Genomic DNA, 72,089 nt, shown 5'->3' on the forward strand with positions numbered 1-72,089 from the left:
TTGAGCATTGTTTTGCTAGCATGTGAGATGAGTTCAATTGTGCAGTGGTTTAAACATTCTTTGGCCTTACCTGTCTTTGGGATTGAAATGAAAACACGTTTTCCAGTCCTGTGGCCACTGCTAGGTTTTCCAAATTTGCTGGCATATTGAGTTCAACAATTTCACAGCATCATCTTTTAGGATTTGAAATAACTCAACTGAAATTCCATCACCTCTGCTAGCTTTGTTGGTAGTGATGCTTCCTAAGACCCACTTGACTTCTCACTCCAAGATGTCTGGCTCTAGGTGAGTGATCACACTATCATGATTATCGTGGTTGTGAAGATCTTTTTTGTATAGTTCTTCTGTGTTTTCTTGCCACCTCTTCTTAATGTCTTCTTCTTCTGTTAGGTCCCTACCATTCCTGTCCTTTATTGAGCCCATCTTTGCATGAAATGCTCCCTTGGTACCTATAATTTTCTTGGAGAGATCTCTAATCTTTCCCAATCTATTATTTCCCTCTATTTCTTTGCATTGATCACTGAGGAAGGCTTTTGTATCTCTCCTTGTTATTCTTTGGAACTCTGCATTCAAATGGGTATAGTTTCCTTTTCTCCTTTGCCTTTTGCTTCTCTTATTTTCTCAGCTATTTGTAAGGCCTCCTCAGACAACCATTTTGCCCTTTTCCATTTCTTTTTCTTAGGGATGGTCTTGATCACTGCCTCCTGTAGAATGTCACAAACCTCCATCCATAGTTCTTCAGGTACTCTGTCTATGAGATCTAATCCCTGAATCTCTTTGTCACTTCCACTATATAATCATAAGGGATTTTATTTAATTCATACAAGAATGGTCTAGTGGTTTTCCCTACTTTCTTCAATTTAAGTATGAATTTGGCAATATGGAGTTCATGATCTGAGCCACAGTCAGCTACCGGTATTGTTTTGCTAACTTATAGAGCTTCTCCATTTTAGGCTGCAAAGAATATAATCAATCTGATTTTGGTGTTGGCCATCTGGTGATGTCCATGTGTAGAGTCTTCTCTTGTGTTGTTGGAAGAGGGTGTTTGCTATGACCAGTGTGTTCTCTTGGCTAAACTCTGTTAGCCTTTGTCCTGCTTAATTTTGTACTCCAAGGCCAAATTTGCCTGTTACTCCAGGTATCCCTTGATTTCCTACTTTTGCATTCCATTCCCCTATAATGAAAAGGACATCTGTTTTGGGTGTTAGTTCTAGAAGGTCTTGTAGGTTCATAGAACCGTTCAACTTCATCTTCTTCAGTGTTACTGGATGGGGCATAGACTTGGATTACTGTGATATGGAAAAGTTTGCCTTGGAAATGAACAGAGATCACTGTCATTTTTGACATTGCACCCAAAAACTGCATTTCGAACTCTTTTGTTGACTATGAGGGTGACTCCAATTTTCTAAGGGAGTCTTGCCCACAGTAGTAGATATAATGGTCATCTGAGTCAAATTCCCCCATTGCAGTCCATTTTAGTTCACTGATTCCTAAAATGTTGATGTTCATTCTTGCCATCTCCTGTTTGACCACTTCCAATTTACCTTGATTCATAGACCTAACATTCCAGGTTCCTATGCAATATTGCTCTTTACAGCATCGGACTTTACTTCCATTACCAGTCACATCCACAACTGGGCATTGTTTGTGCTTTGGCTCAGTGTCTTCATTCTTTCTAGAGTTATTTCTCCACTGTTCTCTGGTAGCATATTGGGCACCTACCAATCTGTGGAGTTCACCTGTCAGTATCATATATTTTGGCTTTTTCATACTGTTCATGCGGTTTCCAAGACAAGAATACTGAAGTGATTTGACATTCCCTTCAGTGGACCACGTTTGTCAGAACTCTCCACCATGACCCATCCATCTTGGGTGGCCCAACATGGTGTGGCTCATTGTTTCACTGAGTTAGACAAGGCTGTGGTCCATGTGATCAGTTTGAGTAGTTTTCTGTAATTGTGGTTTTCATTCTGTCTGCCCTCTAATGGACAAGGATAATGGGATTATGGAAGCTTCCTAATGGGAGAGACTGTGAGGGGAACTGGGTCTTGTTCTGATGTGGGGAGGGCCATGCTCAGTAAATCTTTAATCCAATATTCTGTTGATGGGAGGGGCTGTGTTCCCTCCCTATTTGAGACCAACCTATGTTGGAGTTAATGAAGATAATGGCAACTTCCTTCAAAATGTCCCATGCATGCACTGCCTCATTCAGTTCCCCTGACCCTGTAGCAGGCCACTCCTGACTCACGCCTCTGCCCGGGACTCCTGGATACTCACACGCAAGTCTGGGTCAGTCTCTTTTGGGGTCACTGCTCCTTTCTCCTGGGTTGTGGTGTGCACAAGACTTTGTTTGTGCCTCCAAGAGTCTGTTTCCTCAGTCCTGTGTAATTCTGGTAGCTCTATGGTGGGGTTAATGGAGACCTCCTTCAAGAGAGCTTATACCACACTCAGGTCTGCTGTACCCAGAGCCCCGCCCCTGTGACTGGCCACTGCTGACCCAGACCTCCACAGAAGACACTCAAACACTCAAAGGCAGGTCTGGCTCAGTTTCTGTGGGTTCTCCTGGTGCGCACAAGGTTTTGCTTGAGCCCTCTGAGCATCTCTGGTGCATATGGGGTTTGATTCTAAACACAATTTTGCCTCTCCTTCCGTCTTGCTTGGGCTCTCCTTTGTCCTTGGACATGGGGTATCTTTTTTTTTTTTTTTTTTTGTGAGATCCAACATTCTCCTGTCAATGGTTGTTCAGCAGTGAGTTGAAATTTTGGAGTTCTTGCAGGAGAAGATGAGCACATGTCCTTCTACTCTGCCATCTTAACTTCATGGCAAATAGATGGGGAAACAATGGAAACAGTGACAAACTTTATTTTCTTGGGCTCAAAAATCACTGCAGATGGGGACTGCAGCCTTGAAATTAAAAGACGTTTGCTGCTTGGAAGAAAAGCTATAAGAAACCTAGACAGCATATTAAAAAGCAGAGATATTACTTTGCTGACAAAGGTCCATCTAGTCAAAGCTATGGTTTTTCCAGTAGTCATGTATGGATGTGAGAGTTGGACTATAAAAAGAAGCTGAGCACCTAAGAATTGATGCTTTTGAACTGTGGTGTTGGAGAAGACTCTTGAGAGTCCCTTGGACTGCAAAGAGATCAAACCAGTCCATCCTAAAGGAGATCAGTCCTGGATATTCACTGGAAGGACTGATGCTGATGCTGTAGCTCCAGTCCTTTGGCCACCTGATGTGAAGAGCTGACTCACTGGAAAAGACCCTGAAGCTGGGAAAGATTGAAGGCAGGAGGAGAAGGGGGCAACAGAGGATAAGACGGTTGGATGACATCACAGACTCAATGGATATGAGTTTGAGCAAGCTCCAGGAGTTGCTGCTGGACAAGGAAGCCTGGTGTGCTGCAGTCCATGGGATTGTGAAGACTCAGACATAACTGAGCAACTGAACTGAACTGACTGAAAGACTTGAATGTAAGACCTGAAATCGTAAAACTCCTGAGGAAAACATAGGCAGTAATCTCATTGGCTTTGAAGTTTTGGACAAGAATTCTGCCCTCCCCCAAAAAAGGTCAACAAAAGCCAAAATAACCAACTGAGACTATGTCAGACTGAAAAGCTCTGCACAGCAAAGGAAACCATCAAGAAAATAAAAAGGCAACCTACTGAATGGGATAAAATGTTTATGAATCATTTATCTGATAAGGGGTTAATGTCCAAAATACATGAGGAATTCAAACAACTCAAAAGCTAAAAACATCAACCAACCAAGATTTTAAAAGTGGGCAAAGGACTTACGTAGACATTTTTCCAAAGAAGACATACAGATGGCCAACAGGCACATGAAAAGATTTTCAACATCATTAATTATCAGGGAAATGCAAATCAAAACCACAATATCACTTCACACTTGTCAGAATGGATATTATCAAAACGACAAGTGTTGGAGAAGATGTAAAGAAAAAGGGATCTTCTCACACTGTTGGTGGGAATGTAAATTCATGCAGCTACTGTGGAGAACAGTATGGAGGTTCCTCAAAAATTTAAAAATAGAACCAGCACATGATTCAACTCTTCTACTTCTGAGTATTTGTCTGAAGAACATGAAAACCCTAAGTCAAAGATATTTAGCACCCCATGTTCATTGCAGAATGATATACACGGCCAAGATATAGAAACAGCCTAAGTGTCCATCAGTGGTTGAATGGATAAAAATGTGGTATAGTTTGGTATGCAGTGAAGTACTACTCAGCTGTATAAAAGAAGGAGATTTTGCTATTTGCAACAACACGATGGACCTTGAGGGTATTATGCTAAGTGCAAAATGTCAGACAGAGAAAGACAAATATCATACGATTTCACTTCTGTGTGGAATCTTATAACAAAGGAATAAACAAAACAAAAAGAACTCACAGATATGGAGAACAGACTGCTAGTTACGAGAGGAGAAGAGGGTTGGGGGATGAGCAAAATGTATGAAGGTGAGGATCCATGATACGGTTACAGATGATCATAGACTTCTGTGGTGATCACTTTGTAGTGTATACTGCTGCTGCTGCTAAGTCGCTTCAGTCGTGTCCGACTCTGTGCGACCCCATAGACAGCAGCCTACCAGGCTCCCCAGTCCCTGGGACTCTCCAGACAAGAACACTGGAATGGGTTGCCATTTCCTGCTCCAATGCATGAAAGTGAAAAAATAAAGTGAAGTCGCTCAGTTGTGTCCGACTCTTAGCGACCCCATGGACTGCAGCCTACCAGGCTCCTCCGCTCATGGGATTTGCCAGGCAAGAGTACTGGAGTGGGGTGCCATTGCCTTCTCCGTTTGTAGTGTATACAAATATCGTATCATTATGTTGCACACCTGAAACTAGTACAATGTGATATGCCAATTGTAATCAACGTAAAGTAAGGAATAAAGCAATCCAACATAAGCTACTGAAGCTAGAGATAGAAATATCGAGCTCAGCCTCTCACTGGGCTCCCCAGCACTATTGATTGTGAGAAACTTCTGGAGTCTTTGAAGACTAAGGGCCTTGGCACGCAGACCACACCTCCTTCCCGAGGGTGGGCACATCTCCCCATGTTGTCAGCCATCCACTCAGCTTGGTTGTGCTGCTCTCCTGAAGGATGCAGCAAGTACAAGAACTAACGTTTCTGCCCCTGGGGCCATCACAGTCTAGCCTAGTGAGGGAAACAGCGCGTGAACAAATTATCCAACGTGTTACCCCACCCGGTCCCCACTCATCTGCTGAAGTCTTAGCCCCCAACGTATCAGAATGTCACTGTTTTTGGACAAAGGGTCTTTTAAGAGATAAAGGTAAAATGAGGTGTCCTAAGTAGAAAGATTAGGGCATAAACACCAACAGAGGAAAGACCATATAAAAACAGAGAGAAGAGGCCGTTCACCAGACAAGGAGAGGAACTTTAAAAGGAACAAACCCGACCAACACGTTGATTGTGGGCGTCTAGCCTCCAGAACTATGAGAAAATAAATTTCTATTGTTTAAATCAAAAAAAAAAGAAAGAAAGAAAAGAAGAAGAAGAAAATGTCTGCGCCTTTCTATCTAATGCATTATCTTAAGGAATTTACTATTTTCCCCCAAGGGGAGGGGAAAAAAAAACCTCACTGTTCAAGATGTTACTTTGTTTATTCCAGTTAATTATTTAAGAGGATTCTTTAAGCCCTCACCACTCAACCTTTACAATTCCACACAGAAACAAAGATTATTTAGAAGGCTGAGAAGCTTTATGCAAATTGAGGTTTTCAGAGCCGAAAAGGGCACCTCACAGCTTGGCCTGGTGAGGCTTGGACACCAGGGCAGAGTGGTGTTTGGTAGCTGGTGATGAAGGGGATTTTGGCTGCAAATGTGGATCCATCCTTTGAAGATGTAAACAAATACTAATAATACAGCATTAATTTATTGCTTCTGCAGATTATTTCTAATACAGACTTGCTGACTTGTCCATGTATAATACATAAACACATCCATAAAAATTTAATGCCTTCAGAGTACTGCCTTCACCCACAACACTGCCTGTTGACACATTTTCACTCTCCTTAACGCTGCTTCCTGAGACAGTCAACACAGTGTCAAGGGGGCAGAATTAAGAGTGACATTGGAGAGGTGGCCAGGAAACTAACTTTTCAAAACTTTGGGGTCAGTTAGACACTTAGACATTTAGTGACTTTCGTGGTGATGACAAATGTGGCTTAAGTTTATTCTGAAAACTGGATCCTGAATCACAAACAAGAGCAGCAGAAAAATCCGTCTTCCCAGGTAGTGCAGTGGTAAAGAATCCTCCTACCAGCGAAGGACACGCAGGTTCCATCCCTGGGTCGAGAAGATCCCCTGGAGGAGGGCATGGCAACCCACTCCAGTATTCTTGCCTGGAGAATCCCATGGACGGAGGAGCCTGGTTGGCTACACTCCATGGGGTTGCAAAGACTCAGGACGACTGAGCATGCATGCATGCACACCCCTGGGACAAATTACACTGAATTCAAATAGCTATTAAGAAGAGCCTCCTAAACTTTGAGCTAAAATCATTTTGCATCATTCATCAGAGCAGAGTCAGTTCTAAGCAAAGATTCAATCCACATCTTCCTTTCAAAATGAACATTTGCAAGAATAGAACAGACGTGATTGTTTTTGCAGGATCCACGTCCGAAAGTTTGGGGGACACACCCAACTTTTTCCTCTTCTCTCCTTTCAGGACAGCAGAGGCAAGATCTCTGCCTTACCAGGAACTAAGATTTCTGAGTGTAAACTCTCAGTTCTTTGTAGGAAAGGTATGATGCAACAGAAAACCTTCCCAAATCATTTCTCCTTCATCCTTTGCTGATTGGAAACCAGCACTCATAGTTTGGATTTAGTTTTTAAAAGGCATTTGAATATACATTCTGCTTTTTTTCAGCTTCTGTTGCTGAAATGGAAATTGGAACTGGCCAGCTCCACGAGTTGCCTGCCCCCAAACAGTCTCTAAAATTTCTGTTCCTCTCTGGATAGTGGATGTTGAGTCATTTTGCAGCACTCAGCTCGACTCTAATAACAAGTCTATTATGGCCCTGTGGCCTTTTCCGTAACATTTATTTTCAAGTCTGCCATGTGTCGGGCATTCCTAACAGCCGGGCTGACTGTCACTCTGTGGCTCCAAAGGCGTCGGCCATGAGAGTAGGTCTGGATTTTTGCAAAGTGTGATGGAGTTGGCCAGGTTTCATGCAACAGACTCAGATTATGGTCCTTTGTCCAGAGCAGGCGTGCTATAGAAAGAGAGAGGCCTGACACAGGGCCTGCTTCTAAGAACATAAAGGACCATTGGTGGTAATCATTTAGATTAAAATTCAACTGTTTCTTGGTCCTGGGGCTCTTCAATTAGGTAGGCAGTTTGCTTTCCTGGGAATTTTCTTGGAATGGCTATTTGTAAGGGAATTTATTGCTCAAGTGAAGCTTGTTCCAGTTTATGGCTGAAGCTAACATGTGGATGGCACCTGAGTAGCACATGTCCTTTTGAGTTAATTACAGTCCCCTCCCCTAGAATCTGGGTCCCCCTAGAATCTGAGTCTATTATATCTTTATAGAGATTTCAGAATCACCTGCTTAGAAGTAGGTGTATATATATTACCTATATCTATCAGTGATTAACAAATTAACACATATTGCCTCTTCTTTTACCTAATAACTATTTGTTTAACCATCACATTTATAAACAGTTTTTATCATATTGAAGGGATATGTGAAAACCCCTAAAACATTGACCTTGGGAAAAGGTACTTATAAATTATCCACTGTTTCTTAACTACTTATTTCAGTATTTGAATAGTTAAACAAGGAGAGCAGCCGTCTTTAAAGAAACATGCTATTAGGTTAAGACGATGGAGATATATGGACAGACAGTATAGAAACTCACTGACCTCGGATGGATCCTGGACGGATCCGCAGCAGCTGGAGAGGTAATTATTTCATAACGTACATCAGATCACGTGTTCCCTGCTCAGAACTCTCCAATGCTAAAAAAAAAAAAAATCACACGTAGTCTGGAGGATCTAAAGTGATTTTCTGCCGCTCCCTCCCCTGAGCTCACTAACACTTCTCCCCAGCTTCGCTGTCATCTAACCAGTCTCACCGTGCTCTAACCAGCTTCCTCCAAACACACTGTGATGATCCCCACCCTGGTTCAGCCCCTGATGCCCCTCCAGCCTGGAAGGCTCCCGTTTCTACCTCTGCCTGCCTCCCTCCCTCCTTGGACCCAGGCTTCTGTTGAAAAGAGATTTTCCCCAGAGAGCTCGCTCTTGACAACCTCTCCAAAATCTACCATTCCCACATTATGTTTTCACTGCATCTGGTTCACGTCCCTCATTGAACTTGCATCAGTAAAGGTTCTCCAGAAAAAAGGGAACTGTTAAGATTCATCTGCATATAAATATATAGATTAATTTGAAGGATTTGCCTCATGGGATTGTGGGGGTTGGCAAGTTTGAAATCTGTATGATAGATTCAGTTCAGTTCAGTTCAGTCGCTCAGTCATGTCCGACTCTTTGTGACCCCATGGAGTGCAGCACGCCAGGCCTCCCTGTCCATCATCAACTCCCAGAGTTTACTCAAACTCATGTCCATTGAGTCGGTGATGCCATCCAACCATCTCATCCTCTGTCGTCCCTTTCTCCTCCCACCTTCAATCTTTCCCGGCATCGGGATCTTTTCCAATGAGTCAGCTCTTCGCATCAGGTGGCCAAAGTATTGGAATTTTAGCTTCAGCATCAGTCCTGGCAGGCTGGAAATCTAGGTAGGATTTCTACCACAGTCTTGTAGCAGAATTCCTTTTGCTCCAGGGTAACCTCAGTTTTTGTTCTTAAGACCTTCAACCCACTAAACAAGGCCCAACCATATTATCAAAGTTAATCTCCTTTATTTAAAATCATTTACTTTGTAAATGTTAATCATATCTGTAGAATACCTTCATAGCAACTTTTGTACTAATGTCTGATCAAAGATTGGGCATTTATCACCTAGCCAAGTTGACACATAACATTTAATACCATTGTGGTACCCACCATTTTGTGACCGTATAAAATCACTGATTTACTTGTATATAGTAAATCTCCTTCACAAGACTGAAGGGTCATGAGAGTGAGATCTGTCTCAGGACCATATTCTAGGGCCTATCATGGCATCAGATACACGGTACGTGCATGCTAAGTTGCTTCAGTCGTGTCTGACTCTTTGTGACCGCATGGACTGTAGCCCACCAGGCTCCTTTGTCCATGGGATTCTCCAGGCAAGAATGCTGGAATAGGCTGCCATGCCCTCCACCAGGGGATCTTCCTGACCTGGGGATCAGACCTGTGTCTCTTATGTCTCCTGCTTTGGCAGGCCAGTTCTTTACCACTAGCACCAAGGTACATGGTGAATGCTGGGCTAGTGAAACCACTGGTCTCCTGTTGTGTCTTGCATGGAATGGCTTCCTTGGACCAAAGAGTCAGAGACAGCATTTTGATGGCACACCCTTTGAACAAAGAAGTATCAGCTGCTGAGGAGTTACAGAGAATAGACTTTCTGGTGTGCTGTTACGTATTTGCTCATGTTCTCAAGGTGAGCAGAAAACTTGATAATTGACAGGAAAAACTGACAGTTGATGAGAAAGAGCTGGCCGATGTCAGTCAACCAATGTGTAATCCTAACACCACTTATTTTTAAAATATTTATTCATGTACGTATTTGTCTGCACCTGGTCTTAGTTGAGGCACACACATGGGAATCTCCCATCTTCATAGTGGCAGGCAGGATCATTTTAGTGGTGGCCTGTGGGACCTAGTCCCCTGACCAGGGATCCTACCCAGGTCCCCTGCACTGGGAGCTTGGAGTCTCAGCCACTGGACCACAAAGGATGTTCCCCAACATCAGTTATTGAGTTTGAATGTGAGAGTAGAAAACTCATATAGAATGTTAATTTTGTGTTTTCCAAGATAGTAGACAAATCCTCTAGCAAATTATGACTCAGAATAAAAACATAGTCATCAAGATACTGACTCAGCTACTTAAGTTCCAACTTTAACTTTGGGTTTTGTAGGATTGTAGGGCTAAGTTTATAGCTTTGATTAAATATTTTAAGAACTGCATATATATCTTCATGAAGGGTTCCCCCCTTGGTTAATTTGATGGAGTGGGAGGAGATGAAAGTGACAACCATCAAGGGACTCTGGAGTTTTAGGTCGAGCACCTGGCAGAAAGTAGGACATAGTGTGCTCTGGGGAAGGAGTCAGCTGGGTTTGAAGACAAGACATTTTTCAAATTATAATGCGGGTTTGCCAAGGCAAGATTAAGAAAGTCAGGCTTCCCAGACAGCATTTCGACTTAAGCTTATTTGACCTTGGTATTTATTAAAATATTTTGCAAAAATGAACCCTTCCAGACTTTAGGATTTAAGAATATGACTAGTATTCTAGACTTGGGAAATCTTATAGATATCTTTTTACATTAATCATATGAGATTTATGGACTCCAATATGTTTTACTTTATGATCTTCAATCCTGAAGATCTTCTTCACATTTATTATCTTACTTGGGCCTTCTGACAACTCTGTGAGGTACGCAGAACAATGGTATCATCTCTATTTCACTGAAGTAGAAACTGAAACTCTGAATATTTAACTTACCTGTAGAGCTCACACAGCTAGACCTGATTAGGCTTCCAGCCTTTCTTAGGAACATTCTACACTGCACTACTCTGTCTCCTTTTGAGGGAGGGCTGGGATTGTCAAGGTTTAAACCTTCTGCTTCTTGAGGATTAAATGATAGACCAGTTGCTCATTCTATTAACTGGGCTGTTGGATGTTTTCTCAGTGATTAATCCAAGACCTGTTGAGACACAAGAGAGCTTCTTTGCCTAAGTCTTGTGACGGTTTAGGAAGTGCTTTATTCCAGCAGAGAATGTGTGGCCAGTTCTCTCCTCCTGGGCTGAAGTCTTCTCTTAACTTCTATCGTATGTCATGAGACTACCTTCTATTTCATGCAGAATTATAGGGAAATATTTTTACCCAAAAGTGATCATTTCTCCAGTGATCAACTCATCCTTTTCTGATTTTTGGCCTTTTTTTTAGCTTATTTTATCAGGATTTTTTGAGTCTTGCTTTGTTTCTTGTTTGTTTTTGTCTGTTCTTTCCTTCCATTTTGTACAGCCTCTGGAACATTATTTTTACACCGTTTCAAGAAATAAACTTTATCCCATATCTGTAACAGTTTTTCTGACCCATTGGACGGGCTTTTTTTTTTCTCTCTTTCTCACACCAGCTTTCTCTTGCTACAGAGAACACACTTTTTAAATGTAAATTAATTTATTTATTTTTGGCTGTGCTTGGCCCGTGGCTGTAAGGGCTGTTCTCTAGTTGCAGTAACTGGGGATTACTCTCTAGTTGTGGTGCATGAGTTCTCACTGCGATGACTTCTCTCATTGGGGAGCACAGACTCTGGAGCAGGCAGGGGTGTGGGCTCAGCAGCTGCAGTTCCCACGCTCTGGAGCACGGGTTCATTGGTTGTGGCACTTGGGCTTAGTTGCTCTGCAGCATGTGGGATGTTCCCTGACCAGGATCAAACCTTTGTCTCCTGCATTGGCAGGCAGATTCCTTACCACTGAGCCACCAGGGAGAATACACTTTAAAAAAACATACTATGGTATAATTTGGATGCAATATGTGGTATAAATTTTATTTGATACAAATTAAAATGACTCCCAGTTTTGCAAACATTGAAACAATAATATGAAGCACTGGTGAACCTAGAGGAAAGCAGGGAGTCTGTCCTGCTGGTGGACGATACACGAATGCAATCCTCTTGGGAACAGTTTGGTGATACTATCAAGACTTTTAAAACATGTGTGCTCTTTGGCCTTCTAACTTAATGTACAGGAGTTTATCCAAAACATTCCAAGGTATGTGCAAAGGCTTAGCTAAATGACAATTGCATGAACATTGTTTAGAAGAGTAAAAAGTTAAAGTAACCTAAGTTATGACCAACCTAGACACCATATTAAAAAGCAGAGACATTACTTTGCCAACAAAGGTCTGTCTAGTCAAGGCTATGGTTTTTCCGGTGGTCATGTATGGATGTGAGAGTTGGACTATAAAGAAAGCTGAGCACCGAAGAATTGATACTTTTGAACTGTGGTGTTGGAGAAGACTCTTGAGAGTCCCTTGGACTGCAAGGAGATCCAACCAGTCCATCCTAAAGGAGATCAGTTTCAGGTGTTCATTGGAAGGACTGATGTTGAAGCTGAAACTCCAATACTTTGGCCACCTTATGTGAAGAGCTGACTCATTTGAAAAGACCCTGATGCTGGGAAAGATTGAGGGGAGGAGGAGAAGGGGACGACAGAGGATGGGATGGTTGGATGGCATCACTGACTCAATGGACATGGGTTTGGGTGGACTCTGGGAGTTGGTGATGGACAGGGAGGCCTGGTATGCTGCAGTTCATGGGGTCGCAGAGAATCGTACACGACTGAGCAACTGAACTGAACTGAACTGAAGTAGTCAATGTCAGGAGGTTTTTGGTTAGATACACTATGGTGCATCCTAACTCCAGATTATTGTGTATTTATTTTAAAAAGAAGATGAAGAAAAAAATACATGATGGCATAGAAAGATGTTCAAGATATATTTCAAGATTAAAAGCAGAATTAAAATATTATTTAATGCAGCAGAGCAACTAAGCTGATGCCCACAACTATTGCTCCTGTGTGGTAGAGCCCAGGAACTGCCACTGCTGTGCCCACGTGTTGCAGCTCCTGAGGCTTGAACACCCCGGGCCTGTGCTCCACAAGAGGAGCCGTCGCAATGAGGAGCCCATGCACCACAGCTAGAGAACGGCCCCCGCCCTCTGAAACAAACCTGCATAGCAGCGAAGGCCCAGCACAGCCAAAAATAAAAATAAATAAATAAATGAACAAAATTTTAAAAACATTATTTAGAATGGAAGCTCATTTTTTAAAAAAAACATTTAGAGGAAAAGAAAGGGAACTTACACACAAAAATGTTTGTAGTAGATGTGTCAGATGTAGGCCTGTGGATGGTATATTTTTCTTACCTGTAGCTTCCATGCTTTTGATGTGGTCTGTATTACTTTTGGAAAGGGCAAAAGGAAAAGTTATTAAATATTGGAAATATTGGATATTTGATATTCCAAACTAAAGTGGATCCTGATTGGTTCTGAAGTGCTCTTCTCTGCATAATTTTATGCATTTTTTATGGTCATTTTTGTCTTCTAGGACATCTCACAGATTCACTTGAAAGTAAAATTTTTTGAAACCATTACAGTTTTAAAATGACGTTTTATAAAGCACCAAACTAATGAACCACCTTCAAGCACCTCATTTAAAATGTTCCAAACTCACTATTTGCAAGTGGTTGGTGAAGTAATCATTCTGTAAAAACACGACAACTGAATTTTCTATTTCCACTGCTATAAGAGTCTTGGAAAAGGTCAGTTATCATTCCAATCCCAAAGAAAGGCAATGCCAAAGAATGCTCAAACAACCACACAATTGCACTCATCTCACACGCTAGTAAAGTAATGCTCAAAATTCTCCAAGCCAGGCTTCAGCAATACATGAACCATGAACTTCCAGATGTTCAAGCTGGTTTTAGAAAAGGCAGAGGAATCAGAGATCAAATTGCCAACATCTGCTGGATCATGGAAAAAGCAAGAGAGTTCCAGAAAAACATCTATTTCTGCTTTATTGACTATGCCAAAGCCTTTGACTGTGTGGATCACAATAAACTGTGGAAAATTCTGAAAGAAATGGGAATACCAGACCACCTGACCTCCTTAGAAACCTGTATGCAGGTCAGGAAGCAACAGTTAGAACTGGACATGGAACAACAGACTGGTTCCAAATAGGAAAAGGAGTATGTCAAGGCTGTATATTGTCACCCTGCTTATTTAACTTCTATGCAGAGTATATCATGAGAAATGCTGGGCTGGAAGAAGGACAAGCCGGAATCAAGATTGCTGGGAGAAATATCAATAACCACAGATATGCAGATGACACCACTCTTATGGCAGAAAGTGAAGAGGAACTAAAAAGCCTCTTGAAGAAAGTGAAAGAGGAGAGTGAAAAAGTTGGCTTAAAGCTCAACATTCACAAAACAAAGATCATGGCATCTGGTCCCATCACTTCATGGCAAATAGATGGGGAAACTGTGTCAAACTTTATTTTTTTGGGCTCCAAAATCACTGCAGATGGTGACTGCAGCCATGAAATTAAAGGATGCTTACTCCTTGGGAGAAAAATTATGACCATTCTAGATAGCATACTGAAAAGCAGAGATATTACTTTGCCAACAAAGGTCCATCTAGTCAAGGCTATGGTTTTTCCTGTGGTCATGTTTGGATTTGAGAGTTGGACTGTGAAGAAAGCTGAGCACTGAAGAATTGATGCTTTTGAACTGTGGTGTTGGAGAAGACTCTTGAGAGTCCCTTGGACTGCAAGGAGATCCAACCAGTGCATTCTGAAGGAGATCAGCCCTGGGATTTCTTTGGAAGGAATGATACTAAAGCTGAAACTCCAGTACTTTGGCCACCTCATGTGAAGAGTTGACTCATTGGAAAAGACTCTGATGCTGGGAGGGATTGGGGGCAGGAGGAGAAGGGGACGACAGAGGATGAGATGGCTGGATGGCATCACTGACTCGATGGACGTGAGTCTGAGTGAACTCTGGGAATTGATGATGGACAGGGAGGCCTGGCGTGCTGCGATTCATGGGGTCGCAAAGAGTCGGACATGACTGAGTGACTGAACTGAACTGAACTGAACTGAAGCGTCCTGGGGCAGCCAATCTTGTACCTAACAAGGGAAGGAACTCTTGTAGGGCACTAACAGTAATGCTGAATTGATTAAGCCCAAATGGAGTACAACAGGTTTGAACACATATGATCAAGCAACTGTTTTCAATCTTGTTGGATTTGAGATGCCTCAATTTTAGAATTATAGAAACCTGAAAGTTCAGAGTTGGGTAACACTAGTGGGATCCATCACCCACATTTCATAGACCAAAGGACAATGGCTCACTAGGGCTCACGAAGCAGTCAGACGCAGACCCAGTTCATGTCAGAGTCAGGACTAGCTTTCTGATCCTATAACCTTAGCGCTATGCTTTCTCTGGGATCAGAGCTCAAGTACTAGTCTTGCACTATAAAATAGATAATCTCAAGCAAGTTTCCTACCTCTCTGAGCCCTGATATGTTTCTCTGTAAAGAGTATGCAATATCTACTGTGGGGCTGTGGAGGAAGTGAAATAAGATCATTTAAATAAACACCCTAGCACTGTGTCTGGAACATAGTAGGAGCTGAGTAAACTGTAGATGTTATTATTACTGTTATTATTCATTTGTGATCCAGCTGAAAGTCATATTTATGAGGTGGATCTTGGGACGAGGTTAGACTTTCTTTAAGGAGTTATTTGGGTGGTAATAGCATTTGGGACAGGAAGGTGTATGAGATTATTGACAGACAGCCTAGAGACAGCAACACTGAGGAGAAACCCTTGAGCAAAACTGTAATGAAAATTTAAAAGGTAGAAGAGAAACAGTTTAAAAGACAGAAGAAACAAGATGGCCCCGGATCACAGAAACCAAGGAAACGCTGGCTGTGTGGGTTGCCATTTTCACTGGTTTTATTGGAGGGGAGAGTTTTTGTTGATAAAGATATAGAGTCCAGACATAAAGAACATGAGTTACAAAGTATGTATGTGTTGAGATATCTTGTTTTTTTAAATGCACTTAATTTTTTTACTATCAACTTATATTTGATTTAGAATGTCATGTTGGTTTCAGGTATACAGCAAAGTGAGTCATATGTATACACATATTGTTTTATATTGGTTTTCAGATTCTTTCCCATATAGATTGTTACCGAACATTGAGTGTACTTCCCTGTGCTGTACTGTAGGTCCTTTTGGTGATCTATTTTATATATAGTAGTGTGTGTGTGTGTGTGTGTGTGTGTGTGCAGGGCTTTCCAGGTGGTACTAGTGGTAAAGAACCGCCTGTCGGGGCAGGAGCTGTAAGAGGCACAGATTTGATCCCTGCATTGAGAGGATCCCCTGGAGGTAGGGCAGTGTTCTTGCCTGGAGAATCCTATGGATAGAGGAGCCTGGCAGGCTACAGTCCATAGGGGAACACAGAGGGCGCATATGTATATGTTAACTCCAAACTCCTAATGTGTCCTTCCCCCTGTCCCCTTTGGTAACCATGGATTTGTTTTCTATGTCTGTGAGCCTGTTTCTGTTTTGTAAATAAATTCATTTGTATATATTTTTTTAGATTCTACACGTAAGCGATAGCTTGTGCTATTTGTCTTTGACAGGCTTTACCCAGTACGACAATCTCAGGTCCATCCGTGGTGCTGCAAATGGCAGTGTTTTATTTTCCTTATGACTGAGTAATATTCCCTTGTATATGTGAAACACATCTTCTTTCTCCATTCATCTGCCAAGATATCTCTTTCAATAAACTTGGTTGTTGAAGAAGGGCCAGAGGAAATTGATAATTTAATATGATTTTAAGGACAAGTAAAGATATTACTTTTACTGTGGAAGGTCGCTAATTCAGTAAGAATTAGCGAGAAGAATTTGACCTAATAGAAAGGATGGTGGGGACGAGATGAACCATAGCCGAAGCTGTAAGGGGTAGGATCCAGACTGTGGATAAGGATGAGTGAGTCTCGGCAGGAAAGCGGAATATGTCTTCTTCTGAAATAAGGGCAAGGGGAAGCTGACGATGAGTGATTTTGAGGTGAAGAGAAACAGGATTCTTATAGAGTCTCCCCTTAGTCCTCTGGGTAAGCCAAGCAGTCAGGCAGTTTCTATCTAAGGAAGAGCCAGGGGCTGGAGGAAGGGGTATTAGAGAGGCCAGAGGTTTAGAACAAAGCACTGGGGGGAACTGGAGGGACTTGGTCAGAGAACAATACAAAATATGCTGGTATAGACTCAAGGTCCCCTGAGATCCAACCCCATGAGTGTGCGACCGACCCCTCGGCTCAACACCAAATCCCGACCTTGTGAGCTTTGACAGACCACAGGATTTCCAAGAAGAGGGCTGGGGGAATACCAAGGGAGCTAGAAGGTCTGGGTTATATCAGAAGCCTGGTGATGGAGCAGGGAGAGAAGAGGTGGGGAAGACAAGTGCTCAGTGGACATCTGTGGCAGAACTGTACTGGGTGAAATCTTGGCATGGAGCAGTTTTGAGAGATAAAGTTTGCAGTGAAGTGAAGTGAGGCAGAGATGAAAGAGTTTGGCCTTGAGGAAGTTAATTCAAGTTAGTAAGGTGATGCTCAAAATCCTTCAAGGTAGGGTTCAGCATTACGTGAACCCAGAATTTCCAGATGTAAAAGCTGGGCTTAGAAAGGCAGAGGAAGCAGAGATCAAATTGCCAGCATTCACTGGTTCATAAAGAAAGCACGGAAATTCCAGAAAAACTACTGCTTCATTGACTATGCTAGAGCCTTTGTGTGAATCACAACAAACTATGGAAAACTCTTAAAGAGATGGGGAATACCAGGCCACCTGACCTGTCTCCTGAGAACTGCCAAGAAGTAACAGAATGCTGTATGGAACTGACTGGTTCAGGATTGAGAAAAGAGTACATCAAGGCTGTATACTGTCACTGTTTTATTTAACTTATATGCAGGGTTACATCATGTAAAACGCCAGGCTGGATGAATCACAAGCTGGAGTCCAGATTGCTGGGAGAAATATCAACAACCTCAGGTATGCAGATGATACTCACTCTTTGTAAAAGCTGGACTATAAAGAAGGCTGAACAACAAAGAATTGATGCTTTTGAATGGTGCTGCTGGAGAAGACTTTTGAGAGTCCCTTGGACTGCAAGGAGATCAAACCAGTCAGTCCTAAAGGAAATCAGTGCTCAATATTCAATGGAAGGACTGATGCTGAAGCTGAAGCTCCAGTGCTATGGCCACCTGATGAGAAGAGCCGACTCACTGGAAAAGACCCTGATGCCGGGACACATTGAGGGCAGGAGGAGAGGGCGATGAGAGAGGATGAGATGGGTGGATGGCATCATTGACTCAATGGACAGGAGTTTGAGCAAACTCTGAGAGACAGGGGAGGACAGGGAAGCCTGGCGTGCTGCAGTCTGTGGGGTCTCAAGCAGTGGGACACGACTGAGTGAATGAACAACAGCATGTGATTCCAGGGCATTACATTCATTGTGCACTTTATGTATATTACTATTACACTGTGATATATAATGAAATAATTACACAGCTCCCCATAACAGAGAATCAGATCACCAGGCGTTAGATTCTCATAAGAAGCAAGCAGCCTAGACCCCTCCCGTGTGTAGTTCACAGTAGGTTCACGCTCCCGTGAGAATCGAACGCCACCACCGATCCGACAGGGGCGGAGGCCAGGCGGCAATGTGACGGATGGGGGGCGCTGGAGGCTGGTGAAGTGTCGCTGGTTCATCTGCGGCTCACCTCCTACTGTGCAGCCCAGGTCCTAACAGGCCTGGAGCTAGTACTAATCCCCGGCCGGGGGGGGGTTGGAAACCCCTGGGATAAGACACTGAAGCAGAGGTTTCATCCACTATGACAGCGAGACTGGAAGGCCTCGGAAGACGATGAGCCCAGGATCCTCCCACCCCCAGCGGGTTGCAGAAATGGCGTGAAATCCCTGGATCAGAGGCCCTGTCAGTGGCTTCAGCTCGGAGCTGGGCCATTTTTACTCACTTCCCTGTTCTGCAGAAATTTCTGCATGTCTCCTCCAAGAAATCTTGACATGCTGGTGTTTTGCATTCGTGGAGCCCTATTCATCTCAAGAGACCCTGGGCTTCGGGGTCTCCTGCTGGGAGGGAATGTGCCTACCTACATTTTCCCCGAAGTGACTGCATGTTCACTACCCAGCTCCCAAATATCGCCTGCATCCCCGTGGTGCCAGCCTGCGCCTCTTATTTCGAGCTGAGTGTGATGCCGCTCTCCACTTTGCAGGCTTTGTACACATCAAAACAAACAAACAGAGACCCAAACACACCCCAGCAGGCTTATTGTCAGAGAATTAGCTTCCATGCTGGCACAGCCAGACGAATTCAGATAAGAATAGCTTAAAATAAATCCTCCCAGGCAAACTGGTCAGAGGCCAGAGCTATGGGATAACTTTTGGCTCCCACCACATTCTGTACACATGTTCTGTTATCCTAAAAGATTTTATTTTATATTTTTAAAAGGACTCAGAGATAACAGGAAAACAAATTAAAGCTGCTTCTCCCTCCCCAAAACCCGAGGTAGTTGAGGAGGTGTTTGGTTGGGAAGTCAAATAGCTGGTGCAACATTCGAGAGCATCTGTTTATGATTTTTTCTGCCTCCAGGTAAATAGAAATGTGATCTTCTACTGCTGGAGGCTTCTCCTTCCTGCAAACATTAACCACATGCCTCAGTTGGAAGGCATTCTACTCCTAGGTCAAGCCTGTGGTTCCCTCCTCCATAACCTTGAAAGCCACCTATGCACACTCCCTGACAGTTGGTACCAGTTTACCATAACAAGCATCTGTGGGGACCATCTCAGTAATTACACAAAGAAAAAGAATTTTCATCTTGTAGTTAACTCGGGTGGATTTGAAGCAGGAGCTTAGCTTCTCTGGGTATACCTCTTTCTTCAGGGAAATCTGAATCTAACATTTTGACATTGCACATGTCAGTTTCAAAGGATTACAACTATTATTTCAACGTCCCTCTGTGCGGCTAGATGATGACCCAGCAAGGGAACAAGGGATAAGACCGGAAAATAGAAGAATGCTTTTCAGCTAGTGAATGAGAAAATGTGGATACATCTAGTTCCTGGCGGTTCTGTTTTCCTTCGGAGTGAATTTTTATAAGCTGGAAGTCACCTTGATCATCCCCAAAGAGACAGGGGTTATCACGGCAGCAAGCTTTCACCCATTTCCTGGACCCATAAGGGGAACTATTTTTCTATACTTACATTTATAAATTAAAGCTTTCTCTTAGCATGTCCAATTCAAGGGGCCTCAGTCCATTCTGAAATGAGTTTTAAAGTTAGGGAGGAGTGTAGAGTAATGTGAAGAAGTAGCGTTTACCCTTCAGTCAAAGAGACCTGCATTTAAGTCTTGACTCAATCGCGGAGTGGCCTTGAGCAGGTAATTTGACCTCTATTGCTCTAGCTCTGTCGTTTGTAAAAGTATCCTAATGTTTCCTACGTTATAGGTTACTGTGAGAATCATATGAAATAATGTAATAAAATGCTTAGTACAATGGATGGTTAATGGTAGGGAGAAGAAATAACAACGATCTCTGTAGGATGAGGCTAAAGTCTTTATACAGAGTAACTCATTTGATGCTTTCAACAAACCTGTGACATAAGACATACCAGGAAGAAACGTTTTTCACACAGAAACACAGAGGTCTAGCATGTAAGAGATAAGAAGGAAGGCACAGGAATAAACCATACACATAGGAAGAAAAGGGCTTCCTTGGTGGCTCAGAAGGTAAAGAATCTGCCTGCAATGCAGGAGACCCAGGTTCGAATCCTGGGTCCGGGCAGATCTCCTGGGAAGGGAATGGCAACCCACTCCAGTATCCTGGCCTGGAGACTCCCAGGGACAGAGGAGCCTGGAGGGCTGCAGTCCATGATGTCGCAAAGAGTCAGACACAGCTGAGTAACTAACACACAACAAACACACATACACACATAGGAAGAAAAGGGCTTAGCTGGTGGCTCAGTGGTAAAGAATCCACCTGCCAAACAGGAGACATGGGTTTAAACCCTGGGTGGGGAAGATCCCTGGAGAAGGAAATGGCAACCCACTCCAGTCTTCTTGCCTGGGAAATCCCATGGACAGAGGAGCCTGGCAGGCTGCAGTCCATGGAGTCACAGAGTCGAACAGGACTTAGTTAAAACTGAGCCCACACTCATGCATCCATAACAATAGAAAGGGTGCAAAAAATAATAAAAATTTAAAAAATAAAAAGAATTTTAATTTGAAATTTTTGTTTAAAAAAAAATTTTAAACATTTTTTAAATTTAAAAATAAAATGTGGTTGTGGTGGAAGTGATTGTGGTGGAAGCTAGTGTTTGCTGAATGCTTATTAAGTACCAGGTCCTGTACTAATTTTTAAAATAGGCATTCCCTAACTCATGCCTTACAATAGCTGTAACAGACAAGGTGCAATCCTTAGTCCATTTTGTACTAAGGAAGGTACAAAGGAGATTAGAAACCTCCCCAGGGTCACACAGGAGGTCATTGATGGGCTGGGCCTGGGGTTTAGCTCTCGGGGACTCAGAAACTGTGCTCCTTCCCTCTAGTCCAGTGATTCTCACAGTCTGGTCCCCAGAAGCGGCGTCAGCATCACCTGAGTATTTGTAAGGAAGGAAAATTCTCGGCTCCACCCAAGACCGACTGAATCTGGAAGACTTGTGGGGAGACCTGGATCTGTGTTTAACAAGCCCTCCAGGGGATTCTGCTGCAAGGTGGAGTTTGAGAGCCCTGCGCTGGATTCTATTGCCGACTTCTCTAGGGACAGTTTTGACTTGGTGATTGCGATCTAAAGAATGGATTTGATTGTTCTGGCTGGATTTAGCTATCTCCAGACCAAACTCTCAATATGCCTTTCCTACCGCTCTCCATTACTTCCTGCACCCATTGCCACATGGTGCCTGTGGGAAAAAAAAAAAAGACCCTTTGGGAGTACCGTGTGTCTGAATGTCTTGAGGGAGGCTTCCTTGTAGAGCTGCGGTTATGCATATTCCACTGAAGGTGACAGTCAAGATTAAGCCTCATGTCTCTGTAGCTGTGTATGAGCAGCTAGGTTAACGTCTCTGTGCCTCAGTTTCCCCACCTGTATAATGGGGATAATCACATCACCTATGTCAAATGGATGCAGTGAAGATAAGTGTAACAATCCTTAGACCAAGGGTAAGCTCTGAGCTTAGCGCATTTAACTACTCAAAAACATTAGTTAATGCTACTAGAATTTTTTTCTTTTTTCTAATTGAGATACAGTTGATTTACAACGTGTGTTAATTTCCTTTGTACAGCAAAGTGATTCAGTTATACACACATATACATTCCTTTTAATATTCCTTTCCATCACGGTTTATCACAGGACATGGAATATAGTTCCCCATACCATACTTAGGACTTTGTGGCTTATCCAGAATACATTTTTTTCTGAAAAGAATCAGGCACTGTTCTAAAAGATATATTTAGGACTAATAAAATGTATTCTAATGCACAGAGATAAAAGTAAGTGAAGGGTAGTCTGCGGCAGAACACCTTGCTTCCGAGTGCTGTCCACTTCAAGAAAGCCTGAGTAGGAAGCAACTAACTGTGATTAAAAGAGGGTGGTTTGTCTCTGCTACAGTTTCAGGAACCATGCACCTAACTGTTCCGAGTCACTAATGAGTGACCAAGAAAGAAATGGATTCTCTTTCAAATATACTTTTTTTTTTCTTTTGATTCCATCAGAACAAACTGCCTCTAAACAGCCCATTAGTTACAACACCTGAGCAGAAACAAGATCACAGGGTTATTCCATCAGCCAGCCCTTCTCTGCACCTGTTTCCCCCTTTATTTAAGGGCAGGGAGAGAGCTGCACGCGCCCCGGGCACGCACACTGTCGGGGTACCGAGCGCTGACGCCCTGTGAAATGAGAACGACATGCAGAGGGCGCTGAGAGAGGGACTGACTGCCTGAGAGGGAGCTGATGTCTTGAGCCCTATTTATTCCGCCTACATGTTTTCATCATCCAGAAGATAAACCTGGGCGTGTCTTTTCCAGGGCGTTGCATGCCTAGCTCCTCCATCAGGGGAAACCCATGGGATGGTATGTTACTTTGCTGCTCTAATAAAGCCCACCAACTAGGGGCTTAAACAACAGAATTGCCTTGTCTCCCAGCCCTGGAGGCTGGGCATCTAAGACCTCAGCATTGGCAGGGTGGGTTCCTTCTTTGGGCTGCGAGGGTGGATTCCAAGGCTCACTCCTAGCTCCTGGGGGTTTGCTAACAAAATCGGGCACGGCTGGCTTCTGCTGCACCACCTGACCTTTGCTTTCATCCTCACAGGACACTCTCCTGTGCCCAGCATCCCCTTTTATAAGGACTCCAGTTATACTGCATCAAGGCTCCAGCCTGGCCTGGTATAGCCTCGTCTTAACTAACAACATCTGAAGCAACCCTGTCTCCAACTAAGGTCACCTTCTGGCTTCCCTGGTGGCTCACAGTAAAGAATCCACCTGCAATGCAGGAGACCTGGGTTTGATCCCTGGGTTGGGAAGATCCCTTGGAGAGGGGAATGGCTACCCACTCCAGTGTTCTTGCCTGGAGAATCCCATGGACACAGGAGCCTGGCGGACTACAGTCCATGGGGTCACACAGGCTCGGACACGGCTGAGCGCCTTTCACTTTTCTGGTGGGCTGAGGGCTCAGGACTCAACATAGGGTGCCGGGAGCAGGAGCTCTGCCCCTGGCAAAGGTCATGAGGAAGGAGGCTGGGCATATGCAAAGGCGGGATTGAGCCTCAGGAGTCCCCCTGGAAATTCTCGAGCATCTACCCCCAAAACCAGAGTCTGCCTACTTTCTGCTTTGTGCTCTCACCTACACCTCTGACTTTATGGGGGGCTGTCCCCCACTACCTCTCTCTGAAAAAAAGAGTTAACTTACAGCTCCAGTTAATAAAGTTCCTGGGTGTGATAGTGTTTCAACCTACAAACTCCTTTGGAAGTCCTCTAGCCTGCCTGAATAGGTTTTTCCAGCCACATGTGATTGCTCAGAGCCCTGCAACTGTGAGAGGCATGAGATGTTCTAAACTGTCTAAATACAGATTCCTTTGAGCAGTTAAAAGATTGATTAGAAATTGTATTGGTGAAGGGTTTTTCACTTGTTGGGCCAATGTTTGCTGCTAAGTTTCCATATCCCTTACCTGCTGTGTCCCTGGCAGTGTATTGATTAATATAATTGGTGTAAGTAGTAGCTTTAATGTTTGTAATCTTGGACCCTTGAGTTAATTCTTTTTCTTGTTATAGCCCACCACACCTTTGCCCTATAGGAAGGCAACTTTATCTAATGCTTTTGGAGGGTGGCGCCTGACTTTAGAATAATCACCTTTAGAGAAAAAGAAGTTCCTTAAAATGTTAACAGGCCTCCAGGCCAGAAGATGATGCAAATCACCTAAACTTTTGCATATGATAAGTTTGCAGGAAGAAAGCCTGGCTAACTGCATGACTCTACCCCTTCCCCCATTATCCTCTATGCATAACTTAAGGTATAAAAACTACTTTGGAAAATAAAGTGCGGGCCTTGTTCACTGAAACTTGGTCTCCCCATGTCGTTCTTTCTCTCACCTTCTGGCTGAATTATTCAGCCTCTTTTCTCCACTGAATTTCCTCACTGAGCTATCCTTATTCTATTACTCTTTATATCCTTAATTAACGTTTAATTAAGCAGTTGTTTCCTGATCCTCGCCGATGCCGTCCCCGCTTCGAATTCCCTGGATCCACCGGGGCTGGACCCCGGCAATAGGGAATTTTAGGGGCTGCAGTTCAACTCATAACTGATGGTAATTGAAACCCTAGGCCCACCCCACAGGTACTTCTGGCCTGTTTAAACAGCCTTAGCGGTGTGCTTCTCAGACTGTAATGGGCACAGGAACCACCTGAGCGGGTCTCACTGAAATACAGATTCAGTGGGTCTGCTCTGGGCTCAGCCTTCAACCTTTCTACCTGCTTCTAGCGATGTGGGTGCTGCTACTTTAAATAGAAGGTCCCAGGAGAACTTTGCGAGGGTTCATGTTCATTCTCCATCACTCACGTTTATTATGCCAGAGCTGCTTGTGTTTCCTTCCAGAGGCTGGCAGCTCACCACCTCCTCACCGGGAACCACATTCCTGGGGTAGCTGCAGCTCAGGATGCAGAAGTAATCAGAAACACAACATTCAGAGGCTCTTAGAGAAGCATTCCTGCCTGAGCCAGCCAAGGCTGGGCGGTGTCTGGCGCACCAATCATTTTCTGAGCTGAGTCCCCATCTGGGCCACGTCATCTTTTATTAGAGCTGCGGTTTGAGCATGGCCATAGTGGTATCCTTGTGGTTTAATCCTCCAGAGAGCCCACCGATGACAGGACAGGTTGAGAATGGGTTACGTTCCCTTGCAGAACTTTAACAAATTAATACTTAGATTGGGGAGGGGGGCGGGATATGGGCAGCATATAACAAACTCAGTGTCCTTCTGCAGAATATATCAACAGGGTCCACAAATCAAACAGCTCGATATAAAAATGGCCGAAGACTGCGAGGAGGGAATTCACCTTGAGGAAACCTCAATGAGCAATAAACATGAACATATTTTTGTTCCCACTAGTAATTTGAGACATTCAGATGAAAATATGAAAGAAAGATTATTTCTCGTTCTTTAGAGGAATAAAATGTTTGAAACAGTAATTGATGGCAAGAGTATGGAAAAATTGGTGCTCTCCTTTATGGGCAGGAATATAAATTGGAAGCCAATTTGGCAAAACTGCTGTATCTGACAAGTAATCCCTTCCTTGTGGAATTCCACTTTTTGTCTCTACCCTACAGAAACACATAGGGTAGGAATACATACATAAAGATACATAAGGAAGCATGTTTATGGAAAGTACTCTTTATTAATAATAGCAAAACTTATTGATGATCTAAGCATACATCAATTAGAAAATACACCATAGCATAGACCTACCGTGTAGCCATTTAAATGATTAACAACGGATAAACATTTCTTTGTCGCTTACAATGCACCAGACCCTGTTCTAAGGGCTTTTCATGTATTAACTTTTAATACGGCATAGATACTGTCCTTATGCCCATTTTAGGAGTGTGAAACTGAAGCGCAGTGTGAAACTGAAGCACAGTGAGAGTCAGTAAATTTCCAGCCTCTCCAGCAGGGACAAAAGTGAGATTTGGGTCCGTGTGATCCAACTGCACAGGATACACTCTTCAGCATTCAAGGTACCACATCTGGACCACTAGAATGGGGCGGTCTCTGTGTCCTGGTGTGGCAAGATCTCTGAGAAATGTTGTAGTAATATACTAGAAATGTAAATATATGCAATATCAATATTAATGAATGAAAAAAAGCAAGGTTCAGGGTGGCTCATGATCTATGTAAGAAAACTCCAGACTCTCACATGCTTTATGGAACTTGTGTATGCACGTCCATGGAGTGGCAAGTTCCAGAAGGTGTCATAATAAACAAGCAGTTATCTCTGAAAAGAGAAGGGGTGGCTCCGAGATGCACGTTTGGTATAAAAGACATTTTAACTTTTTTGGCGATAAGGACTCCCCCCCACCCCACCCACCCTGAAGAATTATAGGTTAACAATAGTGTGGAATCAGAATGAATTCTAAAGCAGTGGGTGACGGCATCAGCGCGAGCCAGCGCTGACCTGGCTTTGCTCTCGGAGGAGGCCCGGAGCAGTCCTGCCCCGCTGGCCGCCCGCCCGGCCCCGTGCGTCCTCTCCTTCCCGCGCAGTCCGCACCAAGCCGCCCCGAGCACGTGGCCTTTCCTCCATCGCTCTCATCCTCATCACTGTTTGTTTCTCTTCCCTGAAGGTGTGATTTATTAGCCCAGTGGCGGTTGTTCATGAACGCTCTGTGATAACTGGGAAGAATAGAAAAACTTAAGTTTAGAGAATGAGGATCTAACGGCTACCGCTGATTTAAGGGGACTGGTGCCTGGGGAAGGGGGTTATTTTGGAAGGTCCCTGTGCCTTTAAAAGTGTCTGCATTCTACAGGATCCAGTACAAGATTGCCATCTCCCTGATAAATCAACGTGACCGCCTCTACATGTAGTTTACCCTAATTTATCACCTTGTCCTCGCTTCCCCCTCTGGTGCCCAAAGCACCCCTGTAATTAAAGAAATGCAGACCTGTGAGAAGAAACAGAATTGATCATTGATCTTTATCTATTGACCAAGCAGATAGACTAGGCGATGCCCAGCACGCTAGGCAGGCCATTTACATACCACTCTTCATTTCTAGGCTGAGACCAGATGAGTATTTCTCCTTAGGACAGCAACCAGCAGATTCTGATTGTCTGACCTGGGAAGGACACGCTTGCAACATCTCTAAGCTCTGTCCTCTCCTCTCTTGTGCTTCTATTGAAGTACAGAGACCATTTTCCCCACCAAAAGCATCTTCACCTTCAAGGACTCAAATTGTAGGGATTCTTTGATGCTAGATCTCCAGAACACATTAAAAACATACTAGATTCTCTGTAACTCCAATAAACACAGCTTTATTCGTATATTCCTTATGTAGGTGCTGTAAAGAAAAAAAAATCATACAACAAAAAAAAAAGGAATCTAAACCCTTACCCCACAAAAATGGATTGTAGACAGAAGTACAGGAGTACAATAAAACTTCAAAAAAATACAGGAGAAAATCTTTGTAAAAGCACAGTCCTAAAAAGAAAAAACTGGCAAGTTGGACTTGACCAAACTGAAAGTTTTTGTGTTTCAAAAGCTACCATTAAGACAGTCAAAAGACAACTTCAGACTTAGAGAAAATGTTTGCAAATCATATATCTAATAAAAGACTTTATTTAGAATATATAAAGAATAACTAAAGCTTAGGAAAAAGGAGACAAACAATTCAATATATAACATTGGCAAAAGATTTGATAGATACTTCTCCAAAAAGGGAATCTGAATGACTAGTAAGCATATAAATGTATACCTAACACCATCGGTCATTAGAGAAATGTAAGTGAAAGTAACGATGAGACATAAGTAACACCCAGTAGAGTGGCCCTAGTTTTAAAAAGACCCATGTCACCAAATGTTGAGAAGGATGCCTGTGGAGAAACTGGAACTTGCATATACTGCTGGTGGAAACGTAAAGTGGCTCGGCTATTCCAGAAGCAGTTTCACTTCTAGGAATCTAAGCAAGAGAGATAAAAAGATACCTCCACACAATCATGTATGCAAATGCTCATCGCAGCATAATTCATAGTGAACCAGAACTGGAAACAAGCTAAATAGCCATCAGCAGGTGAATGGATAAGTGAATGGTTGGAATGTTTTTGAGCAATCAGATCAGATCAGATCAGTCGCTCAGTCGTGTCCGACTCTTTGCGACCCCATGAATTGCAGCACGCCAGGCCTCCCTGTCCATCACCAACTGATACTTGCTAAAACATGGAAGGAACTTAAAAAACATGCTAAGTGAAGGAAGCCAGACTTCTATCTTCTTTCAGAGCACAGAGAGAAGAAAGACTACATACTATGTGATTCCATTTATATGAAATCTCTAGAACAGATAAATTGGTACAGACAGAAAGCAGACCAATGGCTGCCTGGGGCTGTGGACAGGAGCAGGGATTAACTGGAAACAGGCATGAGAAAACTTCTCGGGATGATGGCAATATTCAATGCGGTGATGGTTGCAAAACTCCAGAAATTTACTAAAAATTAACAAGTTGATTTAGTGAAAATGAAAGTCACGTCCGACTCTTTGTGACCCCATGGAATTCTCCAGGCCAGAATAGCAGAGTGGGTAGCCTTTCCCTTCTCCAGGGGGTCTTCCCAAACCAGAGATCGAACCCAGGTCTCCCACATTGCAGGCAGATTCTTTAACAGCTGAGCCACTAGGGAAACCCAAGCTATAAAAGAAAAGCTTGGAAGAAAAGCTATGACCAAACTGCTGCTAAGTCACTTCAGTCGTGTCCTACTCTGTGTGACCCCATAGACGGCAGCCCACCAGGCTCCCCTGTCCCTGGGATTCTCCAGGCAAGAACACTGGAGTGGGTTGCCATTTCCTTCTCCAATGCATGAAAGTGAAAAGTGAAAGTGAAGTCACTCAGTCATGTCTGACTCTAGCGACCCCATGGACTGCAGCCTACCAGGCTCCTCCATCCATGGGGTTTTCCAGGCAAGAGTGCTGGAGTGGGATGCCATTGCCTTCTCCATGACCAAACTAGAGAGCATATTAAAAAGCAGAGACATTACTTTGCCAACAAAGGTCCATCTAGTCAAGGCTATGGTTTTTCCAGTGGTCATGTATGGATGTGAGAGTTGGATTGTGAAGAAAGCTGAGCACCAAAGAATTGATGCTTTTGAACTGTGGTGTTGGAGAAGACTCTTGAGAGTCCCTTGGACTGCAAGGAGATCCAACCAGTCCATCCTAAAGGAAATCAGTCCTGGGTGTTCATTGGAAGGACTGATGCTGAAGCTGAAACACCAATACTTTGGCCACCTCATGTGAAGAACTGACTCATTGGAAAAGACCCTGATGCTAGGGAAGATTGAGGGCAGGAGGAGAAGGGGACGACAGAGGATGAGATGGTTGGATGGCATCACTGACTTGAATGTGAGTTTGAGCAAGCTCCGGGAGTTGGTGACGGAGAGGGAGGCCTGGCGTGCTGCAGTTCCTTGGGGTCGCAAAGAGTAGGACATGACTGAGCAACTGAAGTGAACTGAATATGTTAATTTAAATGAGTGGATTTTTACATTTACAACTGATGAGTTTTATGGTATGCAAATTATACTTTAATAAAGCAGTTAAAGGGCTTCTCAGGTGGCATCCCTGGTGGCTCAGACAATAAAGAATCCGCCTGTAATGCAGGAGACCTGGCTTCTATCCTTGGGTCAGGAAGATCCCCTGGAGGAGGGCATGGCAACCCACTCTGGTATTCTTGCCTGGAGAATCCCATGGACAGGGGATCCTGGTGGGCTGCAGTCTGTACAGCTGCCAAGAGCTGCACATGACTGAAGTGACTTATCACACATGCAAAGCTATCTTTTAAAAAAAGGAAACCAGTGTATCCCCTGGTGCTTGACCTGGACGGAGTCATTTGATCTATCACTTCAATACTAGTTTTGTTATTTGCTAGCCACATTAACCAAGACCTCTGGTCCCTAGAGATTTTCATTATTCACTTTGGGGATTGGCCAGTATATGTATCATTTTAAAGACAGAATACCAAAGTAGTAAAGGGCAGAGCAGATAACAAAGATGCCTTCTTTATCATATGGTGGTTACAATTCCGAGAACATTCAACTTGCAGGAAAAATAGCTGCCAACCTATAGTTACTTAAAGAGGTCTCAGTAAGTACTGACATTTTTGTAGAATAAATACTCCTTTCTCACCAATGGCCAAAACTCTTCGTTCAGATTAATTTGGCCATTTTAAACCCCTAGTCACTGGGAAGAGAGGCCTAGAAATCAGGTTGGAAAAATCACTGTGGAATCTAGATGGAGCCAGAAGTCACAGATTCAATTCCAGCTCCAACAACTCAAGGAGCTGATACCTAACAGCGTTTGGGAATTCACAAAGTGTTCTATGAATAGTATCTGGCATTATTATAATTCAATAATTCTACAGCATTTAAAAGAATTTTAAAAATGATGGAGTCTGCATTGATTTTACTACTATGAACTCATATTTACTATAATCTTAAGTTGAATGTATCGCCTTACCTAAACTTTAAACTTTCCTATTTGTTTAAGAACTTAAGTGTCTGAAGCTAAAATTCATTCCCAAATTCTCCCCCTTACCTTTTGCCATATTCCCCTAGTCTCTCTCCTTTGTTCCATTTTGATGTTCACTACCCTAGTGAAGGTCCACAACACCTGAGCTGTGCCAGAAAGCTTTTGTTTCGCTTTTCTCTTTTCATCAATCCCACTGGGCCCGTCCCTTCTCCAGTCTGACTCGTGCAGTGGCTTGCCACCACCTCCCTTCTTACTACCTGCTCATTCGCGTGCCAAGTCATGAATCTCATCTCTTCCAGCGGACCCTAATCTCACTTCTCCCAACACGGATCGCCTTCTCTAAGCAGACCACATCCCCTTTACTGTCCACTCTGTCTTGTCCATCTTAGTTTGTGTCAAGAAGGCCCTCTTTCTACTCTGGAATGTGTCCTTCATGGGTCATCTCAAGACTCACTTTGGAAAAGGGTGAAGCTGAAGGGTTACTTCACAGGCCCCACAATCCGCCCCTTTTCTTGGGCATCCCAGGGCTCATCTTTCTGAGTTTGCTTCTGAGGCTGCCCCGCCGTGGGTGTCACACACCCGCTCTCCTGACCCTCTGCTTTCCCATTCCTTGAGGTTTAGATCTCCAGTGCGTTTGGAGTGTTCACAGCCTGATAAAGTAGTTCATATTATGGAATAGATGTATACATCCTTTTGAACTCTGTCACAAATCAATATCTGAGTTTTAAAAGGGATGGCCTGTGGCACAGTGGAACAGCCCAGAAGCCAGCAGCTCCTGGACTCCCATCAGCATGTGGGAGGGACAGGGTGGAGTGGGGGGCGTGCACAGGAACATCATCCCAGGTTCTGCCGTCACTCTCCGTAAGCTCCCACGTCCTCGGCCTGCTGGATGCTGCCTGGCTCCCCTCAGTGACGAGTGGCCCATTCTTCCCTGCAGTGGGGTCCCTGCAGACCACAAGCGCAGCAGTTAGAAAGGCCTGGATCTAGCTCCTCACTCTGTCCCGACTTGCCATGAGACCTGCGGCAGGTCTGTCCATCTCCCTGGGCCCCAGGGTTCTCATCCGGATCGGGGACCATCACCTTTAACCTACAGGGTGGCTATGAGGGGCCGGGGAAATGAGACCCATAACAGCGTCTATCACACAGTGAGAGGTGAACACAGAGGTAATATGGGGCTTTCCTGGTGGCTCAAATGGTGAAGAAGCTGCCTGCAATGTAGGAGACTTGGGTTCAGCCCCTGGCTCAAGAAGACCCCCTGGAGAAGGGAGTAGCTACCCTCTCCATTATTCTTGCTGGAGAATTCCACGGACAGAGGAGCCTGGTGGGCTACAGCGCATGGGGTCACAGAGAGTCAGACATGACTGAGCGACTAACACACATACATACAGGGAAGTATATTACCTTATGAAGCCTTGCTCTTGAGTAATCCCATGAATTCATGCTGCATCTCCTCAGACTGCTCTGAAAAACAGGCATTTTGTCCAATTCTTTCTTTCTTTTATTTTTTTCAGAATTACAGTGGCTCCCTTATTTGTGTATAGGTGAGCACGTGTATATATGCATGTATTTGTATATATTTCTTTATCCCATGCCATTTCAGAAGTATTCTATGTGGCTTTTATTGTTTCTAAATGAAGCATTAAAAATAACCTCAAGTTTATACTTAGTTGTAAGTTCAATCAGTTCAGTTCAGTCGCTCAGTCGTGTCTGACTCTTTGCGACCCCATGAATCACAGCAGGCCAGGCCTCCCTGTCCATCACCAACTCCCAGAGTTCACTCAAACTCATGTCCATCGAGTCGGTGATGCCATCCAACCATCTCACCCTCTGTTGTCCCCTTCTCTTCCTGCCCCCAATCCCTCCCAGCACCAGAGTCTTTTCCAATGAGTCAACTCTTCGCATGACATGGCCAAAGTATTGGAGTTTCAGCTTCAGCATCAGTCCTTCCAATGAACACCCAGGACTGATCTCCTTTAGAATGGACTGCTTGGATCTTCTTGCAGTCCAAGGGACTCTCAAGAGTCTTCTCCAACACCACAGTTCAAAAGCATCAATTCTTTGGTGCTCAGCTTTCTTCACAATCCAACTCTCACATCCATACATGAGCACTGGAAAAACCATAGCCTTGACTAGACGGACCTTTGTTGGCAAAGTAATGTTTCTGCTTTTTAATATGCTATATAGGTTAGTCATAACTTTCCTTCCAAGGAGTAAGTGTCTTTTAATTTCATGGCCGCAGTCACCATCTACAGTGATTTTGGAGCCCCCCAAAAATAAAGTCTGACACTGTTTCCACTGTTTCCCCATCTATTTGCCACGAAGTGATGGGACCAGATGCCATGATCTTCGTTTCATGAATGTTGAGCTTTAAGCCAAATTTTTCACTCTCCTCTTTCACTTTCATCAAGAGGCTTTTTAGTTCCTCTTCACTTTGTGCCATAAGGGTTGTGTAATCTGCATGTCTGAGGTTATTGATATTTCTTCCGGCAATCTTGATTCCAGCTTGTGCTTCATCCAGCCCAGCATTTCTCATGATGTACTCTGCATATAAGTTAAATAAGCAGGGTGACAAGATACAGCCTTGACGTACTCCTTTCCTATTTGGAACCAGTCTGTTGTTCCATGTCCAGTTCTAACTGTTGTTTCCCGACCTGCATACAGATTTCTCAAGAGGCAGGTCAGGTGGTCTGGTATTCCCATCTCTTTCAGAATTTTCCACAGTTTATTGTGATCCACACAGTCAAAGGCTTTGGCATAGTCAATAAAGCAGAAATAGATGTTTTTCTGGAACTCTCTTGCTTTTTCAATGATCCAGCAGATGTTGGCAATTTGATCTCTGGTTCCTCTGTCTTTTCTAAAACCAGCTTGAACATCTGGAAGTTCACGGTTCACGTATTGCTGAAGCCTGGCTTGGAGAATTTTGAGCATTACTTTACTAGCGTGTGAGATGAGTGCAGTTGTGTGGTAGTTTGAGCATTCTTTGGCATTGCCGTTCTTTGGGATTGGAATGAAAACTGATCTTTTCCAGTCCTGTGGCCACTGCTGAGTTTTCCAAAATTGCTGGCATATTGAGTGCAGCCCTTTCCCAGCATCATCTTTCAGGATTTGAAATAGCTCAACTGGAATTCCATCACTTCCACTACTTTTGTTCATAGTGATGCTTTCTAAATCCCACTTGACTTCACATTCCAGGACGTCTGGCTCTAGGTGAGTGATCACACCATCATGATTATCTGGGTCATGAAGATATTTTTTGTACAGTTCTTCTGTGTATTCTTGCCACCTCCTCTTAATATCTTCTGCTTCTGTTAGGTCCATACCATTTCTGTACTTTATCGAGCCCATCTTTGCATGAAATGTTCCCTTTGTATCTCTAATTTTCTTGAAGAGATCTCTGGTCTTTCCCATTCTGTTGTTTTCCTCTATTTCTTTGCATTGATCACTGAGGAAGGCTTTCTTATCTCTCCTTGCTATTCTTTGGAACTCTGCATTCAGATGCTTATATCTTTCCTTTTCTCCTTTGCTTTTTGCTTCTCTTCTTTTCACAGCTATTTGTAAGGCCTCCCCAGACAGCCATTTTGCTTTTTTGCATTTCTTTTTCTTGGGGATGGTCTTGATCCCTGTCTCCTGTACAATGTCACGAACCTCCATCCATAGTTCATCAGGCACTCTATCAGATCTAGGCCTTTAAATCTATTTCTCATTTCCACTGTATATTCATAAGGGATCTGATTTAGGTCATACCTGAATGGTCTAGTGGTTTTCCCATCTTTCTTCAATTTAAGTCTGAATTTGGCAATAAGGAGTTCATGGTCTGAGCCACAGTCAGCTCCTGGTCTTGTTTTTGTTGACTGTATAGAGCTTCTCCATCTTTGGCTGCAAAGATATAATCAATCTGATTTCGGTGTTGACCATCTGGTGATGTCCATGTGTAGAGTCTTCTCTTGTGTTGTTGGAAGAGGGTGTTTGCTATGACCAGTGCATTATGTTGGCAAAACTCTATTAGCCTTCGCCCTGCTTTATTCCGTATTCCAAGGCCAAATGTGCCTGTTACTCCAAGTGTTTCTTGACTTCCTACTTTGGCATTCCGTTCCCCTATAATGAAAAAGACATCTTTTTTGGGTGTTATTTCTAAAAGGTCTTGTAGGTCTTCATAGAACTGTTCAGCTTCTTCAGCATTCCTGGTTGGGGCATAGGCTTGGATACCGTGATATTGAATGGTTTGCCTTGGAAACGAACAGAGATCATTCTGTCATTTTTGAGACTGCATTCATGTACTGCAATTCGGACCATTTTGTTGACCATGATGGCTACTCCATTTCTCCTAAGGGATTCCTGGCCACAGTAGTAGATACAATGGTCATCTGATTTAAATTCACACATTCCAGTCCATTTTAGTTCACTGATTCCTAGAATGTCCATCTTCTGTTTGACCACTTCCAATTTGCCTTGATTCATGGGCCTAACATTCCGGGTTCCTATGCAATATTGTTCTTTACAGCATCAGACCTTGCTTCTTTACAGCATTGGACTTTACAACTTAGTTGTAAAGTAATATACATTTAAATGTAAAGTTAAAACTCAAGAAATCTTTAGTACATCCAATAAATGCCATTGCCTGCCTTTAAAAAAAAAATCCAGGATTTCTCTAACACAGTACGTCAACATCAGACTTTTATGAAGTCAAACTGTTTCTAAATGCATTCTTGTTTCAATCCACCTCTTTTCTTTTGAAGAAAAGTATTAAAACTGTTCAAATACTTGAATAATTTAGCTGCTAGTATTTCTCTATTGCAGAGTCTGAGTGGCTCGCGTTTTCTAAGCACTGTGTAACATGAGCCTGTGGGGTTAAAATCAAATGACACTGAGAGTGTGTTATAAGCATAGGGCAGCGCGGTAGTTAAGAGCGTAGTTTTAGTTTTGGCTTGCATCTCAGCTCTTACTGTCTCAGAAAACTTCAACCTCTCTCTCAGTCTCAATTTCCTCATCAGAGAAGTGAGATGGTCCTTGAATCTATTCCCCAGAATTAAACTGAGGGTAAATAGAAATAACCGTTTTGAAGCGTATCGCTCATGTGTGTTAAGTAATTCACACTGTTGGGCAACAAATCTCCAGAACTCTTTCATCTCACCAAAATGAAAGTTTACATTCATAAAATGGTATTTCCCTGTTCCTCCTTCTCCAGCGCCTGGTATGTACTGTTCTATTTTCTGTTTCAGTGAATTTGGCTACTCTTGGTACCATGTGTAAGTGGAACGTACAGTGTGTGTCTTTTGGTGACTGCCTCATTTCAGACAGCATGATGTCCTCAAGGTTCACCTACATTGTAGCGTGTGCCAGCACTCCCTTCCTTTTTAAAGCTGTAGAACGTTCTGCAGCGTGTATATATCGTATTTTATTTATCCACTCCTCCATCGTTGGGCATGGGTTGTTTCCACGTTTTGGCTACTGTGAATGCGCTGCTGTGAGCATAGGTGTACGAGCATCTCCTCCAGGTCCTGTTTCCAATTCTTTTGGAAATATACTCAAAAGTAGAATTGCTGAATCACATGGTGCTTTCATTTTTAACTGTTTAAGGGCCTGCCATCCTGTTATCCACAGCGTGAGCCATACTTTTAAGCTTCCTTCTCAAGTTCCCTGAATCCTCAGGGCTGTGACGCAGGATTTTAAAGCCGCCCGTTTCTTTCTCTTTTTCTGCTCATGTAGCAAAATCTGCTGCGCCTCTAACACCAGCGAGGTCCTCGGTCCTCCGCCGATCTTGGCGTGTGCCATGACCGATTTTCCGTGGGCTGGTAGTGTCCGTGCCTTGGGGAGTATATCTTGTTATAGACAGAGATGCCCCTAATGTTACCAATGGGGGGTGCTTGGACTCTTCAGTCAAGAGACATTGATAAGAGGCCCGATGATGGATTCAGGCTCTATGGCATCTGCACTGCAGCACAAGGGCATGAAAACAGGTCACAGTGTCCCTTGCTTGCTCTTGATCATGGGGCCGGGGGCAGCCCCTGAAATGCAGAGGGGCTGGAGAGGGACCCCCGGGTCAGACTGGAGGAGCAGCTCAGCTGGGAAGGCCACCAGGTGGTCCTGGGGGCAGGGGCACAGTGTCCTGCTTTTGCTCCCAGCACCTGGGAAGTGGCAGTTGGGTTTTTGGTCTTTATGTATCTTATTGTTCATGATTTGCCCCAGTTGCACCTCCAGGCAGGTATTTGTAGTCCCTTGTAGTCTCTTTGTGTTCTGTTCTTGGGGAGATGTTTGTCCAGGTATAAGCTCAGATGGTAAAGCATCTGCCTACAGTGCGGGAGACCAGGGTTCAATCCCTGGATCAGGAAGATCCCCTGGAGAAGGAAATGGCAACCCACTCCAGTACTCTTGCCTGGAAAATCCCATGGACAGAGGAGCCTGGTAGACTACAGTCCTTGGAGTCGCAAAGAGTTGGACATGACTGAGCGACGTCACTTTCACTTTCACTTTCAAGCGCGCAGCCCAGGGTCCCAGGTCCCAGGCTGTGTCAGTAACAGTCGAGGTTCGCTGAGTGACCACACCATGGCAGGGCCAGAGCTGAGACTGCGCTTCGCTTTCACATTTCCTCCCCAGAGCCGCCTTCTAGGGTCAGCCTAACCCCTGCTCCTGAGACCCCTGTGGCCCTCACACCCGGCTGCACGCTGACTCACCGTCAGAGGGAGAGGAAGAGCTGTAAGCAAGCGGGACTCTGAGGGGTCTTCCTGGCACAGGCCCCTCCCTGAAGTGCCCAGATCAGGGCAGCTCATACACATTTCCTGAATTTTTCAGATGTAAAACCAGCACCAAAGGGGACAAGTTAACTGCTTGATGATCGTCAGCACACAGCCCTCAGACCCACTGGTGCCGGGGATTGATAGCATTGAGCTAACCGACCGCCAGCCAATTGGAGAATTGTGCTGACGGGCGCAAGTGGCGCAGATGGCGCCCCTCCCTCAGCTGGCCTTCAAAGCCGCTTTCTCCAAACCCTTCAGGGAGTTTGGGATTTTTGGGGCAGGAGCCCATTCTCTTTGCCTGGCCCTGCAGTAAACGTTCCTCTGCTCCAAACACGGATGTTTCGGTTTGCTTGCTCACTGCGGGGCGGCAGAGGAACTTGTGAACTTGCTGTCAGTAACAAAGCCATGTGCTTAGAAACCCCGATGCCTGGCCAATCAGAACCTTTGGGGAGTGTTTTACAAGCTCTCCAACCGATCCCAGCGTTCAGCCCACTTTGAGAAGGAGGGATTTTAGACCCTAGTTTTTGCCAATGTAGTCCAGTAGCACTGAACTTGCTGGAAGCATGTCCGAAATGCAGATTTTTCAGCCACACCCCAAACCTGCAGAATCAGAGCCTTCCTTTTAACAAGAACCGCCTGAGATCCAGGTACACATTCAAGTTAGAGAAGCGTTGCCTTGGCGCACAGAACGGTTAACTCGGACAAATAAAAACAATGGAGCAATAAAGCTTCCACCTGAGGGTCTCAAGTGCTTCCTAGTCATTAACTAATTCATCTTCCTAATGGGACACTACACCTATTTTAGAGATGCATAAAGAAAGGCATATTTGCAATTTTTAATTATTTGATTGTTTCTCATTGTTAAGTATTCTCGTTTCCAGGCTGAGGCATTATGACTCCTTAAATCATTTCCTCCCTTAGCATTCCTAAACCAATTTCTAAAGCAAAAATCAAATGCAGTAAACTAGCAAATGTAGGCATATCCATACAGAGGGGGGAAAATGCCTTTTTACCCCTAGAACAGGTTCTTGCCTGTTTTGCTTATTGCTTGTTCTGTTTACCTATTTCCTTTCAGATTCTCTGCAAGCTTCTACTTGCCGAGTCCTATCTGCAGGAGCCTCAGCCTTTCCCAAGCATTTAGCACGCCACGTGCACTTCGGTCCTCTTTTCTTAGCACTCTCCTAACCTTTCCAGCTTTGTACTAAACAACAAATTAGCACTCACCTCCACCAAACCCACAAATATTTGTGCAATTAAGCAGCAAGTTTTGTGGTCAGAAAGGGAGAGGGTTCCCTTGAATTTTGTGGCGCCAAACAGCCTTTTTCTCTCTCTCTCTCTCTCTGGTTCAATTAGATTAAGTCAGATTAGCAATATCAGATAAATAGGGCAACTGTCAAGGCACTCAACAATAAATTGAAGCCTTCTATTTAAGGAATGCATAATTCAGCGGCCTTGATATATGGGAGTTCTCAAACGCTTCCGGGGAGGTGGCCTGCGGAGAAATTCATCAGTAAGTCTCCAGAACAGGAGGTTTTACTGGATTTTTAGAAAATTAACCATCAGGGAATCTGTCTGGAGCAAAAGCCGAGGCCCCAGAGGGTAACCAAGGTGAAAGCTTCCTGACCCCAAGTCCTGTGGGAGGTCTTTTTTCCCAGGGGTATTGTGAGCCGATCTTCCATAAAAGATCAGTAATCTACTCCGTGGTGCGTCCTGGCCTGCCCACAGCTCTTGGTTTCTGGTTCCCGTGGTCAGTCAGGTGTAAACAGGCCAGGGTCCAGTGGAAGCCAGCTTCCCTGCTGGAGCGGTCTGGTGTGTCCCGGTCTTATTCTAAGAGTAACTAACTTCTCCTTCGCCTCATTCTTCCTGGAGGGGTGGGGTGTGTTACATATCTTTAAGATTAAAGTCTCTATCTTGAAACAGGGCTTTGTGAAGGAAACCACTTTTCTTGAAAGGGAAGGGTAGAGTGCCTTAGGAGTTGGAGGGCAAGGGGAGAGGAGCATATCACTCAGAGTTGGAGCTAAACATTTATTTGAAATGCAGACCAAAGAGAACAGGCAAGCACAGTTGTCTTCAGGAGATTCTGGTATCTTCCTGGACTTGAGCCAGAGGCGAAGATGCCCGTGTGAGAAAGCATGGGACAAGACAGAAGAAAAGCTTCCACCAGAGTTTTCTATAACATTATTTTTTAAACCATTTTATTGAAGTGTGTTGACATGTAGAAAGTTGTCCATATTTGATGCCTGTAACTCAGTGGGTTTGGGCTACGTATACACGCATGAAACTATTACCAGCTTCAAGGCCACAAACATGTCCATCCCCAAATTTTCCTCCCATCGCTTTATCATCATTATCATTGTTGTCGCTGTTGTAAATTTTTTGTTTGTATAAGAACAGTTGAAATAAGATCTACCTGTTGTGGTCTGTGCGTGGGTTGGAAAAGAATTTCCAGGCAAAGGCAGAAAGAAGGGAGAATAAAGGTTATTAGAGCGGGGGAGGGGGACATCACTGCGGGGCCGGCTTCCTGACGGTCAGGGAGAGCCGGTGTTGAAGTTGGGTCTGTTTTCATAGTCAGGGTCCAAGGACCGGGGTAGAGGTCTTGCAGCTCATTTGCCGATTGGATGAGGTACGTACACAAGGATATCGTCTCCTTATACGGGGTAGGACGGGAGACAGGCTACACTGCCCAGGAGGGTCCAGAGATCCTCAGGGGTTACAACATGGGGGCGGGGAGGGAGCTAAGGGTCTGCTCTTTCTGTCCCTGCATTCCAGGACCCTGCTCGGTCACCTGCTCTTCCATCCTTGGAACGCCACCCTACCCTCTTAGCAAATTTTAAGTACATAATACAGTGTTGTTAGCAACGGGCACTACGCTGTATAGTAGATCTCTAGAACTTATTTTTATTCATCCCTGAGACTTTGTACCCTTTGAGCAGAATTTTGAAATGGGAACATCCCTCAACCAGGCCAGTCTTTCTGAAAAATCGTTGCACACCTGCCAGCTATGGAGCAAAGCGCACGATCCATTTGCTTTGACTGCTTGGGACGAGCACAGTCAACTGAGCGTTTAGTCCTCACCAATCCCCCAAGACTGTCTTCGTCACCAAAAGAAAGGCATGACGTTTTCTGCCCATCGTAAAAAACATTCAAAAACCCCCGTGAACAGCTGTCAGGAAACTGAGTGGTGTTTCCCAGGCCTCCTTTGCTTAGAAAAATTGGTCACAATCCATAAATACTCTTAATTCCGGGGGGAAAGGAAAATGGTTACATAAGGGAGTTTCCTGAGGATTCCTAAGAGCCTAGCAGAGGTGTCCATGAGAACAGTGCTTTCGGTTTTTCTCCAAGCCTCTAACTTCTTCAGGATTCAATGACTAGGAGATTCGGGAGAGAGCAGAATAGTTCCCCATGATGTATTTGGTATCCTCTCTCCCCTCATCTGGGGCTTCCCTATGGGCTTAGATAGTAAAGAATCTGCCTGCCGTGTGGGAGACCCAGGTTCCATCCTTGAGTTGGGAAGATCTCCTGGAGAAGGAAATGGCAACCCATTCCAGTATTCTTGCCTGGAAAATCCCACAGATAGAGGACACTGGCAGGCTACAGTCCCTGGGGTCACAAAGAGTTGGCCACAACTGACCGACTAACACACACACACTTCCCTCATCTACAACAACTTGGCCATGATTAATCAGCCACACTCTGCACGTGATGACTTTTTCTCCATGGTGAGTCTCAGATGGTTCCTCAACCATCTCCCAGGAAGCTCTTCTGCCTTCTGATACAATAGGCCCTGGCAGTCCACACCCCAGGCCATTCAAGACATCTGGCCTTTTCTGAAGTCTGGTGGTAAACAAAGCCTACCCTCCAGCTGGGCCATCACAATGAATGTCCAATGTAGAGACCAGAAAATCCAGTGGCCCCTACCACCCACTGATATGCATTCCTATAGGATCATATGACCGCATAAGGAATTCCCCAGGGCACAGGATAAAAGCATCAGTTACAGAATGGTAGCCCATGTGTGAGTCTCTATCACACTCCACAATTATTCTAAGTGCATGTTACTTGCAAGTTACAAGTGCTCTGTATTTAATCCTCACAGCAATTAAGAGTTTCTTATTAGCCTCTTTTTAATAAGGGAGATGGGAAGCCTGAGGTACAAAGAAATTAAACAGCTTGCACAAAGCCTTCCAGCTGGTAATTATCCAAGTCAGGACTGGAATCCAGTACCAGCTGCTCCAGAACCAGGCCCCTGCCTTTTTGACAGTAAGTTGTTCTGAAGACAGCCAACGATCTGTTAGGTCAGATAACTGAAATAGTTAGACCCAAGTCCATTCACTATAAAAATGGAGGTCTTCCCACTTCTTCTAAGACCCTCTGTGAATTTCTAGAAGAAGGGGGAGCAGAAGGCTTCGAGCCTGATCTCTACGTGAGTTAGAGATACTGAGTTTCAGTAGCCACCATATTGGATGTGCATGGCAGAAGCCAACTTCAATATTTTAAAGGGATGGAGACATCCTTTCAGAAGGGGAGTACACCCCTCCCTAAGAGTCCTTACACTTTATGAGAACTCTTGTCATCAAAAGGGGCTGGGAAAGCAATGGCTAGCTCACTATTTTTTACATCACTCAGTTCAGTTCAGTTCAGTCGCTCAGTCATGTCCGACTCTTTGCGACCCCATGAATCTCAGCACGCCAGGCCTCCCTGTCCATCACCAACTCCTGGAGTTTACTCAAACTCATGTCCATCAAGTCAGTGATGCCATTCAGACATCTCATCCTCTGTCATCCCCTTCTCCTCCTGCCCCCAGTCCCTCCCAGCATCAGGGTCTTTTCCAATGAGTCAACTCTTTGCATGAGGTGGCCAAAGTATTGGAGTTTCAGCTTCAGCATCGGTCCTTCCAATGAAAACCCAGGACTGATCTCCTTTAGGATGGACTGGTTGGATCTCCTTGCAGTCCAAGGGACTCTCAAGAGTCTTCTCCAATAGCACAGTTCAAAAGCTTATCAATTCTTCGGTGCTCAGCTTTCTTTACAGTCCAACTCTCACATCCATACATGACCACTGGAAAAACCATAGCCTTGACTAGACGGACCTTTGTTGGCAAAGCAATATCTCTGCTTTTCAATATGCTATCTAGGTTGGTCATAACTTTCCTTCCAAGGAGTAAGTGTCTTTTAATTTCATGGCTGCAATCACCATCTGCAGTGATTTTGGAGCCCCCCCCAAAATAAAGTCTGACACTGTTTCCACTGTTTCCCATCTATTTCCCATGAAGTGATGGGACCAGATGCCATGATCTTTGTTTTCTGAATGTTGAGCTTGAAGCCAACTTTTTCACTCTCCTCTTTCACTTTCATCAAGAGGCTTTTTAGTTCCTCTTCACTTTGTGCCATAAGGGTGGTGTCATCTGCATATATAAGGTTATTGATATTTCTCCCAGCAATCTTGATTCTAGCTTGTGCTTATTCCAGCCCAGCATTTCTCATGATGTACTCTGCATAGAAGTTAAATAAGCAGGGTGACAATATACAGCCTTGACATACTCCTTTTCCTATTTGGAACCAGTCTGTTGTTCCATGTCCAGTTCTAACTGTTGCTTCCTGACCTGCATACAAATTTCTCAAGAGGCAGATCACGTGGTCTGGTATTCCCATCTCTTTCAGAATTTTCCACCGTTTATTGTGATCCACACAGTCAAAGGCTTTGGCATAGTCAATAAAGCAGAAGTAGATGTTTTCCTGGAATTCTCTTGCTTTTTCCATGATCCAGCAGATGCTGGCAATTTGATCTCTGGTTCCTCTGCATTTTCTAAAACCAGCTTGAACATCTGGAAGTTCATGGTTCACGTATTGCATAAGCCTGGCTTGGAGAATTTTGAGCATTACTTTACTAACGTGTGAGATGAGTGCAATTGTGTGGTAGTTTGAGCATTCTTTGGCATTGCCTTTCTTTGGGATTGGAATGAAAACTGACCTTTTCCAGTCCTGTGGCCATTGCTGTGTTTTCCAAATTTGCTGGCATATTGAGTGTAGCACTTTCACAGCACTAGAAAGGCAAATTTTGGTGAAAATCTTAACTCTTTTCCAATGGTATTCCCTCAAGCTGCTTGGCAGCTTTTTGTTTCCCACAATTCATGATAAAATTTCACCACACTTGGCAAAATCATCCCAGGCCCACAATTGTCCTTAATACTTAAAAAGCAGCCAGATGAAATAATAGAAAAGATCAATATAGCTGATAGATTTGAAAGCAACAAAGGTCACATTCCAGTTTTGTTTGTTTTTGAGAAACGAAATTAAATCCAGACCTAGCTCACACTCGACAAAATTTATGAGCAATCTAACATTAATCAATTCACTTTCAAGGGCCTTGTTCTCTTGCCTTTAATCATGTGATATCTAGGGGACTTACACGCTCAGAGTCATGAAGGAAGACCCAGGCTCCCAGGCCCCTGCATAGCTTTTGGCTCAGGACTGCGTGGATTATTTAAAATTCCATTCCTGGTGTCATTCCACCCCCTCCAAACGAAGCTCAGCCTCTGGAATCTTAAAGGCCATGGTGCCTAAAAGCCCAGCCAGCGTGGGTTACCAGACAGCCAGCCTCCTGTGGGGGTTCACACGATCTGCACCGTTTTTCAACACAATTTCTGACACCACACGTAGGGTGTTTTCCTCACATCAATCAATTTTCTAACTCTCTGGACACCAACTGAGTGTCCTACCATTCAACCAGTTCTGACGTGAACTACCAGAAATATAAGTTAAAGGCTCAGCCCCACAAGACTGCCCCATTTTCAGACTAGTTACAATCCCACATTGCACCCGGACTTCTAACAACTGGCTATAAAGTGCTGGTCCACACGACCCCATCGTCAGGTACTACAGCTCACTACAACGGCTCATAGAACTTCGGGAAACACTTTGCTTACCTTTGCTGTTTAATTATAAAGGATACAACTGGACTACAGCCAAGTGGAAGAGTTTCATAGGGTCATGTATGGAGGACCATCCGTGTTTTCTCTGGGTGCCACCTTTTCAGAATCTCCACATTTTCACCAACTTGGGTGTTCCCCAAACCCCATCATTTAGGGTTATTTATGGAAGTTTCATTATGTCGGAATGGTTGATTCAATAATTGGTCATTGATAATGAACTTAACTTCCAGCTCCTTTCCACCAGCAACAGAGGTCAGAGATGGAGTTTCAAGTTCCAATGCCCCAGTCTTCGCTTGGTTTTTCTAGGGACCGGATTCATCCTCTGTGTGGAGCTTCAGCTTCAGGAAGCACACAGGAGCAACAGCTCTCTGTTGACTGGTGCAAACAGAACTGTCTATTGTGCCCTTGCTGGCCCCCTTGGAGTTCCCTGGACTTATCAGCAGGGTAATGCGTGGAGGAGACTTTTTATTAGAGAACTATTTTAAAAGTTGCAAGACTTGGGAATCAAACCGGCATGGGTTCAAGTCCTGACCCTGCCATTCCCTTGCGACGTGTCTTTGGGGGGAGTTAGTCTACTTCTGGGAGAAAGACATGGCAACCCACTCCAGTCTTCTTGCCTGGAGAATCCCAGGGACAGAGGAGCCTGGTGGGCTGCCGTGCACGGGGTTGCACAGAGTCGGACACGACCAAAGTGACTTAGCAGCAGCAGCAGCAGCAGTCTACTTCCATCTCTAACTTCTAACGTGGGGTCACGTGACCTATCCTTGTGATTGATAGTGTGATTCACTGAGATGTTTTCTGATTCACCGTTTTGATGTCTGGTGTGCTGTTCACCCCTGACATATGATAGAAGTATTATGAGTATTATTTCTTGAATCTGCCTTACTTTTGTTTCCTTATGTGTAAAATGGTGTTGCCCCACAAGACTGTGGGGAAGAATAATTAAATACAATTAATAATTCAAAGTGCCTTGGAGCAAAGCACCAATTCTGTATAGATTTCTAAAGACAAAACAAGTGCAGCTTCTGTACACACCTGTCCTCCTCAAATGCTCCAGTAGGTTTTCCTTCTTCTTCTTCTTCTTCTTTTTTTTTTTTTTATGAGTCCTTCCTCCAGAATGACTCAATTTCCTCTTTTGAAAACTTTTGAAAAGAACTTTTGGGTGGAACTTCTGAAAAGAGAGATACAATGAAACTTTGTTACATGGTTTGTCTGGTCCCACATTCAACATTTTCCAGCCTATAACCTTCCCAGTTCCTTAAAAAATGAAAAACACAAGGTTTTCTATATGTCTTTCAGTCTTCAAAGAGCTCTCCTGCCTGCCCCTGGCAGCAGAGGCCTCGGACACGTCTTTTTACGCTGTCATGAGTGATGTCTTGCGTGCTTTTTAACAGCATCAGCTTCTCCACTGCATGGGTTCTAGCCATCTTGGCAACAGTGGGAAGGTTTTTCGTTGTTCTTGAGAAAGGCAGACGTTTTGGCTATTTTCACTGCAGCTGCTCAACCTCAGAAAAGAAAGAAATGTGAGGGTCTGAGACAACCTTTAAGCAGACTTCCTTCATTTTACACATAGGTTGAAGCTTTGAGGATAAACAATTAAAATTACATTGTAGCTTTAATGTGATCATAAAGTAGTAATTTTTTTTTTTTAGCATTATACTTTCTGATGAAATTGTAATGCTGCTGATCATTTATTTGACTCATGCTGCTTAAATCTGACCTCTAGGTATCTCTGCCAATAATGAGTTTAAACTGAAAGCAGAAGAACATTTAATTAGTCTTAGCTTGTAACAGTCTGATGAGTTGGGTTAGCTTAGAGCTTTGAGATGAAGAGTTTCACTTGCCAAATAAGGATGCTAATTTTATATGTTACATGTGGAGAAGGTCCAGAAATAACCTTCTTACAACATGCTACTTGGAAGCCAATAATTTCAAGTCCACTAAATTAAAAGGTATAAGCATTTATGGTCAGATTTAGAAAGCTACCAAAAAATCTCATGAACCTTTTCTGAAAGCCTATTTTGGAACAAAGATTTCCACTTTGCTTTTATTTAAATCCAAATACACATGTTAAAATTTGTATTGTATCCAATTTACATAAACCTCCCGAAGTTGCCTTGTCCTTCTTAGCTCTGAATCACGATAATGCTTCCCTTAGGGTTAGGGTCAGGTTTCCTCAGGTTTATGCTGCTCATTCACTCCACGACACATTATATTCAAAAGTATTATGAGGACCCAAAGAATGGTGCTCCTTAGGGACCACTCTCCACTTGACAGAGCCTTCACACTTGAAATCCTATACAGAAAGGCCTTTCATAGACTGTCTAATGAGGGGATATAATTTAGCGAGAGAAAATGGAATACGATGTGAACACAGACACACATAGGCATAACACACCCTTAGAGGAGAGAAGCTATACGAACAAAAGAAGTTATGATGCAAAAAAGAAAACCAATACAGAATAAAAATGACTTTATTAAATGTGAAAGTGAAAGAAAGCGAAGTCGCTCAGTCATGTCCGACTCTTTGAGACCCCGTGGACTGTAGCCCACCAGGCTCCTCCGTCCATGGGATTCTCCAGGCAAGAGTACTGGAGTGGGGTGCCATTGCCTTCTCCATTTATCTAAGTGCTATACATGTATTATCATACTTACTACTCACAAAACCCTTGTGAGCCAGTTCTCACTACCCCCCACCCCATTTGGTGGATGAGCAAAGGAAAGCTCAGAAGAGTAAGTAACTTTCCCAGTGGCACATAGCAAGCAAGAATTCCTGAATCTGAGCTCTGTTGCATAAAGTGACATCAGCATGGACGGAGCAAAGGCGGGAGGGTAGGAAGCCCTCCCTCTCCCCGTTTTCAGAAGCGAAGTGAGTAGGCAAAGAACCCGTGGGAAATTTCTTACTTTGGTTACACATTTACTAAATGGTAACACTCTAGGAAAGATTCTGTGGTTTTATGTATAAGAATGACATGCAAATTCATGATAATTCCCATATTTTAATAAATATGCATAGCAAAATTTCAAAATTAACCACTATAAGAATAGAATTAGAGTGTACAACTTCTGAACAATACAAGAGGAAATAGTAAGAAAAAAAGAAATAAAAAGCAAATGCTAAATCATTTATTTAAAGATAATAAAGTGCAAAAAAACATTAAAAAAATCATAGAAAAGAACATGGTAGTTCCAAACTCAAAGACATTAGTAATCACAATAAATGTATTTGGACAAATTCTTAAATTAAAAGACATAGATTTTCAGTTTGGATTTTTAAAATTTAGCATATGCTACTTACAAAATAACGCCCCAAATATAAGAAAACAGAAAGCCTGAAAATAAGGAGATGGAAAACATACACCTGGAATACTAACAAAAGACATAACTATATTAGTAAGTAACAAAATACACGTTAAGACAAAAAAAGTGCTTAAGGATAGAGAAAGTGTATTAATTCTCTTATTCCTGCATAACAAATGGTCACAGATTGTAGCTGGAAAAGACACCAGTTTATCATCTCACAACTTTCTGTGGTCAGAAGTCTGGCACAGCATGGCTAGGATCTCTGTTTAGGACCTCATTAGCTGATATCAAGGTATTGGCAATCTGCACCCGCATCTGGAGTCTTGACCAGGGGGAGATTTGCTACAAGCCCTTTCTGGTTGCTGGAAGAAATTATTTCCTTGTTGCTCTAAGATTGAGGTCTCTGCTGTCTTGCAAGCTGTTAACCAGGGATCTTTTTCATCTTTTTGAGGCTGCTCTCAATCCTTGCCCTGTAGTACCACTCATTTCAGGAACAGAAAATCTCTCTTGTATCAGATCTCTCTTATGCTTCAAGTCTCTCTGACTTCTTCCATTCTCAGCCAGAGAAACGGCTCTGCTCTCAAAAGACTTGTGTGATTAGCTTAGACCCTCCAAATCATCTCCCTTTCTTAAGATCAGTTGTGCCATAACATAACCATGGGGTAAAACCATCAGATTTTAGTCCTATGATCATATAGGTTATGTACAAGTTGGGGATGAGGCCTTGAGGGATATTGTAGCATGCTGCCTATCACAAAGGGCACTAAAGTCATTAAATGTGGGCCATGCCACACGTTTAATCTTGAACTAAAAAGTTCAATTTTTCCAGGAAGACATAAAAATTAAAATGTCTTTGCATCACTAAAATATCTCTAAGGAAATAAATCCGTAGATGATAGAAATCAGGGAGAAAATTACATGTCCATGGTCATAGTGGGATATTTCAGTATACCACTTCTAAAAAGTCAAAAAATTAGTAAGCTAGATTATTGGAATGCACGATTAATGCACTTGTGATTTAGGACATTTGTGGAATATTTCAATCTTAGGAAACACATATTTTAAAACAAAGAATCACCTGATACTAGCAATAGATTTAAAATTTCTCAGGAATTAGAAAGTCCACATAACTCAATAAAGAAATTTACCAATAGTTTAACGTATTTCTACAAAGAAAACACCAATTTCCAAAAAATTTTTAAATGAGTCTATGAAACTTTCAAACAAACGATCATTCCAAACTCACCCCCATACTCTCCAGAATATAGGAAAAAGAACAAATAGGCTCCAATTCAATTTATGGGTCTAGTAAAACTTTTACTATCAAAGCCAGACAAAGGAGAGTACAACAGAAGTCATTTTAACATGTGAACATAGATAAAAGCTTTTAAAATGATGTATGGGCAAAATGTTTTAAGAAGCATATAAAAAAGATAATATATCATGATCAAGTTGAATTTAGTACATTTATACAAGGACAGTGAAACATTAGAGAAATCTATAATTATCAGTTATGCCACTAAAAGGTTAAAGAAAAAAAATACGGTTTTGACATATGCAAAACAGCCAGCTGATAAATTTCAGCATTCAATAATAATGAAAAAAATAGCTTCCTTAGGAAACCAGGGGGAAAAATTCCCTTAGCCTGTTAAAGGCTGTCACCAAAAATGTAAAACAAATATCTTATTAAATGAGGAGGCTATTCTTTTAAGTAGGAACAAGACAAGAATGCTCACTAACCACTAATTTTATTCAAGATTGAATTTCAATTCCAAGTGAATGAAATAAAACAAGAAAAAGAGTTAGAAGATATAAGGGCCAGAGAGAAAGAAGAAAAATTGTTATTTTCAAAAAGGATGTGGTTTTGATATAGGAAAAATTCCTCAAAATTACACATCAATAAAAATAAGACTGTTTTGTAAGATTTATAGATTTAAGATCATTTCAGAAATAAATGAAATTGAATCCCTATCTAACACTCCTTACAAAGATAAATTCTGTAAAGATTAAAGGTGTATGTGAAAAACAAAATATAACATTGTAAAGTAAATGTAGACAATATATTTCTGAACTCAAATTATGGAAGTCTTTCTTAAATAAAACAAATCATTAACCATGACTGACAAATCAAACTGCCATAAAAATAAGATCGCCTGCTCATCAACAGTCACCATAAAGCTAAGGAAAGGACAAGTCACAAACTGAAAAAAGATAAATGAAATAAAATTTAAATAGAATTTAATGTCCAGAATATGTAAATGATATTATGTATACAAATCAATAGAAAAAGTGCAATAACCCAAGTAATACAAAATGGGCAAAAGATACAATAAAAAAATATCCCATGAAAGGAAATGCAAGTAACACTCAAATAACCCAGGAAACAGACTCTGAGTTTGAGATTAATATGCAGGTGTATTCATGGGAAATGCTCTCATAAAGTGAAATACAATAATAAGAATAGATATTTTCAATATATAAATCAATATTATATATGTCATAGAATGTAAATTGTCATATATTGGTGCCTCGATGCGATACAGAGCTGGATGAAGCACAAGCTGGAATCAAGATTGCCGGGAGAAATATCAATAACCTCAGATACGCAGAGGACATCGCCCTTATGGCAGAAAGTGAAGAACTAAAGAGCCTCTTGATGAAAGTGAAAGAGGAGAGTGAAAATGTTGGCTTAAAACTCAGCATTCAAAAACCTAAGATCATGGCATCTGGTTCCATCACTTCATGGCAAATAGATGGGGAAACAATGGAAACAGTGACAGACTTTATTTTGGGGGGCTCCAAAATCACTGCAGATGGTGACTGCAGCCATGAAATTAAAAGACGCTTGCTCCTTGGAAGAAAAGCTATGACCAACCTAGACAGCATATTTGAAAGCAGAGACATTACTTTGACGACAAAAGTCCATCTAGTCAAAGCTACGGTTTTTCCAGTAGTCATGTACGATGTGAGAGCTGGACTATAAAGAAGGCTGAGCTCCGAAGAATTGATGCTTTTGAACTGTGGTGTTGGAGAAGACTCTTGAGAGTCCCTTGGACTGCAAGGAGATCCAACCAGTCCATCCTAAAGGAGATCAGTCCTGAATATTCATTGGAAGGACTAATGCTGAAGCTGAAACTCCAATACTTTGGCCACCTGATGTGAAGAGCTGACTCATTTGAGAAGACCCTGATGCTGGGAAAGATTGAAGGCAGGAGGAGAAGAGGACAACAGAGGATGAGATGGTTGGATGGCATCACCGACTCAGTGACATGCTGCTGCTGCTGCTGCTGCTAAGTTGCTTCAGTTGTGTCCGACTCTGTGTGACCCCATAGACGGCAGCCCACCAGGCTCCCCGGTCCCTGGGATTCTCCAGGCAAGAACACTGGAGTGCAATGGACATGAGTTTGAACAAATTCCAGGAGTTGGTAAAGGACAGGGTAGCCTGGCGTGCTGCATTTCATAGGGTCACAAAGAGTCGGACATGACTGAGAAATTGAACAAGTGTAATACATATATAACATGTTTACTATATGTATTCTTAAAACAAACACTAAAGGAGGAGCATAAGAATTTTTATATTGTTTATAACAGGTGATAGTATGGAGATTTCTTCTTTTAATATTACTAGCGTATATGTACTAAAGTTTTTGCAATGAATATGTTTTTGGTAATGAGGAAGAAGAAAAATAGATGCTAATTGGAAAAACTTACTGAGCAGTGAACTCTGGCCTCTAGAATTCTTCTTGAGAATAGAACATAAAGGGAAATAGAGATAAAGAGGTAGGAATTAGGGGGCAGATCACATCACGTTCGGTTCACCAGAAGCAAATCTGCTTCAAGTCCTCAGTGCTTTCTCAGACATCTTACCCATTCCCCACCTGTGACCAGGTGTGATCACTTCCAAAACCCAGGCTCTTTATGTCTACACTGTGTGAATGTTAGCATTATGCTCTTGGAAAACAAAGGTTGAATGTATAGAGTTCTAGCTTTGAAAGAGCTAAAAGCGGAACATGAAATTTGAGGAACTTTAGAAACACAGAGATGGAGAAGGCAATGGCACCCCACTCCAGTACTCTTGCCTGGAAAATCCCATGGACAGAGGAGCCTGGTAGGCTGCAGTCCATGGGGTCGCTGAGGGTCGGACACGACTGAGCGACTTCACTTTCACTTTTCACTTTCATGCATTGGGAGAAGGAAATGGCAACCCACTCCAGTGTTCTTGCCTGGAGAATCCCAGGGACAGGGGAGCCTGGTGGGCTGCCGTCTATGGGGTCAGACAGAGTTGGACACGACTGAAGTGACTTAGCAGCAGAAACACAGAGAAGGGAATTTCAAGTGTGACTGAGTCTAGACTGAAGTTGACAAGATTTAGAGTCATCCATGGAAGAACTTCCACAAAACAAAAGTTATCAAACCTCAGAACAGACTGTTTCATATATTTGTTGTGAACAACACATAGTATTACAGTGTTTATATGAGCTTTGTCCTATGTGATTTTTCAAATATCAAGTAAGTAGCCAGATATTTTAAAGGCATGGAGTGGAAGCTACTTTTAGAGGATAAGACATACCTGGTGATCTAAAAGCGTGGAATAATTTCTGCTTGTTCATTTTCACCCAGTCCTGATGATTTGACAGAATTGTAAAATGTTGACATTTTCCCACAATGCCACTTTTGTAGAAATGAAATTACGAGCCCACACCAGGATTTTCTTACGGTTCCCATCTGCAAACCTAGTAACGTAAAGCACTTTACAAAAAAGGCTTCCAAGCAAAACTACTCTGCTCTCTGAGAGACTGATAAGATGTGTTAGCATTTAAAGGCCCTGAGAAGTTCTGCAGGAAAGATGTCAAGAAACCTGTATATCTCTACACCAAGGCCCACTTTGGGAAGCACTGAACCAAACCAATAAGGAAAATTTTATTAGAAGATTAAATCAAATGAAAGCAGACTCTGAAAGCACACAGGATGCAGAACTATTGACTCAGGATAAAAGCAGAAGACAAAACAGAGCCACAGGGCAGTGCCTCTTAAATCATCTGTGGTGAAAGACCGTATTTCTAATCCATTATACAATAATGGATTTGGAATCCTTATCATTTTTATTTATAATAAACATTCATAATCTATTGTGTATCAAAACCTCTGTAGAAGTCCACTGGTTCCACGCTTGGCATCATCACAGCGTCAAACGACTACAGGAGTTTTGCCATGTCTGTCCCTATGCGTGTGCCTTTCTCGTTGTGCAGGGAAATCATTTGTGGACTGGCAGTGTCCACAGAGCATACTTTGAGTACCATTGCCATAAAGGATAGTGTGCTGAAGATATAAATCTGACACATTATTTTTTTTTCAATGCAGAACATTTCAGAATGGATAAACAAAAAGAAATGCTAATTCTTTCTAAAGATTAACAAGATGCAAACCGTCTTAAATCAAAGTAAAAGATAGAAACAACTTTGTCAAACATCAACAGCAAAAGGAGTGTGGCCATTTTCATAAGTTGGTGGCTCTATTCTGTGTGTTTAACAGCCTGTGTGTGTGTGTGCATGCGCAGTCGTGGCCAGTTCTTTGACTGCAGCCGCCAGGCTCCTCTGTCCATGGGATTCCCCAGATAAGAATACTGGAGTGGGTTGCCATTTCCTTCTCCAAGGTAGAAGTATCATTTCAGTTCAGTTCAGTCACTCAGTCGTGTCTGACTCTTTGCGACCCCGTGAATCACAGCATGCCAGGCCTCCCTGTCCATCACCAACTCCTGGAGTCCACACAAACCCATGTCCATTGAGTCGGTGATGCCATCCAACCATCTCATCCTCTGTCATCCCCTTCTCCTCCTGCCCCCAATCCCTCCCAGCATCAGGGTCTTTTCCAATGAGTCAACTCTTTGCATCAGGTACCCAAGTATTGGAGTTTCAGCCTCATCATCAGTCCTTCCAATGAACACTAAGGACTGATCTCCTTTAGGATGGACTGGTTGGATCTCCTTGCAGTCCAAGGGACTCTCAAGAGTCTTCTCCAACACCACAGTTCAAAAGCATCAATTCTTCAGAGCTCAGCCTTCTTTATAGTCCAACTCTCACATCCACACATGACCACTGGTAGAAGTATACCTACTTAATAAATTTATATTTAGTAAACAAGCAGCTAAAAGTTTTAAACCATAATTTAATTTTTAAATTAAATGGGAAAGTAATTTTTAAAAAAAGCCATTACCTTTGGATTATGAAAAGAGAGAAGGACAGGGATAGATACTAGATTTTACTGAATTTGCTACATTTGTAGATTTGGCTTTGGCACCATGTAAATATTTTATAAGATTATAAAATAAAAATAAATGTTATAAAATACTTTTAGAAAGAGAAATAAAATGAAGCAAGTATACTTAACATATATCAAGTTGGTGGCATAAAAAGAAAGAAAAATAATTTCAAGTGATATTAAAACACTGTAATTTGACAAGTCTAATGGGCCGAAGAATTGATGCTTTTGAACTGTGGTGTTGGAGAAGACTCTTGAGAGTCCCTTGGACTGCAAGGAGATCCAACCAGTCCATTCTGAAGGAGATCAACCCTAGGATTTCTTTGGAAGGAATGATGCTAAAGCTGAAACTCCAGTACTTTGGCCACCTCATGCGAAGAGTTGACTCATTGGAAAAGACTCTGATGCTGGGAGGGATTGGGGACAAGACGAGAAGGGGACGACAGAGGATGAGATGGCTGGATGGCATCACTGACTCGATGGACGTGAGTCTGAGTGAACTCTGGGAGTTGGTGATGGACAGGGAGGCCTGGCGTGCTGCGATTCATGGGGTCGCAAAGAGTCAGACACGACTGAGTGACTGAACTGAACTGAACTGAATGGGATATATTGTATGTACAAAAATAAGTTAAAAATCATTAATTATTTTCAATAATCCCATTATTGCTATTGTTGGTTCTGCTGGTATTGCTATCCTGCACTGAGTAGACTGGATAAGCATAGGATATTCCAACTCTGTCATTTCTGGTAGATTCTTAAATCAAATATGGATTGAAGATTGAAAAGTTAAAATTCTGTGGTCCTGAATTTGAATTGGAAACATTTCCATGAACTAATGGCATATATCTCTCATTAGTTGTATCTCTCATATAGCAGCCATATAATGGCTGCTATATCTCTCCATATATCTGCCATATAATGGCATATATCTCTCCATATAGCTCTGTCCACTGAAAGGACCTAGAAACACTGATCCAGTTACAATGATCAGTGCTACTCTTCAGGTTCTGGTATCCAAATATCATTTCCCACTGAAAGGAACCTGGGCACCTCAAAAAAAATGGCTGATTCCAAGTCAGAGATACAAAATGTACAAAATGAATCTGGAACGTCTTGTAACAAATAGCAAAGGAAATATCAAAAATCACCAGAGATGGTCTCTTCTTTGGGGGAAAAAAAAATATTTTTTCAAAATGTGTAGCACACCAGCTGATTGAAATATCTCAAATATGTTTAAATCTGTGAGTTTATAATGATGTTTAAGAAAAGCAAATAGATAACTATTGAACCATATTAGAAAAGCAATGTACTACTTTGAAAACTGATAGATAAAGGAAGAAAAATCAAGTATTTTATCCAAACTGTATCACTGAGTAACCAGTAGCAGATCAAGAGATTTTTTTCTCTAAATAGACATTTTACAGCTAATATACGAGAAAGGTGCGAAAGGGTTAGTTTAGCAATATTTTTCCAGGAATGAGCAAATGAACCTTGATATTGTCCCTGAACAACTGCTGACATGATGCAAACAGCAAACAGAGACAACCAGACAATACACGCTTCCTTACAAAAGGAGAAACCCCACCAGTGAAGCATGCACGCCAAAGAAATCAAAGTTGAGCTGGATTGCCTCCAAATACAGAATATATGGTACACACTATATATTAATAACCAAAAAATTACAGAGGACATGAGAACCTGTTAAAAGACACCACAGGGATGCAATGAACAAAATTCAGACTATGGGGACATCTGTAAAACAAATAGGCATCCTATTTGAAGGGAATAGAAACGTTCAGATCGTGTTTTGTTCTGAATCAAACAAATAACTTTAAAAGATAATGCAAGAATTGCAAGCATTAACAGTGACTGGATAGTTGGAGATATAAAGGAATCACTGTGATATTTTTAAGAGAGATAATGGTATGATGAGTATGTTAAAAAAAAATACAACCTAATTCCCTATTGGGGCAGTTGGATTTGAGCTGAAGAACAAAAGGATTTATGGAAATTGAAAAGGAAAGATCTGCTAAAGAACCTTTTTTTTTAAGTCTGTATAAGGAGATCTATAGACTGACAGCAGACGTCCTAGAAAAGAAGGCAAGTCCTGATTCTCGCTCAAGATTGCAGGGCTATTCATAAACTGCTCCACATTTATGTCATCAACAGAGTTCCTCCAGTGAATTACAGCCTTCCACCCACTTTGGGACCATCCATTACAAGATACAGCCAGCAGCCAAGTTGCAGTTGGCTCATTTCACTAAGTGTTTTCGTAAACAGATTTATAATGAGAAGGAAATGCATTTTTATCAACACTAAGCAGGGCTTCTGAGGGCTCCCCCAAATTATTAGGGGAACTAATAATAACCCCTACTAATACAGGGGCAATTTGCAGAGCCTTCTTCCAACCAGATAATGAAACAGCCCCCAACCCTGCTAGCTTTTTAAAATCTACTAAACAATGTGAAGCCACAGTTTCATTTTTTCCTTTCTGGCTGGAGATGGTGGAAATGTTCATCACCCAGTGTGAAGTAATATGTGAAACAGGTGTTTTATTCCCTAGCAGGTAAAATGGGTTTGATTCCTGTGAGATGTAGACATTTCAAGGCTACCAGCAAGAGGTCCAGATGGTGTGTATTTTCATATCTAATATTATATAAAAGATTTCAAATGTATCCTGACTCTTAACAAAACCATAAATTTACAGCTTATTGCCATGCCGAACAGCTCTGGTAGCTACTAATTAGTATTACTGTTTGTGCTTTGCTCTTCCAGGGATCACTGGAATATCTGAGCCTTTCATTTTTAGCTTCCAGTTTAAAAAAACAAAACAAAACCCTAAAGAATTCCAGGATAGGAACCTGTTTCACTTCGGGGTCAGCTGCACGGAGAACATTTGAACCTTGAGGGAAACACAGATGTTTATGAAGCCACAGGGGAAAATGAGGGTCAACAGTTTACTGAAAAGCCCTTTGAGGCCAGAGGGCTTTGCCTTGTTGTTCCCTGCTTGGTCACGTGGCTATCCCAGAAATAGGGTCAAGCATATTTTAAGAATACTGGCACCAATAGCAAGCGTCATTGCAAGCTTATTGTGAGCTGGGCATTTTATGGATTATGCTACGTGCCCTCTCTCATTCAATATTCCGACGTGCCCTGGAGGTAGCGGGGGTAGCTTTGTCACTCCACAGGAGGTGAAGCCTGGGCAATGCAAGGACCAACTCAGATCCAACCAGGGGCAGGACTCTCATCCAAGAACTGGGTGTGTCCTCTTTCCGTGCGGCGTGGCAGGCCAGAAGGCCCATGTACAGAGTGCACAAAAGGAGCCCCCTGGTCCTATATCTGGGGAAGACGATATTCAAACTCAAAAAGGTACATGCACCCCAATGTACGTTGCAGCACTTTTTACAATAGCCAAGACATGGAAGCAACCCACATGGCCATCAGGAGAGGAAGGGAGAAAGATGTGATACATACACAATGGAATATTGTTGTTCTTGCTGTTTAGTCACTAAGTCATGTCTGTAGCCCACCAGAGTCCTGTCCATGGGATTTTCCCAGGCAAAAATACCTGAATGGGTTGCCATTTCCTCCTCTAGGAGATCTTTCCAACCCAGGGATTGAACCTATGTCTCCTAAAACAGCAGGTGAATTCTTCTCACTGAGCCACCAGGGAAGCACCAATGGAATGTTACTCAGCCATAAAAAAGGGTGAAATAATGCCATTTGCAGCAGTATGGAAGGACCTAGAGATTGTCATACTGAGTGAAGTAAGGCAGAGAAAAATATCATATGATAATGCTTTTATGTGAAATCTTAAAAAATGATACAAACGAACTTATTTGCAAAACAGAAACAGACTCAGTGACACAGAAAACGGACTTGTGGTCACCAAAGGGGGAGGGGCTGGGATGGGATAAACCAGGAGACTGGGGTAAAAATATACACACTGCTGTATTTAAATAAACAATAAGGACCAAAGGGGAAGGGGCTGGGGTGGGATAAACCGGGAGTCTGGGGTAAAAATATACACACTGCTGTATATAAAATAAACAATAAGGACCTGCCGTTCAGCGCAGGCTGATACGCAGGGTGGGGAGAAAGGGAAAACATAGGAGCTAATACTTCAGGCACAAACACCGTAACCTCACATTGTTCACTGTATGAACAAGCTCTTGTTTTCTGTTGAGAAGAGTCAGCAAGATAGATTTCTTTCGTCCTGATGCCCCAAGTTTAAGCTTCATTAACACCAGTCTACTATGCAAATAGTTCAATTCTATTTTGGAAGCACTGTTGCAAGATTCCAGGACTGCTGTTTCTGCCCTCAGCTTGGCCATAAAAATTGCTTTTGTGATTTTTAGTCACTGTGTTTGCCTGAGTGGGGCTAGCATTCTCGCCTCCAGAAGTCCTTGTGTGAAAAGTGTCTAAGGCAGGACTTACTCTGGTGGGCCAGCGGCTAAGACTCTGTGCTTCCACTGCAGGGGCCATGGGTTCAATCCTTGGTGGGAGAATCACAGGCCCAGTGATGTAGCCAAAAAAAAAAAAGTTATAAAAGTATGTCCAAGGATGCAGCTTTGAAAATCAGTAACTTAATGAACATACCCATAGCTCAGAAGAGGGTTCATCAGAAAATAATAAAATGATTATTTAGATGGTGGAGAACACAGCTGATGGGATAGAAAAACTTTAAAGCAGAGATTCTGAAATCTTTGAAAAACTAAAAACGGTTTGAAATTCACCATAACCTTACCTGCAAGGCAGAGTCTGAAATGAACAGTTCACAGAGCAGAACACTAAAGAAATTTGACCAGACTTCTGGGGGTGAGTTTTGTGGAATGAAGGTTGTTGCTTTATCTTCATACTATTCAAGCCTTTGAGGTTACAGAGACAGTGGTGTCTTGCATTTAGAGGAACCAAACAGCTATCACATTAAAAACAAAACAAAGCCCTTCATTTTTCACCTTTAAGGTGACTCCTCTTGCAGATGAATACAGCTTAGAGCTTGGCTTTTACTTCTCTTTTCAGTCTGGTAATTTTTTTTTCATGAGTGAGAAAGATCTTGACCAACAAGTGCCTATACAGATTTTTGTACCACGCCCCACCGAATTCTGAAGGAATCCCCTCCTTCCATTTCTGTTCAGACGCCAGAAGTCACCTGTGGAAAAGAGGGATGAACGTGAGTCACCCGACCCAGGAACGGGCGGACTTCCTGCCTCCCGTCCCAGGGCGCGCCTCCAGGTTCTGCCTCCATTTCTCCGTGATGATGACATTCGCGCCTTACCTTCTCCCCCTTTATTCTTGCAACATGTGCATCTCATGGCCTTATTCTCTCCATGCGTGAACAGTTTGAAACTCTCACATATAGCCAATTCCCAGCTCTGGTTCCCAAAGCATGTGACTCCCTTTCAGCGTTTCAGAGGCGCGTGTCTTGGGGCAGGAACCGGCCCTCCCTGTCAATCCAGTGTGCGACGGGGACCTCCCCGGCGCAGCCCCTGCGCAGCCCCCGAGCCGCTCTCCGCCTGCTTGGCGTCCTTCTGGGGAGCATTTGTATTGCTTTTTCATCTCAGAAAAGATACTCTAGTCACAAACCAGTCATCTGCCTGTTAAGCTGTATTTAGAACAAATCACTCTGAAGCAAAACAATGTCGACGGCAACAAAAGAGCTACACTTATTTTTTTCCAGACTTTTAACAAAATGTTTGATGTTGTGGAGATTTCCAAACAATTAATGTGAAATTGGGGACTGTTGTTCACATGATTTATTTACCGTGCATAGAGAGAGAACTCAGCTGGAGTCTCTCTTCTGTCACTGAAGCTCCCAGGAAATCTTAGCAGAGAGTTGGAAAATCTGTGAACTTTCCTAAAGGGCTATACATTCTCAAAGGATACAAGTTAACGGGAAACCATTAGGGCTCCCCTGATAGCTCAGTTGGTAAAGAATCCACCTGCAATACAGGAGACCTGGGTTCGATCCCTGGGTTGGGAAGATCCCCTGGAGTAGGGAAAGGCTCCCCACTGCAGTGTTCTGGCCTGGAGAATTCCATGGGCTGTGTACTCCATGGGGTCACAAAGAGTTGAACACGACTGAGTGACTTTCACTTTCAGGGCTTAAAATGCACAAGGGACAGGAAAGTCTGCCCCATACCACCAAAGGGTACATGGTAGCTTGAACACTTGATTTCATCATCACAACTGGTGGGTTGTTTGAAATAGGGATGTCTTCAAGGTGCAGAAATATTGCAGTATTTTCCATAGCCTTTCAGGTCAAGATCAAGGGTGTACACTTGTGCCCCTGTGAGCACAGATGCAAAGCAAGGGAAAAAGATAAGTTAGGAGTTTGCAATTAACAGACACACACTACTATATATCAATAGGTAAACAACAAGCACCTACTTTATGGCACAGGGAACTACACTTGATATCTGACAATAACCCAGAATGGAAAAGAATCACAAAATGCATAATATTTATTCAGTCATATGGGCTTCCCTGGTGGCTCAGATGGTAATGAATCTGCTTGCAATGCAGGAGACCCGGATTCGATCCCTGGATCAGGAAGAGCCCCTGGAGCAGGGAATGGTACCCACTCCAGTATTCTTGCCTGGAGAATTCCAAGGACAGAGGAGCCTGGTAGGCTACAGTCCATGGGATCACAAAGAGTCAGACACGACTGAGCGACTAACACACACACATATACATATATTCAGTCATGTATATATAATATACATATTACCAAATCACTCTGCTGTACACTAACACACACACACATATACACATACACATATTCAGTCATATATATATAATATACACACTACCAAATCACTCTGCTGTACAGTAACACACACACATATACACATACACATATTCAGTCATATATATATAATACATATACTACCAAATCACTCCGCTGTACACCAGAAACTAACACAGCACTGTAACTAACTATACTTCAATTTAAAAAAAAAGAGCACATTTAACAGCAAGCACATTTTGTGAAAATAAGACCCCAGAATTTGAAAATCTCAAACTCTCAACAACTTTAGAAACCTGTAATGGAACACTCAAAAAAAACCAACCTGCTTTCCTTGAGCACTTTTCCAGATTCTCAGTTCAGGCTCCATGAGGTCGGCCAGGCTTCCGTTCCACAGGGTGGTGCAGAAAGAGACGAGGAGTGGAAAAGAGCAATGATACCGCACACAATAGTAAAAATGAAATAGAGAAGGTGTGAAGTTAGATGCCTGATTTATGTGTGGAAAACTAGTGCCAAGAATATTGTTATGGACCTGGCTCCTAGAGGCAAGATTTGTTAGCAAAAACTGTCTTTAAATATTTATGCTCAGCTAAATAATTGCTAAATAATTCCAGTTCTCAGCTGGAAATCTAGGATCAGGACTAGCCTAAATTAGTAGATCTGTGAGATGGTATATTGGTATTTTACCCAGCTACTCTGGCTCAATGATACTTTTAACTTTCAGCATATAATTAATATCCTTTTATAAAAGGCTTTTCATGGCCCCACATACGAAAGCTTCCTTTGGAAAAATTTCCCTAAAATAAACACAGCACTTAGAGCAGTCCATTCAACAGCATTTGTTTGGGGATTATTAAAGACACAGAGGTTTGGCTTTCCCACTGCGTGCTCACGTGGGCCCTTTCTTTCGCTGCTTCCTGCATGTGGAGCGGAGCATTGAAAGGGAGGATGGAGGGGGCATATTTCTTCATCATCTGAGACATCACCTTCCCAAGAATCAGCATATGTTTCGAACATTCGTTTTACGGCCCTGACTGGTACTTAGTGAACCCAAGATTAAAAGCAGGACTCCAAGAGGCAGGAACTCTAGAAGAAAATATTTTGTGTCAACCGAGAGAGATGAAGCAGAAGCTTCATCATTTAATTCAACTGCCAGAGAAACACCCCCAAGAGCTTCCATTCTTCTCATATCAGAACAGGAGATGGTCGCAGGGTTTTGACTGAAAGCTGAAACATTCTACGTTTAAAAGAAATTTGTTGAAATGCAAGCCTATACGTATATGTCTCTTTCTGTCTCTCTTGGACGCTATCACTTGGTTCAGTTGCTCAGTCATGTCTGACTCTTTGAGACCCCGTGCAACATAAACGTGTGTAAAAAATAACATAAAGGACATCTGGAGTCTAAAGTGGACTCTGCTGTAAGGAAGTTCTCTTCCTCCCTTTAGCAGCCTCATTTTCAATTGGCCATTAGATGTCACCATTAGTTATGACCAACCTAGATAGCATAATGAAAAGCAGAGACATTACTTTGCCAACAAAGGTCCATCTAGTCAAGGCTATGGTTTTTCCAGTGGTCATGTATGGATGTGAGAGTTGGACTACAAAGAAAGCTGAGTGCCAAAGAATTGATGCTTTTGAACTGTGGTGTTGGAGAAGACTCTTGAGAGTCCCTTGGACTGCAAGGAGACCCAACCAGTCCATTCTGAAGGAGATCAGCCCTGGGATTTCTTTGGAAGGAATGATGCTAAAGCTGAAACTCCAGTACTTTGGCCACCTCATGCGAAGAGTTGACTCATTGGAAAAGACTGATGCTGGGAGTGATTGGGGGCAAGACGAGAAGGGGACGACAGAGGATGAGATGGCTGGATGGCATCACTGACTCGATAGACATGAGTCTGAGTGAACTCCGGGAGTTGGTGATGGACAGGGAGGCCTGGCATGCTGCGATTCATGGGGTCACAAAGAGTCAGACACGACTGAGCGACTGATCTGATCTGATCTGATCTGATTAGATGTCATGTCTGGTGAGCCTTCCGGGTCCCTTCTGCCCTTCAGTGATTCATTCCCGACCTGTACAAATCATGCCACACTTGTTAATCTCAAATTCCTTATTTATCCCTCTCTCATGCCCTCTCCCTTTTGGTATTAACAGAAACACACTCCTCTATACAAAATAGAAAACTGACAAGGACCTACTGTACAGTACAAGGAACTATATTCAGTATCTTGTAATGACCTGTAATGGAAAAGAATCTGAAATAGAATACATACAGATATCTATATACATACAGATATCCATATACATACAGATAGCTATATACATATAATACAAATGATATACATACATATGTATCCAAATCACTTTGGTGTATACTTGAAACACTGCAGAACACCTATACTTCAATTAAAAAAGGTTGTGCTGTAAAACCGAAGAGCATAACAGAGGAAAAAACTGATGAAGGAAACCATTAGTTGGAGATTGGTATAAATGTTTTATTTTCATAATGTATGAAAGAAGCTTTGACCCTGACCTTTGGCTTGACTGTCCTCCTTTCCACCTTGAGAGGTCACATCATGCAATCTTGGTCAAGAGCCAGGGTCCCAGAGCCCCCTTGATGACTTCATACCCCACGTCATCTGCTTGCTTCTCTGGGTGAGTTCCCCCACCTCGCGGGGCTTCAGTTTCCTCATCTGTGCACATGGAAATAATAAATGATGAGATCTACCTCATTTGAAGATTTAACAAAGTAACATAACACAGCACAGCACGTGGGACAGAGTAAAAACTCAATTAGTGTTATCTGTTGTTATTGTTCTGGGACTGCAGCATTCTGAGCTATAGGAAAACACTGCACCAATATTACCAAGAGACATTTTGAGGAAAGGATACAGAAAGATATTATTTAGCTGAAGAAAAAAAAACGTATATGGTTTCCTGTGTTGCTCTTTAGAAGAACAAAGGTTTCTTTAAAGGGCCAAGAAATGGAGAGATTTTTTTTTTTCCTCCCTACCAGACGGGAGATACAGAGATGGAGCTTTGCAATCTAAAACAGATCTATTTTGTCCACTAGTGCAGAAATAACATCATGTGCATTTTGAAAGCTCTGGGTCTGTTTAAATCAATTAAGTAAAGTTAATGTATTTTAATATCTGAGCTCTTTCCTTATCAAGATAACCCTGCAATGTTCGCTTCTCAGAGCCCAAGGTGATGAAAAAATAGACTCATTGACTCTACTGCATGTTAGAACTGTGGCTTCAAGAATGTTCTTGTTTGATTTAGCTTTACTTGTGAAGCCGCAAGAAGACTTTATGTGGCTCTAAAACTGCTGTTGGTTTTCTTACCACAACACTCAAGGGCATTTGTCTCCTTTGGGTTGTGTTGTTTCCAAGATGGGGATAAATGTGCACTTGATAAAACTCTGTTAATGATGCTAATATTAATACTCTGAGAGAATACTTTAACTGCTCATAATGGCTTTAAAGAGTTTGTTGAGATTTTGTCATTGCATACATTTTAATAGAATATTAAGTTTGCAATTAGCAAGAAAAACATGTAGATCGACCGCTCACTTCCTTCACATTCACACAATGATCACTAGCAAAATATTTGCTGTTTTTGAACCCTTGTAGGCTCATCGATACTGTGGTGTGTGAAGTCTGAAGCACGGAATTGTACTGTAAACAAATGAGAAACATTAAAAGTATGCGAAATATTAGAGCCAGTGGATTATGTAAATTTCAAGTGGAGGGGAAAGGAAATCGCTTATTAAATTAGCCTGTTTTTAGTTCACTCTGGAATTGTTTATTATACACCATAGCCAGATATTTTATAAATAGATTGCTTTTATAAACCTGGAAATTTGGGGAATGCCAGCTAATTAATGAAGTGGTGTTCGGGCTTGGAAAAGGCTGTGGTGAAGGTCACGTGACTATTTGCATTGTACAGCTCATGGTACAGTTCTGGGGTGCAGACGGTGAAGAGACAGAGCCTGACAAGATGCTCTGACGGACAGGCCATCCCAGCATGGCACCCATGGCATCAGTCTGGGAGCTGGCTGGTTTTCGGTTGCCTCCGTTAGCGGTCTTCCTATGAGCAGCACCCCAGGTTTCCTACTAAGACTTTAATGAATGTGTTCCACGTACAGTTGGACCTGACCAGGCAAGTGTAGTGACAGGTAGAGCTTGTGACTCAGGAGTTTGGATCCTGAGCACATAAAGACGTCTGCATCAGAGTGGCCTAGGAGACATTTCAGAGCAATGGGCCAGAACACTCAACAGCAACCCAGGAAAGAGACTTGATCTGGTGTACTATACCTTGTTTATGGAGAAGGAAATGGCAGCCCACGCCAGTATTCTTGCCGGAAGAATCCCACGGACAGAGGAGCCTGGCAGGCTACGGTCCATGGCACTGCAAGAGTCAGACAAGAGCGACTAGATTACCACCACCATCACCATACCCTGTTTAAGAACAGGTTACAGAAAAAGAATAATCGAAAACTATAGATGGGCATTTGTTTCTTGGATGCCAAGAAGGCAGATGTTCATCAAGCTGTTGGGAAAATCCACCTTCCCAGATGGGAAAACCCTGATTTTGAGGACTTCTCAGCATGTCAAGTGTGATGCTATGAAACCTGCACATTCCATTTCTTTTTTTACTGTTCTACTGAATTTACTACTTGATAATAAATATAAGTAGCTACATTTTGAAAATCAACTTACTATAAAAGAAACAGTTTAAAAATGTTTTATTATCTTGCCTTTTAGAGGCCCTGGAATGTGGTAATTATCTTGGCAGTCCATTCCTAGAATATTATTTTTTCAGTTTTAATATTTTAATTGAAGCGTAGTTGATTTACAATGTGATGTTAATTTCCGCTGTATAGCCAAGGGACTCAGTTATACATAGATATACATTCTTTTTTGAATACTCTTTTCCAGGGCTTCCCGGGTGGCTCAGTGGTGAAGAATCCACCTGCCAGTGCAGGAGACACAATTTGGATCCCTGGTCCGTGAAGATCCCACTCACCGCAGAGCAGCTGGGCCTATGCAGCACAACTATGAATCCACCTCCCAGGCTCGACAGTCCCTCCTTCCTTGACAGCCATGATGCTGTGCCCCTCTTGTTTTTAAACCACTGGCTGCAGTCTCTGATGGCTGTTTCCGTTCCCTTCGCTTGTCTTTTCAGAAGGCTTCATGTGCACATACGCCACGTGTCTGCTACCCAGACCTTTGGGGGCTGAGGACGTGGTAACGGCCATTTTACAGATGAAGAGTAGAGACAGAGAATACCAGTAACTGGCTCAAGGTCACACAAGCTCCCGATGGAGGGAGTCAGGATTTGACACCAAGTCTAACTCCAAAGCCCCGTCCTATGCAGTCTTCAGCTAATAACTTCGGAGGACTGGAAGCTGTCTGTTCTCACAGCCAAGGTGATGAAAAGTAGGCTCATTCCCTCCACTGCAGTTTGCGGCCGCGGCTTTCAGAATGTCTGTAACCTGTGAGGCTGTGAGGCCGCAAGCCTTGCTGCTGGAGGTCTGCCTCCTCGTCTACAGGTCTATCTGCCTCTGCGCCCACTTCTTCTGCTTTTCCTCCTTGAAGAAAAGAAAAACAACCCCTCCCATCTGTGCTGTGTGTCCCTGTGAGGTTGCTTTCCCAAGCCTGCCCCTCTTTCTCCCATTCTTTATTTTACTTATCTTTTTAGGCTGCCCTGGCCCTTAGCTGCGGCACACGGAATCTAGAGAGCATAAGCTCCGTCATTTGTGACAAGGCCCTCTAGTTGAGGCTCAGCAGTTGCAGTACACAAGCTTTGTGCCCACGTGGGATCTCCGTTCCCCGATCACGGGTAGAACCTGCTTCTCCTGCACTGGAAGGCAGATTCTTAACCACTGGGCCACCAGGAAAGTGCCCCTCTAAGCAGAGGCCCCCTCTTTGCTAACTATGTCCCACTGCAGCTCTGCCCCATCTGTGAAAATACCCTGTATTCAACCAGCTCTGTGTCTTCACTTCTCATTCGCATTTCAGACTATTCCATCTGGGTTTATGTCTCCGCTACTCATCTGAGACCTTCCCTGGCAGGTCTCCAAAGGCCTACTGAAGCAGCATTGGTGAAGTCTTCCCATGCTCACCCCACTGCTCGGCAACCCCCCCTGCCCCGCCACGCGCCCCACCCTCCTGGTCCTCCTCCTGCCCCCGGCTGCTGCCTCTCTGTCCTTTCTGCTCCACTCTTGAATGATGGGATGTCCCAGTGCTGGTCCTCAGCCCTCTTCCATTTCCCTCCTATCTCCATTCATGATGGATGATGCAGTCCAGTCTTGTGAATTTAGGTACCACCTATTTGACGATCATTTCAAAACCATCAGATCAGATCAGATCAGATCAGTCGTGTCCAACCCTTTGCGACCCCATGAATCGCAGCATGCCAGGCCTCCCTGTCCATCACCAACTCCCGGAGTTCACTCAGACTCATGTCCATCGAGTCAGTGATGCCATCCAGCCATCTCATCCTCTGTCGTCCCCTTCTCCTCCTGCCCCCAATTCCTACCAGCATCAGAGTCTTTTCCAAGGAGTCAACTCTTCGCATGAGGTGGCCAAAGTACTGGAGTTTGAGCTGTAGCATCATTCCTTCCAAAGAAATCCCAGGGCTGATCTGCTTCAGAATGGACTGGTTGGATCTCCTTGCAGTCCAAGGGACTCTCAAGAGTCTACCACACATCTGACTTAATTTTTCTGTAGGTTCCAGGTTTATCTATCCAATGGATATATTATCAACATTCTGGTTCAGACATAAACTGACATTTTAAGCTTCACACAACCAAATGAGAAATTGCATTAATTTACCTCATTTACCTCAAACTTGCCCTTCGGTAATCTTCCCAGCCTTAGAGGATCGTACTACCCCCCCTCAGTTCAGTCCAGTCCAGTCACTCAGGCATGTCCTGGCACAGCACAGGCCTCCCTGTCCATCACCAACTGCTGGAGTCCACCCAAACCCAATTCCATCGAGTCGGTGATGCCATCCAACCATCTCATCCTCTGTTGTCCCCTTCTCCTCCTGACCCCAATCCCTCCTAGCATCAGGGTCTTTTCAAATGAGTCAGCTCTTCGCATGAGGTGGCCAAAGTATTGGAGTTTCAGCTTCAACATCAGTCCTTCCAATGAACACCCAGGACTGATCTCCTTTAGGATGGACTAGTTGGATCTCTTTGCAGTCTGTGGGACTCTCAAGAGTCTTCTCCAACACCACAGTTCAAAAACATCAATTTTTTGGTGCTCAGCTTTCTTTATAATCCAACTCTCACATCCATACATGACCACTGGAAAAAACATAGCCTTGACTAGACGGACCTTTGTTGGCAAAGTAATATCTCTGCTTTTTAATATGCTATCTAAGTTGGTCATAGCTTTCCTTCCAAAGAGTAAGCGTCTTTTAATTTCATGGCTGCAGTCACCATCTGCAGTGATTTTGGAGCCCAGAAAAATAAAATCAGCCACTGTTTCCACTGTTTCTCCATCTATTTCCCATGGAGTGATGGGACCGGATGCCATGATCTTAGTTTTCTGAATGTTGAGCTTTAAGCCAACTTTTTCACTCTCCTCTTTCACTTTCATCAAAAGGCTCTTTAGTTCTTCTTCACTTTCTGCCATAAAGGTGGTGTCCTCTGCATATCTGAGGTTATTGATATTTCTCCCAGCAATCTTGATTCCAGCTTGTGCTTCTTCCAGCCCAGTGTTTCTCATGATATACTCTGCATAGAAGTTAAATAAGCAGGGTGACAATATACAGCCTTGACATACTCCTTTTCCTATTTGGAACCAGTCTGTTGTTCCATGTCCAATTCTAACTGTTGCTTCCTGACCTGCATACAAATTTCTCAAGAGGCAGATCAGGTGGTCTGGTATTCCCATCTCTTTCAGAATTTTCCACAGTTTATTGTGATCCCCACAGTCAAAGGCTTTGGCATAGTCCATAGTCCATAAAGCAGAAAGAGATGTTTTTCTGGAACTCTCTTGCTTTTTCCATGATCCAGCGGATGTTGGCAATTGGATCTCTGGTTCCTCTGCCTTTTCTAAAACCAGCTTGAACATCTGGAAGTTCACGGTTCACATATTGCTGAAGCCTGGCTAAATTCAGGAGTCACCTTTGATTCTTCCTTGTCCCTCACTCCCGACGTCTAATCCATTACATTCCAGTCATTTCTCCTCCAAATTATATTTCAGTTCCATCCTAATTTCCAATCACATTGCCACAATTCTAGTGCCATTTACCTGAATATCCTACTAATGAAGTGGCCTCTCAGTCCCTACTCTTGCCCCATCCAATACGTTCCTCACGGGGAAGTCGTCTGTCTTCTAAAACACTCGTCAGACATGTTTTCCTTTCAATTCTTTGAATGATTTCCCACGGAGCATATGTCAGACCATGGCGTTGCTCATAGCTGCCTCCCCAGCTCCATTTTGGATTCTGTAGTAAGTCTCTCACGATCCTCCTGCACAACTCACAACTCTTCTCTTTCTCAAATTTATCTACGTCTTTCACGCCTCAGAGCCTTTGCCTGCACATCCCTCAGCTTCTCACAGACTTGAGGTATTCAAGTTTTAGCTAAGATGCTCTCTTGTCTGAGCTATCTATGCCATTTGCCTTGTGGAAAGCGGCCATCCCAGCCTCCAAATGGCTTCCATCACATCCTCCTATTTATTTCCTTCAGAGTTTTTAACCACAGTCTAAAGATGTCTTCCTTATTTAATATTTATGGTTCGTTTTGTCTCCACCCTCTAGAACAGCATGGTCTGAGAGAGCTCTCTGCCAACGTTGAAAATGTTCTTCTGTGCTACCCACATAGTAACAACAACCACCTTGTCGGTCCCTTGAAATTTGACTAGTGGAACTGAATTCTTAAACTTAACTCATGTAAATTTACATGCCAGCAGCCACATGTGGCCAGTGGCTGCCATAATGAACAGAATAGTTTTCAAATGCACGCTCCCTGAAGGCAGGGATACATGTTTGACTTGTTCATTGCTGTGTCCCCAGCGTTTACTGAAGTCACAGAAACACAGTAATATTTGGTTAATGGTAACTGAACGAATGAATTAATTTCTGGTTGGGATAAAATTCTGGAAGAAGAAAGGGATTATTCTTAATTGTGGCAATTCTTTGTAAGTAATACAACTCTCCTTTCAGGAATGTGTTTGGACTGTATGTAGTTTTCCTGAGATCTTTAATTACGATTCTAAGAGAGGAACCCAATATTGTAAATTAAATTTTTGACCATGTTGAAAACATGCTTGATTCTTTTGCTGTGTTTTGTTAACCAGTGATACAATTATGTTATCTATGGAGTTATCATATGTAATTAATGAATTAATCAATTTACTTAATTCACAGGCAGAAAGATATTCTGCTTTTCTAGTGTTGTCTACTAATTATGCAGTAAATCAAGGCTTTGAAGAGTTTCAACAGCCATTCATTTTTTATGAATTAATCTTTCTTTGGCTTTTTCTCCAGGGGTGAGCAAATAATGCAAACATAGACCAAGGATACATGAAGTCTGGATGCTAAGAGCATACTGAAGATGTAGCTGAGTATAAAAAAGTCTATGCAATTAATTTTCAAGCTGTGTACTAAAGTCACCAGGCACAGACAGGGTCAATCTGTGTCAAGAGCAAGCAAGACCCGGTGCTGCAAGGACAGATATGTATTAAGATGCTGCTTTCTTGGAAAAAGGTGCTAAATTAAACATAATCAGTAAAAAAGATGAATAAGAATATACAAGCAACAAATATAATTTAAAGACCAGATGCATAGCTAAAGTACAACTTGGCCAATTTCGGTGCTAACACCTACTTGGGAATAACAATTGCTCTTACTGCTGCTAATAGTATTATTGCCACTGCTGCTTGCTACCATTTTCTGAGAGCCTACTATGTGCCAGCAACTAAAGACTTCACACACATGGTTCGAGCTAATAATCAAATCAATTCAAAATGATGGATATTGATTTTTCCTTTACACAAATGATAAAACAAGTTCAGTTTAGACTCATTGTTGGTGAAGGCTGGGTCTGCCATCTGGCCCCAAATGCATCTGACTCCACAATGTGAGCTCTTAAAGTGAAAATAAGTTCAAAATCTGGTATTTTCCATAGCATTCAACTATAGACACAGGAGGCTTTCTAGATGTGTGGAATATGATCCAATGTTATAAAGCTGTCTTTATTTTCCTGACCCGAATGTCAGTGAATAGTCATGGATTAGAGCAAAGGAAAAGCAGGTCATATGAATTAACAAAGCACGTTAGGCAGGGTATGAGGCAGCACGGCCTGGTGCCAACTGTGGGAAATGAGAAGCAGGTGCCTGGGCATGTGCATCACAACTCATTCAAGATAATATTATGGGTTGAATTGTATCTCCCCCAAAAGTTATCTTGAAGCCCTAACTCATCTCAAACTATGACTTTATTTGGATTGTGATCACTATATACAGAATTAGCAAAGTTAAGATGAGGTCATAAGGGAAGTATGGTCATGAGGGGAGGGCATATGGAGGCCCCTAGACAAACATGGTGGGGATACTTATGGGAGGAGAAGAAACACAGGGATACAAGAAGGAGGCCATGTGAAGACAGAGGACTGGAGTCATCCATCGATGCACCGATGGATCGAAACACCAGATATTGCTGGCAAATCAGCAGAAGCTAGGAAGAGGACAGAACAGATTCCTTGAAAATTGCAGTGGAAGGATGGCCTGACTAACACTGTGATTTTGGACTTCCAGCCTCCAGAGAACTATGCACAGAGGTTCGTGACATTGTACAACAGGCAGTGATCAAAACCATCCCCAAGAAAAAGAAGTGAAAAAAGGCAAAATGGCTGCCTGAGGAGGCCTTACAAATAGCTGAGAAAAGAAGAGAAATGAAAGGCAAAGGAGAAAAGGGAAGATATACCCATTTGAATGCAGAGTTCCAAAGAATAGCAAGGAAAGATAAGAAGGCCTTCCTCAGAGATCACTGCAAAGAAATGGAGGAAAACAATAGAATGGGAAAGACTAGAGATCTCTTTGAGAAAATAGGAGATACCAAGGGAACATTTTATGCAAAGATGGGCTCTATAAAGGACAGAAATGGTATGGACCTAACAGAAGCAGAAAATATTAAGAAGAAGTGGCAAGAATACACAGAAGAACTATACAAAAAAAATCTTCATGACCCAGATTATCACAATGGTGTGATCACTCACCTAGAGCCAGACATCCTGGAACGCAAAGTCAAGTGGGCCTTAGGAAGGATCACTATGAACAAAGCTAGTGGAGGTGATGGAATTCCAGTTGAGCTATTTCAAATCCTGAAAGATGACGCTGGGAAAGTGTTGCACTCAATATGCCAGCAAATTTGGAAAACTCAGCAGTGGCCACAGGACTGGAACAGGTCAGTTTTCATTTCAATCCCAAAGAAAGGTAATGCCAAAGAATGCTCAAACTACCACACAATTGCCCTTATCGCACACGCTAGAAAAGTGATGCTCACAGTTCTCCAAGCCAGGCTTCGACAGTATGTGAACCAAGAACTTCCAGATGTTCAAGCTGGATTCAGAAAAGGCAGAAGAACCAGACATCAAATTGCCAACGTCCGTTG

At 42.9% G+C, this 72,089-nt stretch overlaps 1 long non-coding RNA gene across 1 annotated transcript; it reads left to right on the forward strand.

Moving 5' to 3' along the window:
- The first annotated feature begins 22,072 nt into the window (after positions 1 to 22,072).
- LOC129645059 (uncharacterized) lies at positions 22,073 to 24,333 on the forward strand. The gene is made up of 2 exons (XR_008711149.1): positions 22,073 to 22,849; positions 23,088 to 24,333. It is a non-coding gene; the product is annotated as an uncharacterized LOC129645059 (long non-coding RNA).
- Positions 24,334 to 72,089: the final 47,756 nt, after the last annotated feature.

The sequence above is a fragment of the Bubalus kerabau genome, chromosome 2 (genome assembly GCF_029407905.1).
Source record: "Bubalus kerabau isolate K-KA32 ecotype Philippines breed swamp buffalo chromosome 2, PCC_UOA_SB_1v2, whole genome shotgun sequence".
In the NCBI taxonomy this organism is placed as follows: domain Eukaryota; kingdom Metazoa; phylum Chordata; class Mammalia; order Artiodactyla; family Bovidae; genus Bubalus; species Bubalus kerabau.